The sequence below is a fragment of the Platalea leucorodia genome, assembly GCF_965183815.1.
Source record: "Platalea leucorodia genome assembly, chromosome: 4".
NCBI lineage: Eukaryota > Metazoa > Chordata > Aves > Pelecaniformes > Threskiornithidae > Platalea > Platalea leucorodia.
The window spans coordinates 85,817,201-85,883,931 of record NC_138826.1 but is presented as its reverse complement, the minus strand read 5'-3'; the positions used below and the strand labels follow the sequence as shown (position 1 = coordinate 85,883,931).

The window sequence follows — 66,731 nt, the reverse complement described above, 5'->3', positions numbered from 1 at the left end:
TTGTATTTGATAGTATTTACTAGTTCATGTGTATATTCTGAATATTAAACAGTATTTATTGTTTTGAGAAAGACAAAGGAGAGGGGGTTCAAACTGAAAATAAAAGGGCTGTATAATGTGTTCCTCTCCCCCATCCATGTCATTGTTATAAACAATAATAGCTTTATGGAGATGGTAATATGATGACATATTGTTTTTAGTTTTTAACAGAACATTTTAGCTTTTGTTTTATTTATAAGGTTTATCAATGGGAATTCTCGGAGTTTTTCAAATTCTATTGACTGTAAATCTGATGAGTTTGTTTTAGCTAGCTAGTAAAGATTTAAGGAGAGAGAAATCATGGCTGGCTGGTAAAACTGTTTATTTTTTCCCCTTTTTCCAGGAAATCCAGAACGTGATAAAATTATCTGTATGTATTACAATTTTACACTGCTACTTATATTCCTCAGTTACTTTAAATATATGTACTCCCAATAAATCTTATATGCTTATTCATAGATTATTCAAGATGGCATCCCCCTTGGGAGTTCAGAATTGTATGTGATGAGGCTTGTATCACTCTTGTCGTCTTGAGAGCATCACTGATGTTTCTTGCTTTTGTAGCTGTTTATTTTATCAAAAGACATTTTACAAACATGCATATGTCCACCTAACTGGATTTGAAATACATACTATCTTGTGAAGGTACTCACTTCAATAAATTAAGCAAAAAAGTCATACTGACATGAGTTTAAAGACAGCTTTCTTTGACAATAATTTTGTTGCCATTATTTTATGCTCCTTAGGGAAAGCTAGCATGCCAAAAAAAGTTAAATTATATGTGGATAAAACCCATACTGGGAAATTATTAAGCTAAAGATGGTATCTGGTAAGGTATGGAGCCTTATTTTTAAATACCAAATTTCCCAAAACTGTGACATACTCTATTCCTGGAATTCAAGGAGAAAAGTGGGTCAATTAAACGACTGTTACAATTCATACTAAGCCAATATTTGAAATGACAATTGCTTAATTTAGATGCTGAGAGAAAGCTAGCATAATATTACGTACTCAGTCTTGTTTCCTAGAGTGACAGAATGTTCTGAACAAAACTTATAAAGTAAGATTTTATAGAAAGATGGTTCTTTAGAAGTTTTGATGTATGCGAAGTTAGTACAGCTAGATATTTACAAGATAATGCATTTATTGTTCCTCATTCAAAATGTGAAACTTCAGATTTATTACTATTTTGTTCCTAACTCCCTCTAAACCTTGTGCTTAATTTTTATTTTTTCTATTCCTTGTTTTAATGTGTACCATTACTTACGCATAGCATATTTCCTGTTTTGTAAGTGTTCTAAAGTTTTAATAATAAATTTTCTTTATATTATCTTCAAACTTGCTCAAGTCCATTTAATCAACACAGATTTTACTCTTCTATATCCAAGATGTGAAGTCTTTCATTAGTATGCTTTAATTTCACTTTCTCCGAAAGACAGATCGAATTTATACAAGAATATGAAGCCTTTTTTCTTACCAGTAGAGCAAACTAGATTTTTTCCTGATTGTATCTTAGTCTTGTCCAGTGAATGCCAATATGACTGTATGAATGCCAATATGACTGTATTAGGGTCTAGAGCACAAGTCTTATGAGGAGTGGCTGAGAGAGCTGGGACTGTTTAGCCTGGAGAAGAGGAGGCTGAGGGGTGACCTTATTGCTCTCTACAACTACCTGAAAGGAGGTCGTAGCAAGGTGGGGGTCGGTCTCTTCTCCCTAGTAACAAGTGATAGGACGAGAGGAAACGGCCTCAAGCTGCGCCAGGGGAGGTTTAGGTTAGATATTAGGAAAAACTTCTTCACCGAGAGGGTGGTCAAGCATTGGAACAGGCTGCCCAGGGAAGTGGTTGAGTCTCCATCCCTGGAGGTATTTAAAGAACGCATAGATACGGTGCTTGAAGATGTGGTATAGATGGACTTGGCAGTGATAGGTTGACAGTTGGGCTCGATGATCTTAAGGGTCTTTTCCAACCTTGACGATTCTATGATTCTATGAAAGTTCATTATTAGGTAATGTTTCACCATTATTGTAAAATGAACAAATAAAAAAACCCCACATAGTCAAATTATGCTATTTTCTTAGTGTTCAGAACTTAAATTGAGCTTAAAGGAAGCTTCTATGAGTTCAACTTTAGGAACTAATTTGTCTTATACTTTCTGTCTCTGTGTGTGATTGACAATTTAGGTCTAAAACATTCTAATTTATTATCTAAATCTATACTGATAATTCCATTGATTATATAAAAAAAACTTATAAAACAGTCTCAAAGCAAATAAGCTAGACTTTTATTGTAGATTAATTTAAAATTAGGCATGTGCTAGCTATTCCTTCTGTAAGTTTTCTATTTTAAAATTACTAAAATACAGAACAGACTTTTCAAATACAAGTTCTAGTATTTAAAACTTGGATTACATTCTCAGTTCTGGAAGCCTAATATTATATACCTAAAATCATAAATAGGTGGCTCCTACATGCAAAATTGTGTGGTATTAAAGTTCCTGAGCAGCAGCTATTCCCATGGGCTTACCTGGAAGTTGCTGATATTCACCATCTCTGAAGACAAAATAATTATTTAGATGCTGTATTAGGGTTGAAAAGCTTACTTCAGAGCTAAATTTCAGACATCTGTAAGGAAAAAAAGTTTCCTTAGTACCCAAAATACAAAATTTGGTACTATAATAAAGCCCTTTCAAGTTTTAAAGGGTTAATATTGCATAGTTTTAAGATGCTGCCTTTTTACCAACAACCCCCCCCCCCATTTACATTCAGTTATTAAAACATAAGTTTTCCTTCTTTGAGCTGTGAGATAGCCTGGAAGAAATACATATCTAACACAGTAATCCCTGTCCCTGAGACTAACTGTCCTTCTTGTCATTTAGCAACTCTGTTACAGTTAGGACTCTGACAATCAGAGCATGTCTTGGAGGTCTTGAGAATGACCTCTGTAGTCTCCCAAAGCTTTAGAAAAACCTTGGTTCCTACTGGCCATATTTATGCCAGGCTGATAGTAGGCCTTTCATCTGAGACATAGTTTTAGTGCTTTTCCCGAGCTAAGCAGTGTGGAATTTGCAACACTGAATGATGTGCAGGTACTGATGCCATCAGATCCTTTTTCCATAAATCAAGTAGTTTTCCATCCATTAAAATATTTTCTCATTCTGCTTTCCTGAACTTGGGATACAAGGTTTCTGACCTCTGTGCTGTTTCTTGTTGTGCCCCCACAAAATACATATAGTTTGCCTTTTTCCCCAATTTGGTATCTTTGGGACGAAATCTATGAATGGCTGAGAAGATAGCTCATTCCAGATCCCCTTTTTAAAGCATGGATGTGGACTGTAATGGCTTTTTGTATCTTCTCTCAGGAGATTCCTGAGTATTATTCTGTAATATTCCAGTAGTATTGTAGAGGTTCTTGAATTTTCACACTTCCATACTGCTGCCATGCACCAACCATTTCTGGTGTTATCTGGTGAAAAGAGGCTTACAATGGACAGCAGAAAAACCTTCTTATTTTTCAAATGCCTTGAATTTAGAAAGAAAGAAACAAACGTGACAAATTATAGTAATTTAAGTTCAAGAAGTTTAAATCATGTATGAAGGGCAAGGAAGATAACCAGAGATCCTGTCCAGCTAGTCATATACTTGTACTCTATAACAAGCTTCCTGTATCTATGTTGTTGAAATCATGCTAAATCCTTCATCCTGCACAACCTGCTGAAGCTTTGGCTTCATCAAGGAATCACAGAATGGTTGAGGTTGGAAGGGACCTCTGGAGGTCATCTGGTCTAACACCCCTGCTCAATCAGCAACAGCTAGACCTGGTTGCACAGGACCATGTCCAGACGGCTCTTGAATATCTCCAAGGATGGAGACTCCACAACCTCCCTGGGCAACCTGTACCAGCGCTCAGTCACCCTCACGGTAAAAAAGTGTTTCCTGATGTTCAGGGGGAACCTCCTGTGTTTCAGTTTGTGCCCATTGCCTCTGGTCCTCTCACTGAGCACCACTGGAAAGAGCCCGGCTCTTGTCTTCTGTAGACCCTCCCTTCAGGTATTTATGTGGTTCAAGAGACCGCTGTCTTCCACAGCATTATCACTGCCTATCCATCGTCCCTTCACAATCTTTAGCAGAGCTATGACCAAAGGGAAGAGCCAGCTTCACACTTACCTTATCCTTTGGTTGAGAGGAGGGAGTGAAACAGGCTGTCCTCGAGGGGCAAAGTAGATGTGATAAGGGGCCATCTTGACTGGCAGGAGGTAGGCACCACAGGGGAAAGCACCACCACCAACCTCTTGTGCTTTGGTGCATGTGACATCCCGGTGCTTTGTTCAGAGAATGCAGCAAGCAATGCGCTGTGATTTTGCTCAGTTAGGCCAAGGGGCATAGTTGCAGTAAGCAGCACTGCACAAATTCCCCTAACCAAAACTACAGTAAAACTACCTGCAGTCCAATCACATACTGATGGCCTTCCCTGTTAATTGTGAGCCTATTTACAGCCTCATTATTACAAAATAATTGCAAGATTTTTTTAATTTTAATGAACAATGACAAAATACATTATTACAAAATAATTCTTGTGGAAATCCAGTACCACCACCATTTGAATTAATCTGTTTTCTGCCCTGAGGTGAAATTGTGTAATAGAAGTAGCAATGTATGTCAGAGCATTAGGTTATTCACAGGTCTGGAAGGCCAAGTGATCTTGCAGCTGCCTAATCCTGTGGACAGAACAAGAAAACCCAGCAGATCCACCCCTGTTTGTTCAGCTGAACCTAGTAAGTCAAGGACAAACAGATTCTCTCCCAACACAAATAGCAGTACTCTGTGGGGAAGCTGATTATTTGAGAACAAAATTAAATGTAATTTTACAGATTCCCAGTCATGGATTTCTGTAATAGTCTGTCATCCACCAGCCAGTAGTCCTCTGACTGAATCGTACATTAGGGGAAAACTAAGAATCTTAGGTCTTATGTTTCCAGCCATTTTAAACTGAAAGCAAGTGAGATGTGAGAAAGGGAGATGTAAACATGAGGATTTTTTTCAAAATCCTTGGGCTGTACAGCTTGCTGCCCATACCCAGCTCATTGTGCTAAATTTCACTTGAGATCTGTGCAGGGACAGGCAATGCTTGTATTGTCCAGACAAATATAATGTGATATCCAAATCTCAAAGCTTAATTTTCACCTGGTTTACACGATCCACTGATTAATTCTGGAAAAGGTTTATAACTCTCTTTTTGTGAAAAAATTGGTTGTAGATGCTTGAGGGCAGGCTGGACTTGTGCTGTGATTCTAGATAGAATCACTAGATGGAACCAGAGTCATCTCTGCAGGAGAGGATTTTATAACCTGAACTACCCTGGATATGTCAAAATTTCCTACTTCATAAAAGTCTCAGTTGAGTTTCCAAGCACAGAATTTCAACTGTACGCATATATAACTGCCAGCTCACTGCATTGCTAAATTAATGGTGCAGTTTTAGTGTGATGATAATTTTTGTGCAAATTGCATGTAGTTGTAATATAATCATGGTTTTACATTAAGTCTAGCTGACCAACGGCTTTAGTTTCTCATAGATTGCATGAGCATTATTAGAAAATAAAAAGGAAGAGAAAATATACTTTTTTTCTAGTTTCAAGGTAATATTCAGCTGGAGAAGGGTAGTAACTGGCAGTAAACTGAACTCAGTTGGCCTTGGTTTAGAAAAGACGCGAGATGACTTTCAAAGGAAGCAAAGCAGTGGACAAGCCTTCTATGTTCAGTTTAGAAGCAGGGGAGGGGGCCACTCATCATAATGATCTAAACTGTCGTAATTTGATCTAAGGATCTCTCCATTACCTGGTGCTCCACACACACACCATACTGCCAGTGGCACCTGGATGGTACCTTGTGGGCTTCAGGACTGCACATGGTGGAGTGGAAGGTCCTTGTAGCCCAGAAGCTGGCAGCTGACAGGAGAGACCAACCTCTGTCCTCTGGTAGGACAGAAGGTAATGGCACCCACAGGAAGAAACCTCCCTCCCAAGATCCCCTTCACCATCCCAGCCTGACCAGCAGTCACCAATGCCAGCAAGAGGCCATCCTCTTGTACATTTTAAAATGCCCCACCACAGCTGAGGGCCCTATCACCTTTGCCAATAGCCACACACAGTTTCTGGGATAGAGCGTGACAGCAGAAGAGAACAGAAACTACATCTGCTAGACAAGGGACCTTGGCCCTGTTAGTGGTACACCAGGAGGCAGAGTCAGCAGGTGGATCTAGTAAATGTAGGCGAGGTCACGACCATCACATACACGTTCTGGAGGCAGAGGGAGCCACAGCCAACCACTGAGAGAGGAACAGGAAAAGCCATTAGAGCTAAAAGCCAATGGCTGGGCTGCAAGTGTGACTACCGCCTTGGACTGGGGTTGTGTCAGGGTGGCTGCTTCACCTCCTGCTTCCCTTTACTTGCCGTGGGAGATGAGAGTTTGAGACAATTGGTAGTGCCTCATGCATCTTTTCATCAAGGACATGACAGGATCAAAAGCATCTTGCACCCAGCTTGCTGTGCCCATGGAGGAAGAGAAAGTGGAAGTGACCAGTCTCCTCCCACTGACCACTTCGGCTTGGTCTTTTTCAAACAAGTAATTTATTAGAGAAAAAAATTGTGATCTTACTGTGAGAGTTTCAAAGCACAGGAAACTATTGTGAAAGAAAAGGAGAAGAAAAAGTAATACTTGTTCAGTTCCCTCTCTGTCCAGATCTCTCGTGCCTCTAAGGGCTGTTTGTTGGTAAGGGCTGTGTTAAGCCTGTCCAACAAGAATAACTGGAGACTCCCTTTTTGTTTCTTTCCCAAAAGATCCAAAACACCAGAAGGTCTCCCCCCAACTTTGTTGCCTTCTACAGCTGCCCCTACCTTCTTGAAATCGGTCAACAAATCATGGCAGGGCTAAGAGGAGGTTGTAGAGAGTTATTAATGCATGGACATCCACAAACACGTGCACATGGAGAAATATGTAATTATATGCCTCCTTTTAATAGCCTAGATAAGTATAGCTGTGATGGTGTTGGAGTGCTACAGCTCCTTTGGCCTATCTGAATTAGGTGTATGGATTGTTACAAGACTCTGAAGCAAATCAAGGGTATTATTTAAGAGGGGAAAGCCATCATGAAAACAGAGAAGGCAACACCAGAATGGTAATTTCCACAAGTGTTCAGCAGGATAAGGCCTGACCTCCAAAACTGAGCAGGGAATCAGACCCATGAACGTTGTTTACAATCTACAACATATTTTCTCTGTAAATCTACCTAGATGTGAGTTACAAGACCTTAGCTCTTAAAACATATGGTTGTTCTTATACTCTTGCATACTTTTGTTACACGCCAAACTAGGTTAGAAGGTCTGTTCTGCAGCAAGCTGCTGTTCAGGAACTTTTTTTTTCTTGTGGCGAGATCAAATTTCAATATATGCATTTTCCCTAATTCTGTTTATTCCTAGAGTAATTCTGAAATGGAAGAAAGGTCCTGCAAAATAATTGTAATTGAGCTGGTATGACTAAGCTATACTGTAGGAAAATCAGCTGAACAGCAGATCTGTATTTTGTCAAAGCTACGATTTTTATGGTTGATGGAGGTTTTCGGAAAGCTGTTCTGCAGCGTCTCTTCAGATAAGACCTACAATCACAGAATGGTTTGGCAGTCAACCAGAATGGAGCACACTCAAAGAAAAGGCAGAATTAGACCTGGGGTGTTGCTCCTTGCTAATATTCACGGCAGATGCCTGTTTCATGGTTTACCCTTTGACAGCCGGCTATGATGTCAGCTAGAGCTGTACCTTATGAAGCAATTTATCTTCCTGTTACTTTGACACTTTGAAGTGCTGCCACACGCAGACGACAACCGCTGAAGAACTGCTTGCCAGTATTATCTCCACCCAAGAGATTTTTCTTTTAAAAACTTAAAAAAAAATACTGAAAGCATTGAAGAATTATGAAAATCACATTTTTCTTTGCTGCGTTGTTCTTACTGGACCTCTTCGCTTGCTGTCATGCTGATCCACAATATCCCTTGCCAGACATAGAAGATGCAAAGTTCATTGAAGACTGCGTGAGAGCTCACAACAAGTTTCGATCCAAAGTGAATCCACCGGCCAGCAATATGCTTCGCATGGTAAGGAGGCATTCGTGATCTGTTTGAAAATTAATATAGATTGTGCTGCTGATTTAGCCCAGCTTATTATTCATTTGCTTTGTGCTTTTCTTTCCCTTTCTGTCAATGATTTCTGTACTATATATGTTAGTTCTTCATAGGAAACAGAAAAGACATTCATTTTTACAGTATTGTTCAGTTTTAATCATTTGAAGGGAATACCTTGTTTAGGGACGGATTGCTACTCTAAACTTCAGCCAGAGCAAAGGGCTGTATTGCAAAAAATAGCATTCAGTTCTCAGCGTTTCATTTACCTCTTTCTAAGAAAGATAGTGATCTATTTTATGTTAGTCCAGGTTTCATACAGGGAAGCTGTTTGGTACTAAAAAGCTCCTGAATAGGCAATCTGCACAGCAGGATTTGTTGAAAATCTGTCATCGACCCCTGTTTCTTCCAATCTAGAACATGTGTTGAAGAAAGGGATTTGCAGGGCATCCATTTAGATACCTGATCTTCATTTGCTGTAGTAGGGTTTGTGGAGTAGGGATACTAATATCTGGGCTGGTAAGCAGAGCTTCCTATAAGTATAATGGATATCAGAACAGGCCATGGATAGGTCTCAACTTGCTTGGTGGAATACCTAAGGAAGAAGGCAGGTAGATAGCTGAGGGAGGTAACCCCAGTCAGTTCATGTCATTACTCTGAGCCCTCCAGCAGTGCAGCATAGCTGGAAAGGAAGTTAAATGCGTAACTGCATGCAATATGAATCATTTCTATGAAAGGAAGTTTGTGGTAAAGCACTAAAAATTCAGACTACTCATGATTGTAATTTCTTGCCATTTTAGAAAACAATGTTTAATTTAAAATGCTAGCTCACAAGAGCTAACTTAGCTGCTCAGACCAAAGATCCTGCAAGCCTGGAATAAGAGCAGGACAAATATACAGAAATCTCTTGAATCAAAGGTGTTGCATTGTATTTAAAAGCTCTTGATGTATTTTTCTTGCATGATTTTTTTTCAGCCTTGAGCTCATGCAAGTTTTTATCGTCCCCAGCATTGTGTAGCAAGAGCTGCACAGCCTAACTACAAGTCGTGTGAAAGTATCTCCTTGCATTTGATTTGGACCTGTTAATTCCTAGCTTTGTTTGATAGTCTCTGGTCTCTGCATTGGAAGGAGCAAGTAATTATTGCTTATTTACCTACTTCACAGAAGATGTCCAGCTGCCTCTGATCAAAGCTGCAGAGCACTCTCTTGCTTTATGAAAGCCCTCCATACTTGAGGATGATCATCGTCCTCCATGTTCTCTCTGCCCTTTCCAGTTCTAGTGTCCCCTTCTTAAGGTGGGGTGCTGCACACAGCGTTTAACAGGACTTCTACAGTAGTGTAATTATATATATGGTGATATTCTCCATTCCTTCGCAAGGAATTTCTAACACTTTATTTAATTTTTAGACTACTACTAAACATTGATTTACAAGTGGTAATAGCCATCTCCAGACCTGTCATTATGAACACAAAGTCAAAATTGTTTTTTTTTTTTCCTCACATCCCTTAACTTACATTTCTCTGTACTGAATTTTACCTGCCATTTTATTGCCTGGTCATTCAGTGGCATGAAATCTTTCTGCAAGTCTTGCAGACTGGTTTCTCAAATTATCGCTTGTGCCACTCAGGATGGGAATGGTTCCTCCTCAGCCCAGACGAGATGAGTGAGCCTTTTATTTGCTTTGGCCACATGCTGAGGAGGGAGAAGGGCAAAGAGGCAGAAGGGGCTGAGGAAGGGAGCAGTTGTGACTCCTCCTCTCCATCCTGGCCAGCAGAACAGAATTCTGATCTGGTCTAGTGATAATTGCAAAGTGCAAATCCCTGGACAGCCGACAGCTCCAAGGCATGAAGTCCCTAAAGGCCTGCTAAAGCTGGGGCTTTCACCCAGTTACCTCTTCTCAGGCCTAGCAGCTTAAAGACTGCAATCCAGCTCTAAATATTTTAACAAGTCAGATACCACAGGACAGTGGATAGGTACTACATGTCCTGCAATATCTAAGGGAAAAAGAAGAAAAAACATTTGCTGTGAGAGTAGAAATGTCAAGTCAGAGAAAGAAACTGAAGGCAGGGATGGGAAGCAGGAAAAGGGAAAAGAATCCTTACAAGTTTCTGTTTAAAAATGTTTTAATTCAGCTAAGTCACTGTGGTGCAGGTTATATTATGTTTCCTTCCTTTTCTACAGTCCTGGGATGCTGCTTTAGCTAAGACTGCCAAAGCATGGGCGAAGAAGTGCAAGTTTATGCACAATATCTACCTTAAAATACCAAGGAAGGTGCACCCCACCTTTACTCCTGTTGGAGAAAACATCTGGACTGGCACAGCCACCGTCTTCTCTGTGGACACAGCTCTCCGTGACTGGTATAATGAAGTCAGGAGCTATGACTTCAACACTGCTAGATGTAGTGGCATCTGTGGTCACTACACTCAGGTGAGTCTTACATACCCAATGGTTTATAATGTAATGGCTTCACAGAAAATCCAAATACAGGCTTGGAACAGACCACTTCAGAGCAGGAATTACAGCAGGGGTTTTCACCCCCTGGTTTATTGCTGCATGAGATTGGAAATAAATATTCTGAGCCTCAGGGTTGTCCGAGTCCCATTTTCAGTAATGGTGGAAAGGGATTATCCCCCTGACAATTTCATGTTTCCAGGGGAGCCAGATAATAATTGCAAAAACATCTGTCAATCAGTCGTTTGTCTAAGCTGCCCTTTGCGTTGTCAATGTTGCTCCTGTGTCAGCTGTTTTAAACTTCCACAAGATCCTTCCCTTTGCCTTCCTCCCTTAATGCTGTTGCTTTTTCAGTCTTTGAGCACGTGCATACATATTTCCCTTTGCCCTTCAGGTTGTTTGGGCAGAGAGTTACAAAGTTGGCTGCGCAGTTCACTTCTGCAACACAGTTGAAAATTTTCCAGAAGTCTTCGGAGCAGCACATTTTGTTTGCAACTATGGGCCAGCGTAAGTTAATAATGGCATTTGGGGGTTAGGTTTTTTATTTTTTAAATATCCTATAACTGACCTGGTTATCAGATGCCAACAATGGGAGCAGTTGTAACAAATTTCAGAAGCAGCTATATCCACATGTCACCGGTCCAAGGGAAACGTCCCCCAGCCATTGAGAGCAGAAGATGCTGGACATAGTTGGAGCTGCAGAAAATCCCTTCCTAAAGAAGCAGGCAAGCAGATCCTAGCTGAGAGCACTCGCCATAACCAAGAGTGGTGGAATAAGATCTGTTTTGACTTCAGTCTCTGCAGGAAAAGTGCGGAAGGTGCAAGCTTTCTGCTTGAGGAAGATTACATCTTTCTGTGGCCCCACCCAAACTTCAAACAAAACATTTTAATTGAAGAAATGAAAGAAAGACAGTCCCCTAGTTTATCTCATACCTTGCAATTTCTGGACTTACCTTTTACAGATTTACAGATTTTTTTACCTTTTACATATTTTACAGATTTTTTAGAATACAGGTGGGTAGTGAGGGACTAGAGGCAGATTCTTGTATGCTTACACCGAATAATACAGTATTGCCTGAGAAGTCTCATTAATTTCAAATGGCGAGAGTCACCAGGTAGCTGCTCCCCATGCCAGTGAGAGCTTTAATCTGATCTAAAAGGAATTTCAAACAATTGCAATGATCAGGTTTTGGATAAAGGGATTTCTCCCCCCTGCCCCATCATAATTTTTCATGATAAATTATTCTAACAATATCTGATGAAACCATGTATGTAAATAGCTTTTCAAACGACTGAGCTAACAAAATACTGTTCTGCTTTGCAGGGGGAATTACCCAAGAAAACCATATAAAAGTGGACATCCATGCAGTGAATGCAGTAATGAGAAATGTGTAGACAAGCTCTGTGGTAAGACCAAAGAGATCAACTAAGAAAATTGCATAGAGATAAAAATGGCATATTTATCAGTGGAAATATAACAGTAAGTCAATTTGCGCTAAGTACATTGTAGGTCTGTAGCCCACCACACAGCAACAGTACCAAACCCCGGTAAGAATAGTATAAGAAGGAATTAATTGAAATACTTTGCTGTTGAAGGCTCGGAGGTAGAAGCCAGGGTTTCTGATGAAAAGAAGTGTCAGTTAGACCACTTTCCGCCTTTTATCCGATCAGGAAGTCAGATCTAACACTTTAGCCTCAACAAATATTCCATGTCAGGTTCTTCTTTCCTAGCAGAAATGGTATATTTAACTTCTGCTTTCTTGCTTGTTTAGTATGTTCTATCACATTTTCCAGAAAACTATAGGTCTGAACCAATAATAAGACTATCCTGAAAAGCACACTTATCTCTAACTTACGCAATTTTCTGAAATACAGCCGTGAGAGCTTGTTTTTCCACAGCAGTTTGCAGCTGTGGACCTTTATGTCATTACACCTAGACCCAAATTAGTCAGAAATAGTGTTTTAAATAAACAGAGACTGAAGGACATGCAACAATGTCTTAAATCAAATATGAATTTTATACAGAGGTTTAATGGGGATGGTCTCTACTAGCCAGGCTCTAGATAGCTTCAGCTGTAGAAATAATTGAACATTTGGTATTCTTATTTCCTTCTGCGATATCCTGGCAGACTCATCTTGAAGTCTCAGACTGATTCATCACAGAAAAAACAGAAACATCTCAAAGAATAGGGGGAGGGAGAGGAGGAAGAGAGCTTTTAAAAATTAAGTGCTAGATCCTACAACCCATTTTACCATATTCTCCTATAGGGCAAATCAGCAATTCCAATAAGATGCACGTAGGCAATCCTACAAATACATCAAAGCTCTTAGTAAAGGTGTACTGCTGTGATAAATTTAGTAGTTATATTTGTCTGTCTGTAACTACTTAAATTTGGTTTGTGTATCAATTTAAAATAAATTCCATATTTTGTTTTTATTTGCTATTACCTCCTCCCCATGACATAAATTCTTCCTAATACAGCTGCTTCTTTTCTGCTTCTCTTTCAATTCAATAAAAATATGAGCCCCATGCCAGCTGGGAACCTGCTCTTGTTGGCCTGCTTCCCCCTTGCAGGATGTTTCAGGCACTGACAGGCATCCTCAGTGCAATCAGCCAGGCAGCAGCAATGGCTTACTTCTTTACATTAAGAACCTCCACTCACATTTATTTCCTTTTCTGATCTCTCTACAGAAAATCCAGAACGTGAGAAGCTGATAAGTACGTATCAAATTTTTCTTAATTGCTTTCCTATAAGTATGGCTAAGTTTGATGGGTCTTAACAGCTGTTTCTTCGCTGTTTTTTAGATTATGCCTACTGGTATCCAGACTGGGATACACAGCCCCAGCCACCACGGCCCCGTCCCCCCAGGCCTCCCACACCGCCGCACATCCCACCTGCTGAGCATCCACATACCTCTTGTGACCAGTACTGTCTTAGTGTTTCAATTTTAAGGCCGCTGTTTTTGGTACTGAGTACTAGTGCTGTTCTTCTAGTACAAAAGCGGTTTCCACACACATTTTTTTATGAGTAATGACCAATTAAGATGCTGATAGTGATCCTACCACTATATTACTCTCAGAGAATTGCACACATCATTGGCAAAAACACTCGGTCATCTCTCCATTATCCTTGTGATGTAGCATAGGAAGGGCTCCTTCACTCAAGGCAAGATATAAGTGGCTGTGCATAGAGTTAGTGTAATTTTTTGGCAGTAGCTGCAACACGCTTTTACATCTGCATGAGCCTCTTAGCTCTGGCTCAGGAGTAGATTGCTAGTGGGACCACGTAGACTATATATTACTATACATGCTAACAAGCCTCCTGGAAACCTGGAGCGTCACAAAGAGGTGTGTGAAGCAGCATAGTGGATCCAAAAGAAGCAATAACTCATCCTCATTAACCTTCAATTATCCCAGACATCACTTTCCCCAGATAACTGAGATTTAACTGTATGTATTATTTTTAAGAACAGAAAGAATAAAGCTTGTCCTTTATTTAGCCTATGTGTATCAGTCTCCACTAAAGTTAGTCTATTGTCAGTTGTACTATTCTGTTCTTCTCCTCTCAGAGTTAAGCTTTGTCCTCCATAGCTAGTAGAATACCAGGAAAAGTTGGTAGAGGAAGGATTAACATGGAATGTCAATAGGGAGAGCTTAATTTTAGAATGTGAGAAGGTGACAAAATCTGAAATTCAGAGTAGATGACAGCCATCCTGAGCTTGCAGGCAGGGGAAGGCAGGGGGAAGCAGGGAGGGAAAACAGGAGAGGGAAGATGAAATGGGCCGAGGACAGATTCTGTTTTGGAAATGGAAGATCTCAGCCTCGTTAAAAAAGCCCAAACTGTTGATCAATTCAGTTTGGTTTTAGAGACATTCAGCCCCCGACCCCTATTGTTCCTATATACATTTGTTAGTAAGGGAAACAAACCCGTCTTTCAAGCTAAGAGATACTGGCTGATATTAGCAATGCAAAACTGTGCTATCAGCTATTTAAAGCTGCTTCTCCTCATTTATCTTAGTCCTAATGTTTTGAGAACACAGTCGCTCAAATTCTGAGCCACATCATTGCAACTCTGAAGGAGCATGGCATCCCACAGAATAAAACTGAGCCCCAAATGTTTGGGCTCTTGTAATATGCTGCAAAATGTCACCATGTAAGAAGATACATATTTAATTTCACAATTGTCAGTTCTTGTCTGCTGCCACCTTTCATATCTACCAACAGCAAGTAGGCTGGGGGCAAGTGGCTGGGAACAGGACACAGCTGGGACAGCTGACCCAAACTGACCAAAGGGATGTTCTATACCATATAACATTGTGTTCAGCAAAAAAAAATGGGATAGACGAAGAAGAAAGATGGGGGGCTGGCTTCCAGGGTAGCCACTGCTCGGACACTCTCTGGGCATCAGTCTGCCATTGGGGGTGGTGGGTGATTGCCTTTGCATCACTTGGGGTTTTTGTTTGTTTGTTCCCCCCACAGACACTGCGTCTTAAGCTGTCTTTATCCTGACCCATGAGTTTTCTCACTTTTCTTCTTCCTGTTTTCTCCCCCCATCCTGCTGGGGAAGGGGCAGTGAGCGAGCGGCTGTGTGGGTGCCTGGCTGCTGGCAGGGGTCAACCCACCACATTATTCTGCTCTAAAAAGTGGTCTGTAGGGGAGTTGTGAGCACAGTGTTTCTCATCCACGATTCCCTCAGAGGGCTTTTTCACCTGTAAGCAGTCTCCCCATGAATAGCTGGAGATGTGCGACCCACAGGACCTAACGTGTGCTGGTGGGACTGCTGTTGCAGGCTCACAGTGTGACCCCGGACCACCAACCTGAATGTGGTCTTGCCACCAGCCCCAACACCTACAGGACTGCACACACAGAAGTGATAACTGGGACCTACACCCAGCTGTTCAAAGGATGCAGATTCTTAAAACAAAATCTGGAGTGGGAAGAAACCCAGCTTCATTCCCACAAAGATTTCCAGACTGGGACTGTGGGAAAGTGCCTGAACTTGATGGACAGGTGATAGTTAAGGGCAGTGTGAGTAAGAGGGTAGTGATGGTGGTGGGTTTGAGCAGGGAGTGTTGGGCACCCGAGGCAACATGCATGGGATATCAGCTCCCAACTCCTGGCTGTGAAGCCCAGTGTGGGTGCTGGGCACCCGGCATGAGACAGCACCAACCTTCATAGCACCCAACTGCTGGGGGCTTGGGTTGCAGGGAATGATTTACACATTGCTAAAGCTTGGGAGGAGAAATTGATAGCAACACATAGCACAAGCATGTGATCACAGGAGAAACCCATCAATAACTGCAGCATGTTTAAATTGCAGTTCTCAGCCAAACTTACCCCTCCAATAACTCGATGTACAACCAAAGTGACTGTTCATACTGTAGTAAAAGTCATAGTTCAAATCAATTACTTCTCAGAGCATTTTTGCTCAGAGTAACAGCAATGCTATTTTCATGAAAAGCAGAAAATTTATCCAAAACTTTACTGCAATCCATAGTGATTGGTATGGATGGGATGGTGGGGGCCAAAGAAAGAAAAACAAAGAAGCCCAAAGGACAGGAGAGAAGAAGCTTGCCCACCGCAATTAAAGGAAGAAGAAAAAAAGAGAGAGACAAAGCTGCCACAGCTCTGATGTGAACTTGTAGTTTCATTTCCTTATTCTCATAGCAACGCTGCTGAAATACGACTCGTTTCCTGTGACCAACGCCACATTCAATTACCATGGCTCAGATAAGTCCAGCCCACAAGCTTTCCAAGCAAAACGCTGCTGGTGGAGCTAAAAGAACCTCGTACAGCTGAAACACTCTGCTCTTAAAGCTGGAAGACCAGAGGCTGAGAATCATGACAAGCAGATTTTCTGCTTGTGTGCTGGCTTTACTGCACTTCTGTTGTTCCTCTGACTCCTATGAACCACCGACATTGCCTGATGTTGGAGATCCAAAGTTTATTGAGCAATGTGTGCAAACCCATAACAGATTCCGGTCTGGAGTGAATCCACCAGCCAGCAACATGCTCTACATGGTAAGGGGATCTTCACAACTTACGTGCAAGTGTGTAGCATTGTGATGGTGTTTACGATTCTCAAAGATTGTTTTTGTGACCAAATGCAAAAAAAAGAAAAAACCCTCAGCTTCCTGGGGTCATAAGAGCTACTTCTTTTTAAAGCAGAGAAAAAGGCTCCGGTTATCAGATGACTTTATACGACTGGGTACATGTATAGTTTTGCCTGGCTTAATTTCCTCATTTGAAACCCAAGATTTCAATCCTCAACCTAATGCTGTTGTTTTGTGCTGTGAAAAGCCTCCTCGTTCCAAGGCACCGTAGCTCAACAGCCTGGGGTGTAATTTATTTGCAGACCTAAGCACAACCTTTGATACTTGAATTGGCAAGGGAAGAGACCGTTGCCAAACAATGTTGGAGAGCTTTCTCTGAGATTTCTTTGCAAGGCTCTCGTGGGCTGAGCCAACAGAGCAGATGTTCCTAGGTGCTAGGGCTGCAGGGGAAGGCAAAAAGCAAGAAGTGCAGCAGGAGCGAGTGCTGGAGGCATCAGGTCCCGCGCTGCTATGCCCCTCTGCCTTCTCCCTGGCCACGTTGGGGGGGCAGTGTCTGTAGCCACCATGTGAAAGACAGCCTGTCGTGATTCAAAATATACCCCAAAATGGCCACCCTTCATTTCAGATGGAAAACCCAGCAAGGAGGAAGCTGTAAATGTATGCACAAAGCCGGGGTTATGGCTGAGAAACCCATCTCTGATTTGTGAGGTGTTCAATTCCAGTAGCTTGGGAGCTGTCTCTTGCAACATCCATCACCTTTTGTGCTTTGACTGGGTAATACTTGAGATATTGTGTTTCTTCTTGGGATAATCTCCACTGATCTCTCAGATGGACCACAGAGATTGTCCTAATTCTGATCTGTTTGCTCCTCTTCCTTACTATCTCGCATGGTCACCACCAGAAAAGGGCATAACCATGTCTGTAACTAGCAACACCCCAACCAAAAGTTCAAAAAAAAAAAAGCTTATTTTCCATTTCTGGTTGTGAAACAATAAAAAAGAAGTGGCCATTAGGGAGGGGTAAGTGAGCAGGAAGCAAGCTTGAGTTGCAATCCTGACAGGAAACAATTTAGTTTCTCTTCTAGATGTGTCTTTTACTTCAGCTTTCTTCAGCCGGGCATCCTGAACTTCCAGTACATATTGCTCCAGATTCTGTTTTCTAGGTTGCTTTACTGCCCCTACACTAACAAAATCTTGCTATGATGTATTAAAAGAACAGTATTCATCTTTTTAAATTGTGCCTAATTTTTCCTTTTGAAAAACTGAAGAACTGAAATCTGAAAAAAAAAAAAAAAGGCTTAAGAAACAAACAAACAAATAAAGATTATTACAAATAAGAACTAAATCATTATAAGTTCTTTTAAAACACTGCAAAAAACCTAGTCTTAAGTATGACCTCTCCCAGGAAGAATTTTGTGTGGAGAAAGCAGTACAATACATGATAAATTGTATTATGAAAGTAAAAACATTGGAATTGAAAACAGCATATTTCTTCATTTTTGAATGGCCTTTAGCACTTCAAAAATGAGGAAAAGAAGATGACTTCTCTATTTCACAGGGAACATAAAAATGAAGACTATGAACTCAGGGCATTTCCACCTTTTGGAAAAACAGTTTTTAAAAGAAAATACAAGACAGAAACTCCTTTAACTGCAAGTAACAAAGCCCAACCATCTATATTTGTAATACATTTATTACAAAATAAGAATGCTGATCTAACTTTTTTTTTACTTCACAAACGTGAGCCCTTTCCCATTCACCCAAAGCATTGCTTAGGTCTGTTTCAAGGCTCTTCAAAACCAGCAGAAAGAGTCTCACCAGCTTCATCAGGGCTTCACAACAGTCGTCTTGACTTACTGCTGCCTCGCATCACTTTTCACTTATGCGTTCAGTTTTCCCTCCCTAAATCAGCAAGCAACTCGTCTGAGAAATAGTTCATGGGGAAAAAAACTGTAATTAATATTTTCTGAAACAGCAATGATATCTATAGGCAAACCTCTCTGTCCTGTGCATTTTTCCCCATGCAGTTTAATCCAATCTTTTAGCATAAAAGCAGTTTCATAAGCAAATAAGGAGTATAACTATAGTTAAACTAAAAATCATTCTGAACTATCAGTTTCTGCACATTGCTTTTTCAACTGTCAGCCAGTTTAAGCATTCACACAAAAAAAGGAAAGTACATTGTCGTGGTACTTGTGGTACTGCATTTTCCAGGAGGTACAATGCTGTATTTGCTCAATCAAGTTGTGTGCACAAGAAAACCCAGCAAAAACAGACGCCACCTCCAGGGCAAATAGAAGACATTTATGTAACTAACTCAATTGCTTAAATAACCACTTTCTGTAGGACTGAACAGCAGGTGAATGAGTGATTCCACAAATATGAATTCAGCACTAACATTTGAAGCCACCAAACACAAAGATGCAAACCAAGGGGCTGAGTTTAAACTTGTGAACTGACCCGCAAGCAGCAGCCTTAATGCATAAGGCTGCACTCCAGTCTGATTGGTACAGTAAGCATAGCCCCTAATCCCCAGAATTCCTGTAAATTCACTGTTTAAATTAAATTAACATTCTCTCATGGCTGGCACAGCCTGGAAATGCACATTGCACCCCAAACACTGTATTTGACTGATGTACAGCTCTTGGTGTCCAACAGCCCAGTCAGCCAAGATCACCCACCACCCCAAAAACTTCTTCAAGTTTAATGGGTGATTACATTCAAATCAGAGATGAACCTACAAGCCAATTCACTGTGTAGCTCTGTAAGTCTCAGCAGAAGCAAAAACCAAATGAACATGAAGCATATGCGCTACTGAGACCTAGCTTTTCCAGAAAGTTGCTCTGACTTACTGCATTGCTAAGATACCAAAGTGATTTTTAGTTATCTTTATTTTGCAGAGTTGGGATCCAGATTTGGCAAAGACCGCGAAAGCTTGGGCGAAGAGATGCCTGTTTAAACATAATACGTACCTGAAAGATCCAGGGCAGGCTCACCCCAAATTTACCCCCGTTGGAGAAAACCTCTGGACTGGATCACTTTCTATGTTTACTGTGCAAGGAGCCATCACCTCTTGGTACAAAGAGGTCAGCGCCTACAATTATGCCACCAATAACTGCAGAGGAGTCTGTGGCCACTATACGCAGGTAGGCCTTGAGTTTCTCCATCTAAACCATGAACCAGTGTTGCCATTTTGACACAGAAACTCTAGCTTTCTGTTGAAGATTCAATGAACTGTTTTCCAGGTGTTGTAGTCTTATTTCCTGTCTGTGTGCACAAGATGTTCTCATGTCTTCATTTTAGGGAGGAAAAGAGTCACTGCATTTGTTTTTAAATATGCCAGTTGTATTTTGTTTCCAGGAGGAAAACAGGACAGCCACCATGCAGTCAGATTTAGCCAAGCGGTGGCCAAAAACCAGGCAATGCCAATGGCTGTGGGCTGCAGTACGTGGTGGGGTGAGGTCCCAGCTCTGGCAGGCAGCCTCCGCATGGCACCACAAACCATGCCAAGGGCTGGGGAAATACTGGCACGTAAAAAGGTGTCTGCAGCTCTGCAAGCATCACATGCGCGTTTTTCCTAGCCACAATTCCCAAAGAACTAACCATAGCTATGGGAGAGCAGGACGGCTTGTAACAGTGGCTCTAGGGATTAGATTTTGACCTGAAGCTATTTAATACTTTCTGTGGAGATACACATACGCATTTAGGACTTGAAGGGATGAGCTGAAGCTGGTGGGGTGTTTGAATGACATGCACAGGTTCTTGCTTGCAGAGAAGATATTTGGATGCAGGAGCCGTGAGAGGTGACAGCGTTTTGCTTTTTGACCTTGCTCATAAGGAACGGCAAGAGTCAGCATCTGGAAACTGTGGTGAAACGCACCTTACCTGGCACTAAGGCGCAGTGCTGTTTACCACGTTGTTCGTAAAGGAGCAGCCCAGACGATTGCATGGGGGAGAATGAGAAAATAAGATTATTCTCACTTGGAGTCAGCGGTGATAGTGACTGTAGCTAGAAGCTGCATGTCCACCCAGCTTTGGGAGGCACCCTTGAGTCTGCACCTTTGGGGAACCTCTTGTTCCTCTCCCTCCTTCCCAGCTCTGGAGAAGGAGTTTCCTCTGGGTACAATTACTGCAGCTACCACAACCACATCCTCAGTGTGTGCCTCAGCCAGTGGCCACCCAGGACGGGCAGGGTCCTGTGATTTGGTCCTTCACTGTCCTTGGGGATGCAGTTGTCTATAGATGACGTTGGGAACAGCCTCTGCTCTGCCACTGCACTGAGAACACACTCAGGAGCCCAAGCAGTGTGTCCTTGTCGTGGTTTAACCCCAGTCAGCCGGCAACTAAACACCACCCAGCCGCTCGCTCACTCCCTCCTGGTGGAATGGGGGAGAGGATTGGAAGGGTAAAAGTGAGAAAACTCATGGGTTGAGATAAAGACAGTTTAACAGGTAAAGCAAAAGCTGTGCGCACAAGCAAAGCAAAGCAAGGAATTCATTCACTACTTCCCATCGGCAGGCAGGTGTTCAGCCATCCCCAGGAAAGCAGGGCTCCATCACGTGTAATGGTTACTTGGGAAGACAAACGCCATTACTCCAAATGTCCCCCCCTTCCTTCTTCTTTCCCCAGCTTTATATGCTGCGTGTGACGCCATATGGTGTGGCATAGCCATTTGGTCAGCTGGGGTCAGCTGTCCCAGCTGTGTCCCCTCCCAGCTTCTTGTGCACCCCCAGCCTACTCACTGGTGGGGTGGGGTGAGAGGCAGAAAAGGCCTTGACCCTGTGTAAGCACTGCTCAGAAGTAATGAAAACATCCCTGTGTTATCAACACTGTTTCCAGCACAAATCCAAATCATAGCCCCATACTAGCTACTGTGAAGAAAATTAACTCTATCCCAGCCACAGCCAGCACAGTCCTCTTCCCAGAGCTGGCACCAAACAGCCACAAACAGAAAGGGCCAGGCCTCCACTTTGAGCCAGCAGAGGCACGAGTGTGTTTCTTCATCTCCTGTGCTGCCGGCATCTCTCCACATCTCTCACGTAGTCAGCCATCGCTGCTCTTGTACAGCCCTCAGGCACCACTGTACTCTCGCCTCCCCTCTGCTTCTGTCACAGGGTTCGTTTTTCCAGGACTGAAGCATTTGGCTGCTCTGTAATCTTTGAGCTGGATATAGGATGCTGGATCAAACTGAACAGCTTGTAGTAGACAGAGGATCATTAGATGATGTAATGTTCTTGCCTGTAGGTTACCTTAGTCATGGCTGTGATGCTAAAAGGCAGGACCACAGCCCGGACATGCTCTTTCTTCCTGCTCTTCCTGTAACACCAGTGCCTTCCAGCAATTTGCCTACACGTTCCCTCTGGATTTAGTATGGGGGCAATCAGCCCTCGTAGGAGCTGTAGCAAAGCTAATGGATTGCCACGAAGCAAAGGAGACGAACTTCACCTTCTCCTTTGCAAGAGAGGAAAACTACCTGTTACAGCCAGTTAGTCTTTCTTTCAGTTGTTTTAATAAACACCTGGTGAATTGTGCAAAACAATAAGGCATTTTTCAGAATAAACTATGATTTTGAGAACCATCACTGCTGCTTTCCCCCATGAAGCCTGCCCAAGGACTGCTCCTCAGCCAATTTGTTGTCATGAAACAGAAGAGGGCAGGTCTTCTCCATAAGGCTTCAGATGCTGAAGCAAAGCCTTTGTCACTGGTGGACCACTCTGTCTTTGCAGGTTGTTTGGGCTACAAGCTACAAGGTTGGCTGTGCTGTCCATTTCTGTCCCACGGTGGCGTACTCCCCCGTAACCAACGCAGCACACTTCGTCTGCAACTACGGGCCGGCGTAAGGTTTTTCATTACAGACATTTCACAGGGTTTGGGGTCCTGCCCCTTCTCTCTCACAACGTGCAGCTTTATTAGATCAGTCCATCCATTCATTTGTTTTGTGGGAGGAAATGGTCCCCAAAATAGAGAAGGAGGTACACCTCTGTCCAACCAGCTTTTTTTGGCTAGATGAGGGCTATGTATTGTAGCCAAAAAGCAGCGGCACTGGTAGAAAGGGTAAAATTTAAAATACTGAAATGAAAATACTGAAGTGATCATTTGAAAACTAATCCCTTGCTCCTGAGTGCCAAGATGGCCCCAGGCGGCTGGCAAGGTGCAAGCCCAAAGCCTGAAAATATTTACATGTGCCTGCAGATTTAAGCCTCTAGGTCAACGGTTTGGATAAATATTAAAGTGTGCAATGCTTGCAGCTGCAGTCTTAGCTTTAGCATGAGAGTTTGGGGCTGAGGGCTGCTCATGAGGCTGGGGCTCCTCAAGGCAAAAGTTTATCTGGAGGTCCTTCATCTGCATTGTCACTAGGATATTTGTTGCATTTAGGATGGATGGGGTTTTACCCTTCTCCAGCTAATTAATGCCACTACAGTTTACATACAGCTTTAAAAGCTTTACATGCATACCATGTTGGGCCAAGGCCATGCCAGCCCATGAACTTGAACAAGTTTGGCATTCCTGTTGTCCATGCTTCATCCTTGAAGAATATGTACCTTGACCAGATACCTTGAAATGACACAGCTGCTGCTGTACCAAAGCAACAAAACCACTCTCCGCAGAAGCCCCACACCCAAACGGGCTGAGGGACCATTGCCTCTGCTGGTTCTTGAACCAAAAGCCACTGATCACCCAGGGCAGCCTCTCCTTTCCCTTCTCAGCACTTGCTATGCACCCAACCATGCTAGATGGTGCAGAAACCCAGTGCACAGGCAAGCAGGCCCCCAGCGCTGCCAGGAGGTGCTCTCTGTCCCTCCAGCCTCACGCCTGGATCTCCCAAAAACATGCCAAGCCAAGCCTTCCTCCTGCCCCTTAGCCAATATCTGTATCACGCAGAGGACTGAAATCATGCTGGATTGCTTGCCCTGTGTCGGCAGGGATCCCACGGGGAAGAGGAGGGGTGCCCTCAACCCTCGACAGCACCCAGCAGAGCAGGCAGGGTGCTCTCTGGGGAGGCAAGGGGCTCTAGAGAGGGCTTTAAAGCTGGGCCCTTCCCTGCTGGGTGAGGACACTGCAAACAGGCTGTTGCGTACTAAGAAGTGGGGTAATGTCACGTCCAGCTGTTGCTTTTGAGAAGCAGCAACTTAAGTTCTTTATTTATCTAATCTTTAACTGTTTTCAACTCTGCCAAGGGCCAAAGCAAGGTGCATGCACAATTTCAATTCCTAAAGTGAATATACTCCAAAGGATTTTCTTCAGCTTAGACCAAGCAATGAAAGCCTCACCTTGCTGAAAGTAATGAGGTTTTACCACAAAGTTTAGCACTGCAGAGATTGCATGCATATAAAATCCCTCTCAGTGTGTTTATGGGCAATTTGAGGCACACAGTAAATCTTGCTTTGGCCATGCTCCAAGCAAAGCAGAAGCACTGAGCTGCGTTTGGTGCAGTATCAGAGGTGGGTGGGTAATACCGAGCCAAGGGCCAAGAGCCCAGGCGGTTTGAGAGCAGCGTTACTTTCCTTTGCAGTGGGAATTACCCAAGGCACCCATACAAGACAGGAGCAGCGTGCAGCGACTGCAATGGCGAGCGGTGTGCCAGCCAGCTGTGTCGTAAGTACAAGACAACCAGCCCTCCTCCCCAAGCACACGTAGAAAGGGAAAGAGCACACAAAAGATAAAGGCAGGAGGCAGGCACAGCGCTCTCCTGTTCCTAAACATAGGCTGAAAAACTGCAGTCAGAAGCCAAGTGAGCAGTGATGCACAAAGAGAGGGGAGGAGGGTGGAAAGAGCCTGTTTTCTGCCCCAGGAAGTGACAGGATGGGATCTGCTCTTCAGGTGCTGGAGGGTATGATACGGGACATGCAGCGGCTGCAATTTAAGGTGTTATTACCTCCACCAGAAGTTACTGCTTGCAGAAATGGGAAGCACAGAGGGGATACACATCCCCTCCCGGGGGCTCCAGGTTATTACCTGGTGCATGAGCTGCAGCTTGAGCTGGTGCAGGTCTGAGTGAGCCTTGCCCTGCTGTGCCGCTGCTGGGGGGAGCGCTGCCACGGCACTGCCAAAGCTGCTCGCTCCACTGAACGTCAGCCAGGCCATCTGCTTTCCCCTAAGCGCTGGGAGGGAGCCAGGCCAACAAGGACATGTGCAGGTGTGAGAGGCCTTCACAGGGACGTGGTGCTCAGCCCGACCCCTTGGCAGCCCACCCGATTCACCTGCCCTTGGCTTTGCGATGGCTGGATGGAGTCAGGTGGAGAGAAGACCTTCTGCAATTCCCATAAGAATGACAAGGCACTGCTGTGGGCATCTGCCTGGGATGCTGAGGGAGCTGAGGGTACGGTCACACTTTTCCCCAGCAAACTAATGGAGCGGGCAGGTGGTGTTAAAACACCAGCACTGTAGGAAGGAGAGGGAGCCCCTGACTCACGGGCCTGTTTAACGTTAGTTACAGGCTGAGGACCTTAAATGCAAGGTGTGGGGCAAGACCTAAAGGGATCTTGTGAAACGCTCTCTATGCTAGCCACTGGCGGGGGGAGAAGTCCACACGGTGTGATCAAGGGCTCCTCAGCAAAGCCCCGAGAGTCGCTGCAGGGTTCTCCCAAAATCAGCGGGTCTTTGGGTCTTTCCTTCTTCCTGGAAAGAAACACAGCTCCCGTAGCTACATTTGTGAGCCCATCGTGAGGCTCAAATTTCATTCCCTTTTGCTTAGACTCAAATTGTTTATAATGTGTAAGTCTGCTGACATTCACTTCTTTTGTCTCCCCAGAAAATGCAGAGCGTGACAAAGTCATTAGTAAGTACCACCAGAATTTACCGCTTCCATTTCTTGCCCTTCGTGCAGTTATACTTGAAAATAAGTAATTTGTTTTGTTCATAGGTGATTCCAGGTGGCATCCAGACTGGGACAGACCTGCATGTGATGAGTACTGCATTACTGTTATTGCTTTAAGGCCATTACTCCTTATACTGATAATTCTGGCCACCTGGTTCCTACCAAAATACTGGTCTATAGCACCTGCCAGTGAGTGACACACATGCAGAAGACCATGGGAGTGCTTAGGTCAACTCATCCCTTCCCTGCACGTAAGTTACTGGCAGCACAAAGATCAGTAGAGACATTGTTTGCATCCACAGGTGATTTAGAAGCACAGAAATGCCGTCTTCGTTGCAGGCAGCAGCTAGGAGAGCTGATGAGCAGCTTTCTCATTGCTCAGAACCAGTAACTGGTTTTAAATTACTCATGTATTTTTTCAAAGTGGAGCGGTGTGAGTAGGATCTAGTGGGTACGGGAGCACGCTGCCCAGGCAACGCACTGAGGTGCAGGCAGCTGCCCAAAACACTTTCTTAGGAAGGGCTGGAGGGTGCCCAGCCCGGGAGCCCTCCCCAGGCCCCAGGCCCCTCTCTCGTTCCTATTGCGCTCTTTCCTTGGACACTCTTCCAGCAAGATGCAGAGAAGCCTGGAGAGGTTTTTCATTTAAATGTTTTCCTAATAATTTTTGGACCCATGTGAGCTCTGGCATTTGCACCTGGGGCAGGCAGTGCATTTCCAAGTCTCACAGTGCACTGGGGCCACTGGTACTTCTCTTTGCTTAGAATTTGTTTTTAAACACGCATTATCTGTGCCAAGACATAGTTTCACCTGTGTTTACACATGATTATATATCACTGCAACCTTTCCTGTTTTTTTTTTTCTTTTTTTTCTGAGCACAGGGGGTTTGACTGCTATTTCAAACAATAAATCATTTCCTGCTTCCCATGTACGGCAATCATGTATTTGCAACATGATCTAAACCTTAACTGCTGGAGCACAAAACCCCCCCACATTCAGCTCCAACCTGCACAATGCTGAGAAACACAATGCTGGGAAAGATGGCATAAACTTCCAAATAAAATCATGCTGTGCCCGTAGTTATGCCTTTGGCTCAACAGCTGCCACGGGATGAGTCTCCTGGAAGCCGCACATCTGGAGTATGCAGAAAGCAGCGGGGGCAGCTGCTGGGTGCAGCTGGGCATGTCGTCTACCGACCGCAGTCGCTCAGCTCGAGCGGAGGCTGGAAGGAGCAGAGCCGCACAAGCACACAGCTGGACCGTAGCGATCTGTATCTATTCGGAGGCGGGTTTAGATGCCTCTGCACCATGCCCCCCTGCAGAGCACAGACACGCACTGCTGTAAAGGAAGCTGGGAAGTTCCCCTCGCCGCTTCGTTTCTGCGGTCTCTCCTCTTCTCTGCAGTACCCGGCAGTGTTTCTGCATACCCACTCTCGACCCCGCTGCTGGGGTAGTTTTTAACTGAAAACACTGGAACTGGGACCCAAAGTTTCTCACGTTACTCTTCCAGGTAGTTAACTGCTTGCACTAGAATCATCTTAGCATCACAGCATTCCCCGAATAAATCATTTTTCAAAATGCAAATATGGCTGGGGATAAAATTCTGAATTTTGCCCTTGATATACACCAGAGCCTCTGTAGCTAAGACATCACTCGCAGACAGGAGATGAGCAGTTTCTTTTCCACACCCCAGTGACCGGGGCCCAGTACCTATGCTGGTCTGCTTGTGAGAGAGCCAAGCTCAGTTCTGTCTTCCAAATTAGGCAGATTAGAGTGCTCAAAAAAATAATCCCCATTGCAAAAGCAAGGCCATGGGCCTGTCTGTTAAAAAGAGCAGCTATTTTCCTCCTCACTTGTCTTTTTGCCACTCTCTTTTGTGCAAGACTCAAGCCTGAGGCTTCATGTACTGCAAAGTCCCACCTGAAAACAGGACGGCAAGCGGCATGCGGGCAGCAGGACTTACCCTGTGTGCGCTCTCTCGCACAGGGCTCCCACACCAGCACGGAGCCTGGCACAGCGTCTGCCCCGCTGAAGCCACGCACTGGCAGATCCTACTACTGCAAAGAGAAACGCAGGAGAGGGAAGAGCATACGCTGCTGTGTCCAGGGAGCAAAAATGAGCTCAGCAGGAATTCTCCCCTGCTTAGTTTAATCTGTGCTTGGTCTCCAGGAGAGTAAACAGAACGAACACAGAGCCCTTAAAGTTCAAAACATTCACAGCACTGTCATTTAACTATATACTTCAGCAGCTCTAAAGAAATACCATAGAAAAAGCTTCATTAAAAACTCTGTAAATCACTGGGGCTTAGGCAAAAAAAACCCCTAAACTTTACAACATGGTATCTTTCAAACAAAAAAAGCCTGAAAGTCAAAAAGTCAAAGCTAAACAAGTACTGCATCTCATTTTAAGGACATCCAAAAATCCAGATATTTAACTCCTGATGATCAAACGACTTTGAGTTGTCCACATTTATCTTACATCATATGCCCATGAACGCCATATGATAAATGCAAAATACTGACATATAAATACAGCCTTTGGCTACTTTTTTGCAAGTCTATAAACTCTAAAATCAGTTCAAGGAGATAATTTGCAATAGTTCAAGCTGTTCTGAAAATACCAAAAACAGTCTTTCACCCTTCCAAATCCACTTTGTTTTCTATTCTTTACTTTTTATACAAGCGTTAGAACTGTATAGCCATATTCTGAGAAAACAGGTGCAAAAAGCACCAACAGTGAGCCCACGCAGCCAGTTACCATTCAGATATGGACTCTAAGCAGACAAATCCTTTGGTTTAACTTGCCTACAGGAATATGAGCAGGCTTTCTTGATTTTCTAGTTTAAGCAAATAAATGTCCAACCAACAATCCTTGTCAACCATAACAATTTAAAAAGATTAAACACAATGCGAAGCCTTTTCACTCTGTAACCACAGGACAAGACTCCCTGAAGTCTGTTGAGTTTTACTATGGATAGGGATTTGCTGCAAAAGCTACGTAGATGCCTCAGCTGCGGGTCCTAAATTAAAAAAGCACAATGGAAATACACATAATTTAAGGCCAGGCTGCCAGCAAGCTGAGCTGTTTTCCTGCACTGCAACTCAGGTAAGCAGGTAGTTAGGTGAGGCAGACAGAAAACACTTTTTTGTAGGGTGCTTTCAGCTGGATCAGGTTCCTGAAATGAAATGCCAGCCTGCAAGGCCCATGTAGGGCAAAGAGCCCTACACTGGTTTTTAACTTTTTAAATAACAAACAGGGGAACACCTGTGCCAGTCCTCTGCAGTGAAAGGCCCTCATCCAGTCTAGCTTAGAACCAAGGCCTCTCCCTCCCCTAATACCATCATGCTCCTTCCCTGGCTACACTCAGACTCCTCCTTACTGGCTTCTAGCTCTGCAGACTCTTCTGTTGAAGCACTCACTCACGGGATCACACATGCGAGAACAGGCATTTAAACTCAAGTATAGCAGGGCCTCCTGTTGAAATTAGTCGTTTCGCTGTATGAGAGGTCTGAACTACCTGACTGGCACTGAACTTAGGTCACCCCTGTACACCGCCAGCTGCTGAACACCAGTTGATGTTTCTAGAAAGCTTTTCATACTGCTGGTATCACTAAACCCACCAGCTCACTAGTTTTTAAAATTGGTGTTTGTGATTTATAGATCATATTCTCAGTGAAGTATCTGTTGAGGCAGCATTTTCCTCATTGATTTGCGAACAATGCAGTCCCTAAAAGGATTAAGAGTGTTTTTTCCTTAACAATTTAGTGCCAAGAAGTGATCACATAACTGAAAGGCACACTAAGGCTAACGTTGTCCCCTATGCTGAAGGGGAAGCATCTTAGCTATTTCTCAACACCCACGTACTGGCTATTTAACCCCATATATTCTGAATTCTTATATATGCAAAAAAGGAAATGGCTGTGTTTTCACTTACTAGTTTCAAATAAAAGGTCACTAACCTAAAAGCAGCGAGTTGCAATGTTCTAACATAATCATTTCCACTGCATGCACAGGTGATCAAAACTCCAAAACCTGGCAAAAACACTGCAACACAATCATGAAATTGGTGTGGCTCTACCACCTCCTAATCATTACATTTGCTTCTTCCATCTCAGATGTATGAAATAAACAACATCTGCTCTTCCAGTGAACTTTATTTCATCACAATTTGCATTTTGAGTAAACTAAAAACCTCTAGACTTCCTTTAAAAAAGGGTAAGGGCCTCAAAAAAAAAAAAAAAGAAAAAAAAGGAAAAAAAGGGAAAAAAGAAAAGGGAAAAAAAAGAAAAAAGAAAAAAACAGAGGAACACAATTTCTTAGACTTTCTTGCAAGCAAGAAATAAATTAAGAATATATTTAAAGAAAGGTAACAAGACTTTATACTTTCCCTGCAGCACATTCCATGTGGAAAGACACTTGCTTTGTGCCACATTCTGTCTAACAACCTCCAGGATAATGCTAATAAATGACAGCTTATTAATGGCATTCAATTAAGATTATGGTTTGTCTAATTCTCACATGAAGCTGCGAGCTTATTTCCTCGAAAACACCACGTAGGTCGTGCAGTAGATGATTAATTAAAGGATTTAAGAACAATGTATTAAAATAGTTTATTAAAACCGAGACAAGACACACAAAAGTAATCAGCTTTTACAGAAACAAAAGCATAGTATAGTAATAAATCTTGCCTGTTTTGCACAAGTTACCACCATAACTGAGGCTGCATATAGTCTGGTAGTCTTTCACACAAGAACTACCTTAAACTCCACTGAGTTCTCTGACCCTAACGTTTAACACCCTGCATCAAACTCCTAAATGTTTCTATTCTGAAACCTTCCCTTTAGGTAGACAGATATTATCCAAATACACTCTCTTACTTTCTCAAACAACACAGCAGCACAGATTTTCTTCACCAACCCTGGCAATTTTGGACAGCTGCTTTGGGTCCACTAATTAAAGTGTACTTACGAACAGAGAACGCTCTTTCTACTTATTCTTTTCTTGTCCACATTATACTGACAGCAAGAAGTCTCAAATCTTCCAAGTGCGAAAATGTTCATTAATGTGGGAGAAAAGTGAGCATCTCAGGTGGTGAATTACTTCTTTTTCTTTTTTTTCTTTTCATCTGCTGCCATTTTTAACTTGACTTCTTCCGCAGGAAGTGCTCCTAATTTCTTCTTCTTTGCATTCTTTACCTTTTCTTTGATGGCTTCAATATCAATTTTTTTCTCAGTGGAGGCTACATAGTAAAAACACAAAGACAACAGATGTGAATTTTATTTTTTCTAAATTTTAACAGTCTACAAGATGACTTCATATGTAAATGCAGTAAGCTGCATCCTATGGCATTGGTTAGGACTCATTTTATGTTCACTAATGATTTTATAAACTATTCTAATAATAATTTTTGTTGAAACTAGTATTATCCACAAACCTCTTTGAGCAGAATTCAAAGGAGAACATTCATATAAAAAAATCCTACACAACTGCATTTGGACACAGATGCCACACTCCGCACACATACAAACTATTATCACCCACTCCTCAGACCACAGATGTACTCCTCCGAAATCAATACATACACACTTTCTTAGACACAGGCCTATTGGCATGCTTGGTCTCATATAAGAAGAGAAGAAATTAATTATTGAGTTCATATACCTGGAGAAGCTTTCATGGTATTTTGTCTTTCTGCAACTAACTAAGGTGGTAAGATCCCAAACACACCTGTCTCATCCTTACACTCTCTCCCTGGCCATCCATTAACAGCCGCTGTCGGAAACAGGATGGGGAAGGGTGGGCTGGGGGAGTATAACACAGATCTTTCACCCCTGCATTAAGACCTTTATAAAAGACTTCTACAGGGAGTGCCAGACTACTTAAGTTAAACACTTAACACTGAGCAACATGAATAACCTACTCTTACGTTCATCTAGGTGATGGTGTTTTCTCTTTTGGGCATGAGTCATGAGTTTGGATCTAACTCTCCTGTCTCACACAGTTAATTCCAACATGTAACAGTGGGTACCAGCTGTCCTCTTTGGATCTCATTTCTTCTCTACATACAAACTATTCCTGTCATTTATTCTTGGAAGACTGAAGGATTTCAGGTCAAACACACAGCAGCTAGAAAAGCTGATACAGTACAGTCAATAGCAGGATTATTGAAAATTTACTGCCATCACAAAAGAAGTACTGTATCAATGCTGCAGAACACATAGGCTTTTCGAGAAACATGGACTTTTCAGCTCATAAGAAACTGCAATATATAGTGCAATAATATGTAGGCAGTATATCTAATACAAAACGTACATAGTACATCTAATGCAATGAATGATTATGTAGTATAATCAATGAATCCAAGAAAACAGAAGACTTGTTTCTCTAGTGCCTAAAAAACAGATCATCTGAGAACACAAGTTCTTACCCTGCATATAGTGTGGTTTCACTTTAACTTTTAGAAAAGCTATTTATCCTACCTTATACCAATATCTACTTGTGGCATAAGTTTCCAAGTATTGCTTTTGGGCTTCTTTTTCTTAACAGAAAAGCCATTTGAGTGAAAAAGTTATGGCAGCTTCACTACCAGACTGAAAGCCAAAAATTGATGTAGCCAGAATAACCAATTGAGGTGGCTGCCCTAGTATCTGCATCAGGAAAATATACTACAGAGAATTGTCATTTTATAGGTACAGAATTATGGGCTGCATGATCTTTCTACTGTCCCTGGCAACTCCAGGCATGGATTTAACCATTAGGATTTTTTTTGCATGGCCCTTCTTATTTCCTGCAGCTGTACCTCTGCAAAATCACTCAGCCTAGGAATCAACAGCAAAACGTTTTAGAGCATGAAAAAATAAATGGTTACCTTTCTTTGTTTTCACAACTGGCTTTTCCTTTGGTGGGATAAAAGCTTTATTTCTTTCTTCTTGTCTTTTCTTGACTGCATCTGCTTGCTTTGCCTACAGTTACCAATAAAAAGGTCAAGTATCAGTAGAGCAGGGCACAAGGGACAAAAAAAAAAAAAAAAATCCAAGTCAGCAGTCAAATGTTTTTTAACCGAACAGTGAGTCAGAACAACTTTACCTTTATCTCTTCCTCTCGCTTTCGTTTCTTCTGTCTTTCTTTCAAGAAGTATTCACCACTTGCCAATTCTTTATCAATCTGCGTAAGACAAGTACCAAGAAGCTTTAGATAATTACGCAGCATAAGCCAGATGTATAGTATCAGGAAATCAGAACTTGACAGAAAAGGCCTCCCAACCTCTTGTTAGCAAGAACAAGATTTCAAGTCACGCTATATTCCTGCATAACGAAATAAAGTTTCAGCTGACCTGGCTTTCTGGTTGTGGCGGTGGGAACGGTGTGTACTCCTTCTTAGTATTTTTCTTCTTTGGCTCCTTGCGTTTTTTCAAGTTCTTCCGCTTGAACTTAGGCAAAAATCTTTCCCAACTTTGTGACCTCAGTTCAGGATCTTTTGATAATTCCCTTTTGATCATCAAAGTCTTCAGTAGTTTAGAATGTCACAAAAAAGATAAAAAAATAGTATTACAGCAGTAGCCAAGAGCACCAAACTACAAATTTTACTAAACTTTCTAACAGTGAATATGCTACATTCGAACCTTCCATTTCTCACTTCAGTAAGAGCAGAGGGGTTTAATTACAAACAGCAGAATCAGAAAGATAGACATGTCTCAAAATGGGGACAGAATGCACTGGAGAAGGTGCCTCAGTTTAAATGAGCAAGTACCAAGCAAACAATCGAAGAGAGGAAAGTTTAGACACACTTTTGCTTCGACGTTTTCTCAGATACTGTTAATGATATTATGGCAATGTATCCTGGTAAAATGGAGGATATCAAAGGTTTTTTTAAAGAAACACACTACAGAAATTCTCAAAAATAGATTATCACACAGAAACATGTAAATTATTAACATACAACTCTCTGAGAAGAAATAGTACTTTCTTGTAAATAAAGATACACAGTGGACCATGCTAACCTTAATGTTATATATGGGATGTATATTCTTCATTGTGTCCAGAACAACTTTTCTAACCTGTATTTAATTAAAAAAAAAAAAAGAACCGAAAACTCAGCAAGGATTTCATATTATAATCAATTAAAATACCAGGTATACTACCATGCTTCCTCTCCCCGTCCCTGCTCCCAAAAGTAGGTAGACTTAAAAAGCTAACACACATGGCTAAGTGGATGGCACAGCACTTCAGAAATATCAATAACGTTATCACATTTCTAATACACTCCAGCATGCCCCACAAACATTACTTTCATGTTACCATGGATTTTATGGTGTCATAAGAAACTCCTGCTTTTAACAAGCATTCTTCTCCTACATAGTTACTAAAAACATATTAGATGTTCCTTAAGGTCATACATCCTTAACTCTGCAGTATTTTCACTCTTACACCTCTTACCCAAAACTACAAAAATTCTTGCTAAAAAAAAACCAACAGTATTTTACAAATACTTTTTTACTTCCAACATAGAAAGATCTCAGAGTCTAAACAAAATTCAGCAGCTAAGACGCTAAGATTATGGACATTCATGTAAATGTAGCTTACTAACATACAGCTGAAAAGTCAGTGAGATACTCTTCAGGTTGCCAGATTTTGCCTCTTGTCTGCCCTTGAGCTGGGTGCAGAAATATACTACACAAACCGCTCATCTGCCTCCCCTTACCTCTTTTAGTCCACTAAAGGGTCCAAGAGCTGAAACAGTGTTGCCTTGCACCATAATATAACAGTTCGTTAACAGTTCCAGGGCCTACACAAAAAAAAAGAAATGAAGTAAGTGTAAACTGAAGACCTGACAAAAACTTGGGTCTAAGAATTTTCTGGTTACTACACCTATTGGAAATACCTTCAGAGTAGATCCTTTTGGCCCAAGAAGTCGTCCTCTTCTTTTTATAAAAGTTTCTCTCTTCCTCACCAGAGAGCCTATTTTAATGATATCACATGCAACATCATCCTGAAGGATACGAACTGCCTAAAGAGAAAAGCAGCAGGCAATATCATCTGAACACAAACATATTATTCAGAAGAGTCAAGAAAATACTGCAGGATATTCTTCTCACTTCATTTTCAGATATATTTAGTTTATATAAATATTTATTACCCTTGACTCACTTGAAAATCCCACATCTTGAAAACATACTTTTTTGTTTTTTTATAAGTATTATGGTAGAATTTGACACAAACTTCCAGGATTTACTACAGACCTGTTCAAATGGCACACTTCTTGCGAGAAGCTTTATTAAATCTCTAGCCCTGATGATTGCATACGGATCAAAAGTCTTCTTAGTGGTAGTGACAGTCATGCTTCCTTCAATTAGATCCAGTGTTGCATTCACATACTACAATATTTAAAAAGAAACAGTGAATCAATCTCTAAATAAGAGCCTCACAATTCATCTTTGGCAGTAAGAAGTTAGCAAACAGAACATTACATACTGAATGCAGATGCATTTTCCAAATTTCCTAACGTGACTTTCAACTTTAGGAAATTCACGCACAGACACACACAAAAAAGACTAATATGTGTGTCACAAGGCCTGGAACACCACTTCCCTCAACTCCTTGAATTCAGGCGCAACAAAGTTGTCAGCGTCTGGATGAGGAGACGCTTGCTGCTGCAAAGAGCTTTGCTGACAACATCTGTAAAGAACTGCAAGTCTGGCTACACAGACCTTCACTGATTTCGATGCAATAAAAAAAAAATGACACTACCAATTTTAAACACAAGCACAGTAGAAATGTATAGAAATACGGTATCAGAAAAGCAACTTGTACTGATTTATAAGCTTAAGCGACCCCTGTATCTTCCAAAAGACAAAACATAGTATCACGATTAGTACGCATGCATACGTGTTCACCCAAGGCTTTCTGGACAAGTGGCCAGCACTCTTTCAGGTACGCTTCTCTGTACTTAGGGAATAACGTTGCAAAACTGCTTTCTTCCAGCAGGCCTTTGGGATTATCTTCTCTTGTAAAGGCTGGCTCTTTCCATCCGTCTGGTACAGTGAGAAGTTCAGATTCATCAACTGTTATGGGTATTTAAAAAAAAAAAAAAAAGTTGTTGTTTTTTCCTCCTCTTTCATCAGTGACTATTACTTCTCCCCGTTTAACTACAAAAGATACAATAACTGAAAGCAGGGACACAATGTTTCATTTAACACTCCGCTGAATGGGTTTTTCATCTCTTCTGACCTTAAAAAAGTTACTCCTGTAAGCTATTTATTAAAAAACAAAACAAAACAAAAAAAACCACGACTGAGATATGGGTTGTGGAGGGATACAATACAGGAACAAGACACAACGCGCTGAGGCGAGCAACCAGAGCGCTGCGAGGGGGGCGGCACCACAACAGGGCGCCCCGCAGCCGGCAGCCGCCTCTATCCCCCGCCAGCGCCGCAGGCCGGGAAGCGGCCTGCCCTCCCCACGCTGCCTCTCCGCTCACACGAAATCGCGGCCAAGCTCCTCAGCCCCCGCTTGCTTTAGGGAACCGGAGGGACCGCCGGCGCCGGGATGGGCAGCAAGGCCACGCGAGGACCCTCAGCCCGAGGGCTGCCCGGCGAGCCGGCTGCCAGCCCCGCACGGACCCTCACCCCGCCCCCACCTGTCGCCGCTTTCTTTTTGGTTTTGTTTTTTTGTTTTTCTTTTGGCTTCGCCTCGGCCTCGGCCGCCTCGGCAGGATCCGCCATGGCTGCCCGCGCGCCGCCACCGCTCACCCGGCGCCGGAAGCGCCGGGCGCCGGAAGGGGCGGGGCCGGGGGCGCGGTGCACGCCGGGAGCGGTAGTCCGGGCGGGAGGAGAGCCTGAGGGGCGCGGGCGGCCGAGCGGTGGCTGCTCGGGCTTTGAGAGCGGCTTTATCGCTTGTATTCAGAACAATACGCGTTTCCCAACTGTGTTGTCCTTCCCTGGGAGCAAAAAAGTGAAAATAAGCGCGGCACGAACAGGCGGGGGTGGCTGCTCTGCCTCCCAGCGAGGGGCAGTGCCGGCCTCTGCGGTGTGGGTGAACGCAGTCAGGTGCCGGGTGTTGCAGGCCGCCTCTCAGATCAAAGCATCTCCCTGCTGCCTGGGAACACAAAAGATTCCCACGGCTCCCCATCAGGGTTGCTTTGCCTCGAGGAGTGTCCGCACCTGGGCGACGGCGGCTGCTGTGAATGCAGCGTGGTCCGTCGCCAGCCGACAAGGGCCTGCTGGGTGGTCACGCTGCTGGAGACCTCGCTCGCTGCCCCCGGGGGCTCTGCAGCCCCTTTTGGCCTCCGTGCCTCTACTCTGACTGCAGGCACGGGCTCCGATAACGCTGTGGTTGAAGTGAGATGCGTACATAAAGTGTCCTTCTCTTCCATGCGAAACAGCTTTTCCAGTCGTGCTCTTCAGCTTTGAATTTTCTATCACTATAGTGCAATGCAAAGGAAAAAAGAGCCATCATCATCAAACTGTAAACTGAAGTACATTGATAAATACTTGAAGTACTTCAGCGCTTCTAACTAGAGAAAACATGTTCCTGATGAGACTTAATTATTCAGCTGAATAACATAATTTAAGGTTCTCTGGGGGATGCTCTGCATCCTCCTCCCTTGCCTTTCCTGTACCTGTAACTGAGCATTTTCTTCAGTAAAAAAGCAGGAATGTGCCTCCTTCACTCTCTTTTATGGGGACCATTAAAAGCCAATGGAGTGAAGAACTGGAAGAGGCCTTTTAAGAGCAAGAACACCTGCATCTCTGAGGCAGGACAGCGTTGTCCTTGGCAGGTGTTCATCAGACCTGTTCATAAGAGCCTGCACTCTGGGGTGTTTACCATCATGATGAGAAAGATACTGCTATCATCTGATCTACACATAAATAAAATATTAATTAAAAAATCAGTTTTGACCCCAAAAACTTTTCTTTGAACCTGGCTGCTGTCTTTCCTAGCCTGCTCCATCTCCCAGCCCTCCACCAGCCTCATCTCCCGCAACAAGCAGGACACCGAGATCCCTTCTGCCTGCAAGTTTGGTTTTGAGTTGTTGCATGTTTTTAGCCATTTAGTTTAAAAATTTCTGTCTGTTCACGTCCTTCAAACAGGGAGGCTGCCGTGGGAGCGCTTGTGGGCCTGCGAAGGGCAGAGCATCCCTCCGCGGGGCTGCGAGGGGCTTGGCGGGGCGCCCCGCCTCTGCTCCGAAAAGGCACATCGAGTGCTCTGAGGGTAAAAAGGGGGGAAAAAAAGCGGGAAGGGAAAAGGGGGGAAAAAAAGCGGGGTGCTGGAGGGCCCCTCCTGCCGTTCGGGGTGGTTGGTTATCCATCCCCGGTCCCGCTAGATGGCAGTGACCGCTGCGCGGAGCGGGGCATCCCAAGCGGAGCTGCCGTCCGCCCTGTGCTGTCTGCCGGAGGGAGGAGAGGGAGCAGACGGGGAGAGATGGAGGCGATGGGGAACCTGCTCGCCGCTGCCCGCGCAGCCCTGCCTTGCGTGGGGAGGCTGGGGTCCTGCTCCTGCCTCGCCGGGCGCCGGGCTCTGGATGCCGTATGCCGTTGACAGAAAGGTGCAGTGCCCCTGAGCGAGCACAGGAAGGCAAATTTGCTCCTCTCAGTTCTTGGGCACAGAAATCTCCTGGGGCTGCTTGCTGGGTTGGTGTCCCTCTGCGCTGCACAGCCTGCGAGCATGGGGTGAGGGCCCAGCCCAGACGTAGACACCAGGTCATGGAATCATAGGATGTCCTGAGTTGGAAGGGACCCACAAGGATCATCGAGTCCAACTCCTGTCCCTGCATAGGACAACACCAAAATTCACACCATATGTCTGAGGGCGTTGTCCAAATGCCTCTTAAATATTGTCAGGCTTGGCACCGTGACTGCCTCCCTGGGGAGCCTATTCCAGTGCTCCACAACCCTCTGGGTGAAGAACCTTTTCCTAATGTCCAACCTAAACCTCCCCCGGCATATCTTCCTGCCGTTCCCTCGGGTTCTATCATTGGCCATCAGGGAGAAGAGATCAGCACCTGCCCCTCCTCTTCCCCTTGTGAGGAAGCTGTAGACTGCGATGAGGTCTCCCCTCAGTCTCCTCTTCTCCAGGCTGAACAGACCAAGTGACTTCAGCCGCTCCTCATACGGCTTCCCCTCTAAACCCTTCACCATCTTCGTGGCTCTCCTCTGGACACTCTCCAGTAGCTTTGTATCCTTTTTATACTGTGGCACCCAAAACTGCACGCAGTACTCAAGATGAGTACTGTGAGGTTGATGCGAAGGCAAGGCTGGGTGTCCCGGGGAGGCGTTTCCTTGGGGAGGCAGCGCATGAAGTGCACAGTGCATGTCTCGCCTGAAAACTGGCCAGGTGTTGTGGAAGCGCAGCAAAGCAGATTTGGGAAGAGTTTGAAGGAGGATAATTAGATAGGTTCAGCACTTATTTATATCCTACACGTAGGATGCAACCCACCAAAGAATCCCAGGAGTGGGCTGTGGAAGGGGCGTGCTGGCAGCGCTCAGCAGTGGGAATCAGCTTCCTGACCAGGGATGAGAGGGGAGAGGTAGGGAGGCAGCAGGCCGTGGAGTGGTGGGAGCGCAAAGGCAAATTACAGGCTGCGGTGAGGGAGAACAGGGAGCCCAAGGGAGAGGCGGAGAGGGGGAGGCGGCATGGCCAAGGCGGTGGGTGAGGCAGAGGATCTTTGTGGCAGCAATCTGTGGCTATGAGCAGTTTTGAAGGTCAGAGGAAAGGTCTCTGGTGGGATGCACCTTCTTTTTCTCCAACGAGCAGACCTCTTGGGCAGGGCGCCTGCGCTGGGTATACATCTCACGCCCGTGCAGTGGCAGAAACAGCTCACTCGTGTGCCCGCTCCTCTCCTGCATCCCAGCCCCTGCGCCGGCTGCTGCTGCATGGGGGTCACCGAGCCCCCCAAGCCTCTGTGTCAGAGAAGGAGAGAGGTGCATGGTGCATGGTGTAAGGGGGCAAGAGACTGGGGCCTTGTGGCACCCAGCCTCTCCGATTCAAAGGATGGCCAACCCTCTCTGGTGCAGCGCCACACTGAAGCATGTCTTTGCCCAATTGAGACAGGTCCAGTAAAAATAATAGAAAACAGAAGCAGTCGTGCTAACAGGCTTGGAAGCTGTGATTCAAGAAGGACCCTCATGTCCCCTCCTGTCTGATTCTTTGAAGGAGACAGTAATTTCTCATCTTTCCTCTTACCTCGGGGTCTGTGGTCTGGTCGGATATGGGGAAGCCACTTCCCTAATTCCTGGTGGGGACAGGATGCTCCCACAGACCCACTCCACTCCTCCAGGCAGCCTTCTCAGGCTCCAGACAACAGCATGTTTATATCATTTTTATTAGTCACCACTCAAATGCAATAACCAGCCACCGCTCGTCTGGCAGGGTTAGGAGGGTGACGACAGCTAGCTGGGGGGACAGTGGCTGCTAAGGGGACGGGGGACTGAAGGCTGGTGGCCAGGTGACTCCGGCTGGGCTGTGCCATAGTGGGGATGCTGCAGCCCCGCAGGAGTGGGGTCCCCCACACGCTGGCTTGGCAGCTGAGCTCCCAGGCAGAAGGGGCAGTGTGAGTGCCAGCGCGACAGTAAGGCACAGCTACCCCACGGCCAGCGGGATGCAGCGCCGCTGCGATTCCCTGCCCTCAACCACCCCGGCCCCCGGGGTCTGCTCACCCTCCCAGCTCTGCTAGCACCAAGGGGCAGTGTGTTTTCTGAAAGCAGCTTTTGCTGGCAGCACGTGCCATGTTCATTGTTACAGCAGCCCAGTGTGGGATGGAGAGACCCAGGTGTGAAGGGCTGCTTTGAAGACCTTTGTCTGAAGAATACAGATCCCAGCCTAGCAAGACCCCTGTGCCTGCTGAACCCATTGCTGGGCTTTGGGGGGACCTGGATCAGCTCTGTGCGTATGTATACGTGCAAGTGTTTTTTCTTCTTAAAATCAAAGCAAAGGAATGAAACAGCACAGCCGCACAGCCTCCCTTACATGATTTTCAGGCTCTGTGATAAAAAGGGCAGAGCACTGCTGTTAGAATGAAGGTGCCTCTTTATTATGCAGCAAAGTAATTATTTCCCAGTCAGTAGATAGGACTCCAGCCACTTGGCACTTTCTTACGTGCCATTTTCCAATCCAAAAGAGCAACTTGGGATTTTGTGATAATTCAAGCAATCAGATGAGCTCATGCACATGGCATTCATTCACTAGAAACGCCACACAGATCCCATTCAGCCTCGGCACTCGTAAATCCATGTGACACTTTTATCTATTTATAAACTTTTAACAGCAGGTTATGATTGTTATGCAAGCCATTTTCCAGGGATTAATAAGCAGCTTGTGTTGATGGCAGCAAGAAGGGCCATTAACTGCTCTGGGACAGTCATTAATCTGTAGTAAATGCTCAGCATCTGGATCATTTCTACGTAATTAAATAATCAATACTGCCTTTTGATTCAAATAACTGGAGAATTGTATTTCAAATTTATCTTGGCTTAGGGTGTTCTTGATTCTTTTAGTTTACAACAGGGCAGGAAACAGGCATATGGGCAAGCGAGAGCTTCTCTTTGTGTGACTGGTTACTAAATTATCAGCTATTTCATACAAAACATCTCAAGTGATCAAAATGTAGTTCAAACTGCCCACTAAAACCTATTAATTGTACTGGATGGAGAAAAAAAATCAGAAATGTGCTGTCCTTTTTCTTGTTAATATAGAGATCTTTCGTTATTGGAACAAAATTACGTCTCTGAGTGACCCAACACTGAGAGGTGGCCTGGCAGGATTAAAATAATCAAACAGAAACTCCCTCTGCCCAGCCACCTCCAGAAGAGTCCCTTTTGATTCATTCCCCATCTGGCTAACATGACCTCTGTGCCCTCAGGCGGATGGGGTTGTGGTCTTCATTTCTCTTCCCCCTCTCCTCCTCCCTCTCCCTTTCTCTCTCTGGGCAGTGCTGTAAGTCACTTCGCTGGTTTTGTTTTGTTCTCGTCTTTGCTGTCGAATCCAGTGATCTGCAGAGGTGCTGGTAGATGAAGGTAACAGTGCCCATCGCAAACCCAGACAGGCAAGAACCACACCGCAGCGGTGCTGCTGCCTTCTCCGTGGAGAGCTGGGGAAATGCCCAAGCAGGCAGAGTTCGTCATGAGAGCAGGCAAGTGGGAGTCGAAAACATGAATTTCAAAAGAAAGAGAGAGATTTACTGTGTCGTCACAGGATCATATGCTAATTCCCATCCTTTTGAGCTATCTTTTTATCAGATAACAAATCTGCATCTTACCACAAGGATGTGATGGACAAATAACTGCTCACCTTCACTGTTAGTGGAGTTAAAACCTACAAAAAAAGCAAACACTCAAACAGTCAGATATCTATTCATGCTTTGAGGCTGGAAAGACAGGAGGAAGATTTTGCAAGAAATAGAGAGGAATAACACTGACTCAATAGCAAAGCTTTCAGATGTAGCTACCAAGAAGGCACTTGTGAAGTTAGGCATGAAAAGATAAAGAAGAGGGAACAGTGGCCATCATAAATTCAGCTCAGCTAAGGGACAGCTGAGTTTGTGAGAGCAAGGGCTTCCCTTTGAAAGAGAGCAGAGAGGAGAGCACGTGCTGAACCCTACAAGGAACAAGGAGCTGGGAAATGAGAGGACTGCAAACCATAAAAGCATCTGAAAGGGCTGGCTGGAAAAGCAAAGCAAAGATAATTTGTGGCAGAAGGAAGAACCCAGGATAAGAAGGAAGAATCAATGGGTAAAAAAGACGATAGCTTTGGGGAAAGACTTGCTTGCAATAAGATTGCTGTCAATTTGGGGACAAGAAAGGGATGAGAGCCAAACTGGGAAAGGAATTTAGTATCATTATGAAATCAAAGCAGCAGGTTTAGATCAAAAGGTCTTTGGAGCAGGGGATGTGCCTAATCATGTATTCATACAGCGACTGACAGAATGAGGCTTTTGTTTTGACTTGAGCCTCTGGGAGTTGTCAGAAAGCAAACACCACACCATGGCAAGCTGCACCAGGACCTCCGAGATATACACAGGAGAATAAAAATGGGAGGTGACGGTGAGTGCTGGTCAGGGGTAGGTGTATCGGAAGCCAGGGAGGAGGAAGGCAGAGGACTGAGGAAGGTGGTGGGAGGAAAGCCTAAATCAGAATATTGGTCCAAAGCCTCAGAGGGGAAGAGAGTCAAGCGGGGATTAGAAAGCGATCGCTCCTGTCTGCTTTAGAAAGTCTCCCACATAGCGTGGAGAGCAATCACACGTTCCCAAAGGCCCAGCAGGGACGGCTAACAGATTTCTCCAGCTGTCTCGGTATCCATCCTATTTAGGTAATGCCTAACACAGGCTGTGCCTGCCAGGGCAGAGCTGATCTGATGGCTCTCAGCTCCCCAAAGGAGGAGGTGTCCCTCGTCACCCGTGGATAGCCGTGGCAGGAGAGCACCACGTGGGGACCAGGTGCCCGGAGGTTCAGGTCTGTGGCAGCACTGCAGGGTGCCCTCTGCCAGTGCCTCTCTGAGCCCCTCCGCAGTGCCTGGGGAGCCGCAGGGAAAGGGGCTGCTCCTCTCTGAATCAGGGCAAGAGAAGTGCCCACAGGCCCCCGTCCTCCCTGATACAGCCCTGTGCCAGGGCCATGCCAGAGCAGCAGAAGGGGATCTGCTGTGCTGCTCCCTATAAATTTGCAAAGAGCAGACCCTTTCTCAAAGGTGTATGGCACTGCAGCGCTGTCGATTGAAGCTGGAATTTCCAAAAAAATGTTGTTAAAATAATTTTAAAGTCGTACCTGAGCAACCAGAGTTTGAGCACGGCGTTTCTTTAGGAATTCGCAACAATGCTCGTGTGCGTTATTCTGAAAGACACAGATAAAACACTCCCTCGGTCTATTTTTCTCTTGTACTAGAATCCGGACGTTATTATGCAGATTTCCACTGTAGCAATATTACGGCAGAATAAATAGCTCTGCTATACACGAAGGGGAATCCTATTACATCTTCAGTAACTCTCAATAAGCATCATCGCTATTATACCAATTGAAGAGACAGAAAACAATTTTTAATTAAAAATATTTATAGCAGGCATAATACCAACTGCCAGTTTCACTATCCAGTGAATACATTTTGCAGCTGGTACTAATTCTCTCTTATTTCCACAAGGTTAGCCAATATCAGCTGTTCATTAAGCAGAGGACATTTCAGGAGTATCCATATTATATGCTGTAACTAACTGAGAAGTTCTTCCTTTGACAGATTTTAGGAAATCAATATTGCTTTGCTATGTTATTCTGGGACTTCATAATAGAGAGGTCATTTCCCAGTGATCTGAGTGGGCTGCATCATCAGTTTTATTCAAATCAATCCTACAAACTGCTTTCCGGCAGATAAGAACATTTTAATTAGCAATATATCTTTTGTCTTCTATCTGCGGTGGAGTAGGGGGTGGGAAATTGATTTCAGCACACCCTTTATTTTACTGGGAGAGGAGCATAATCAGAAGGTGTCAGCAGAACCACAGGCAAATTAATTTCGAGATACAGAGCTTCATACAGCCGACCTCACGGCTGCTCCTCGTGCTGAGGCTGGCGGGGCTGTGTGGGTGAGCTCACTGCTGCTGCTGGTTCCAGGAGCTGCAGGGGGCAAAGTCTGATAAGGGTCTCTTGGGTGAAGGGCATGATAGCAATCAGCTGGCTCACCCTGAAACACTCTCACACTTTCTGTGCCAGAGAGCACGTAAGACCTCAGTTCTTGTCCTGGTTAGATGTATATATCAGTAAATGTGCTTATGCGTAGCTGTAGGTGACAGCCAGCTGGCCCTAGGAGCGGTAGGAGCAGCTATAAGCCTGCAGCTCAGAGGAAACCAGCAGGCAGAGGATGGGGCACAGAGGAGCCCTGTTCCCACATATCTCCCTTCCTCCTACCTCTCTGTGCCAGAGGACACGTGTCGGAAATCTGGAGCTGGAACAGTGTCTCCACCAGTTTTGTGCCCACAGGGAGCCCTATCCCCATAAACTCAGGGGCTCAGCAGAGTCAGTTTGTCCTTGGTTCACATTCATGCGGCTCAGAGGGGACTCAGCATGCTGAAGGCTCCAGCCCATAAAATCTAATACAAAACTTCTTGTTCGCTGTATTCACCCTGGGATAGCCGGCAGCCCAGCCAGTGAGGAAATCCCCCGGTGATTTATCGAAGTAACAGCTGGGAGCTGACAAACCAAATGGCTCATCATAACCTGGCTTGTGACTTGCTAAATCCCATATGGTTATTGTTTTTCACTTTAAAGTATTAGCAGTGAGTTTCAAAACCCAGAATTTAGCAAGCTGTGTTTCATAATTGGAAAGATCAAACCCCATTTGAGTCTGTGAAGTCATTTACAACATGCTTATCCTTCTATCCACAATAGATTTTACAGCAATTTCCCCTGGCCCAGATCCCCAGTGGCAGCAGTGGAGCCCAGGGGACCCAGCTGGAAAGGCGAGCAATGTGAAATGGTGAAGAGGGGCATCCACGAGGGGAGCAGAGGCTCTCCCAGGAGGTGATTCAGAACAAGAGTTTAATGTACGGAGGTGCTCTGAGTCGCATGCACGGGAGCTTGCCTCCCTCCGCTGCCTGCAGACTGACCTGTGAAGAGCAGCTGCTGTCGCTTAATTAGCCTTTGTGTATATTCTTCTTTAATCCATCTTTAAAGCTTGCGAAAGCCTAGCATGTCCATGTGCTGATCTTGCTGTAGGCAAGCATTGTGCCAGTCATCAACAGCTTCAAGAAGCCGAGCTCCACCAGCTCCTTATAGGAATGTCCAAGCTGTTACATCCATTTTCTTTTATCTACAGGGAAATAAGTCTTTCAGTCACCCAAGGAGCGAACCCTTTCTTCTTGCACAGATGGAAAGAAAGGCTTCCAGAGCACTTTGGACTGAGCTTATGACAGACGATCACCAGATCTAACTTTCTGAGTAGTCATGATGTCCTAGGATAGCTCTGATTTTAGCTTTTCCCCTTGGTATTTTGTGTAGGTGTGCAGTGTGCATTTGGGTGATGTTCTGTTTATTTCCTAATGGTAGCAAACGAAGTTTCAGTGAAAAAAATGGTATCAGTTGACTCTCTGGAAAGGCAGTCTCTGAACAAGTGGAGCAGCAGAGCATGAAGCATTCCTTCTCCTGCTACTCATCTTTTTGGTCAGCTGTTCATGAAATGACATATGGAAAAGCAAACCATTATTTCCCCCAAATGTTTTATCTGGGTTTCAGTAGAGTTCATAGGTTGAACAATAGTGAATTTGCACCAGCCCTGGCAAAGGGGGCTTCGACAGTGTAGTCAGCTTTACAGTGAGCTCAAGGACCTGGGTATCCATTACCAGAGCTGCTACTAAGCTTGACAAACCACTTTCCTTGTCTAAACTGTAAATTTTCAAGGGCAGGAACTTTCCCTAAGTATACGTTTGTACAGGAGGGCAATTTGAGATGATCTTGTGTGAGGTACAGCTGCAACGCAGACTGCTGGCTGCTGAACATTGAGTTTGTCATAAAGCCATAGCCGATGTGGAAGGAAATACAACAGAGCTGGTGGGTGGCAAAGTAGCTGTTAAAACAACCATTTTGGATAAAATGTCACAGACTGAAGTTTGATTGATAAAATTTCATTTTTTCATGCCACCGGGAGGAAGAAAAGAGCCCATCTGTTCTCCAGGCATTGCACATTGTTAAGCGAACTGCTCGCAGCTTGGCAGATCAGAACATTAGAAGAAAAAAAAAATTAAAAAATCCAACCATAGATGAGCATGAATACAAGATAAGTCATTGAAGTTTACCCAAAAGCAACATAAAAATTATGGTTCTTGCCAGGAAGTTATGCCAGGGTATTCTCACAGGCTTGGCTCGCCAGGACAGGCGGGCAGAGAGAGAAAGCGGCGGGGAATAGGGATGCATTCTTCCGCCGCCGAGGCTGGCGAGGGCCGCTTGGCTGCTCGCTGCGGGGAGAATGCGTGTGTTTGTCTTAGCAGACAAGGGGCACCATTATCACATACCTCAGCAGGGTTGTAGATGTCAACCAAATAATTGGTTTTATTTAGAATATGACGTCCAAATGGTGAATGAAGCATTTTGGGTGTCCTGGAAAGATTTTATATACAAACCAGCTGGAATCCCATTGACAGGAACAGCCTCTTCCTTTCCCTCACCCCCCTCCCCATTACTTTCAGTCTGACAGAGCTGGAAGTGGCTGAGAGGAGCTCCAAGAAGCCTGTGCCTTTGAGCAGTAAAGTCTACTGGTGCTAAACATCTGACACTTGTTCATTAAGAGAGACCCAAGCAAGCATTTCATCATTGAGATGAGTATTTAATACATGAATGGGTAGCAAGAAAACATATTTGTGGCCATTTCAAAAGGCTGTCATACAAGGAGACTCCAAGTCTGAGCAGGTTGGAAAAGCTGCAGGGTGCTTTGGAAATCTCTCAAATGAACTCACACTTGTAAAGCACAAAGTTGCTGTTGCAGCTTCCAAAGAAAAGTGAGCAGTAAAGTGAGCGGGCGGGCACGGGGCAGGCAGTCAGTGCCGGGCTCCAGCCTTCCTTTAGCACAACCGCTAGGTTATAGGGAAGGGGGGACCTTACACAGCTTCCCGTGCAGAGCATCACAGCTGCACCCACCCCAAAACAATACAACTTTAGTCCCATTGCCGCATAGCTGCATGAGTCGTGCTAGGATTTTCCAGAAACTCAGAGAAGGACAGCCCGTCCTGGTAGCTCTAGTACATCTCATGGCCAATGCAGGATAGATGCGTCTTCTTACTGTGGGACTCTACCATTTGTTCAAGGAAAATTATTAAACGTAAATATATTCAAAACAGGAACTGAGAATGAGTGAGGACCTCCAATAACTCATTTGAAACAAATGAGACAAAAAAGGGCAGAAACATTCAGTAAAGTGCTTTTTCTCTGCTTTTGGAAGATGCAGGATGCTGGCTCCTGTAACAGGAGCAGAGTGCATCTTGTGCATCCCAAGTGTCCCAAAAGAGCTGGCTGAGCAAGGAATGATTTTTCAGTAGCTTCTTAAGTACCAGGGGAATTACAGAAAATTTAAAGCAAGATGGTGATGTGCTAATTGAACAGGACAAGTAGGAGGTCACTGGTTGAAAGCTGTAGACTGGCTGGCTGATTTCTGTCCTAGGTGAAACTATGGAGAAGATTGATGTGCAATTCAGTGATCAAGATGTACATTTAATCGCTGACACTAATGTTTTATAAGAACAAACTGACATTATTTAACGTATCTTTCACTTTTCCAGTTTACACGTTTGGCTGATAGAAGGCAATTGCGGACACATGACAGACTTCTAACCCATACTCGTTGTAACAGGCTAGCTAGCTGTTATCTCAAAAAACCCCCACCAACACCAAAAAAAATCCCCACTACATAACACAGGACACAGCCAGTGGATTAAGACCTTGCTGATTAACAATGAGGAACAGTCGTGAAATGAACTGCCAGATTTCTGACTCAATCAGTGTAGGACCAAAGCAGTGTTTTTACTGAGCACCTGAAAGCAATTACAAGAAGACTGCAAAGTCAATGTGTGGAAGATGTCCAGGTTGCAAAGGAAATATGCTATGATATGTCAGCCATGCAGAGTGAGCTGGGGCACTTGCTCAGCTCAAGTCACCCAAACAAGAAGTATTTTAACACAGGGCAATGCAAAGCCCCACATCTAGGAAGGAGGAGTGCTGGCTGGACCCGCACAGTGGGAAATAAGACCCTGGAAAGACACAACTCTGTGTAGCATTTGGGAATTAAAAGAGAACAAGCAGTACAACTGAAGTGCTCAGAACAAAAAAATAGATATATGACAAAAAAAAAAGTGTGACCAAAAAAAAGATATATGTGATACACACAAAAAAGATATCTGGGTATACGGACAAGAAAATAGCGAGCAACACAGTGAAACAAATGCTTATATATAACATTGGTTAGGTGATCCTGGAAACCTGTGTCAAGTTAGCAACTACATTTGTTACAGAATAAAATTACCTTGCAGAAGGGACCCACCAAATAATTGGAAGACAGGAAAATTGCCAGAAGCTCTGAGAAAAATGTCATTTGCTTATCAAAATCTGTGGAGAATGCTTCTATAGGGTTTCAGAATACCTAGTATTAAGAAGGTATTAATTCAGATAAAGGTTTCAGTGGTAATATTCAAATTATCAATAGATAATAATTATCAATTTTAGGTAGCAGTAATAAGATGCAATTTTTACACAAATACATTTTTCAGAAAGAAGAATGATTATCAAAGGGTTGAGATATAAATTCTCCACTTCTTGATGGCATCAGATGAAGATTTGGTGCCTTTCTGGATGATATGCTTTAGTCTAACACAAGTTATTTAGTTCAATATATGGACATTCAAAAAAATGTAATGATCTGTTCCCTGCAGGCAACTGTGCTACATCTAAAGGTCCTTTCTTGCCTTCAGATCTGTGACCCTCCCAGTTCTCTCCCCACATTGCTCTGCACATTAAGGCTTGCGCCGTGGAAACCACAAATGCAGTAGAAAATATCCTTGTAAATCACTGTGGTTAAGCAGCACTTCTTATTTAGGATTTGAGACCATTTTCAAATCGGGAGAGTGGAAACAAAGGGAGTCACCAGGAAAGATAAGACATGCCAATAGCAAGCACTGGGATTATTAGGGCCGTGGGCACCGAGCAAGCTCATGGGGATGGAAGGACACTGCCAATCTCGTGGGTCAGATGGCCCCATTTCAGCATGTGCTGGACTGAGACATCCCGCCTAAGTGGTCTCAAAGCCTTCTACTGTAGGTTTTGGGCTGTGTGCTGATCCTGTTATCAGGTTTAAGAGCAGGAACTGTGGTCCTGCCAAAATTAGATAAGGGTTAAAAAAAAAGGGCACCAGCAGACACTGCTATCAAACAGAGTGCTTGCTTGTGCTCTTACACTGTTGGAAATCATCAGCAAATTAGGTATAAAAGGAACAGGCAGGCAGCATGTTCCCAGCTGAACTGCTATAAATGTCACAGCATTTGTATTGACACCACAGGCTGCTTCATCACAAAAAAAAAAAAAAAAGAAAAAGAAAAAAAAAAAAGAAAAAGAAAAATTAAAGGAATATAATATTGCAAAGAGGATTGTTTTTCAAATGAGAAAAGTCAAACATACTTAGCAAAATCTACCCTGCAGGAATCTAATAATCAGACTATAATTGGATGATGGTCAAAAGATGATCGAAGCTGAATGGCTAAATAGTAACTCTGCATCACTGATAAAAAATACATAAAACATGTAAAATGTCTTATACCAAAGAGTAAATGGGAATGGGATAAAGATGTGAAAGAGTTTGAACTGTTAATTTAGATCAGACAATCCTTAGAACTGGGTGAAGGATAGGCAAAAAAAAATTGTAGAGCAGGGAAAAGTACTGTATTGCTTTAGGGTTGATGCTCTTCCGTTATCTTAAAGATCTCCTTATTCACTGTTGGCAAACAAGCAACACTTCCCATAAAGTCACAAAACCCAGCAGTTTCTCTCTTGCTGCTTCCTCAGTATCCAAAAGAGCAGTTCAGCAGGAGCTGTAAGTGATGGCTATTTCACCTCATCATTTTTAAAGGGAAAATTAAATTTTAAAAGTTCTTTTTCAGTAGTTTGGCTGAAACATGGCTTTCTACAGACAGCCTTATCCAAAATATTCACAAGCACCTGCTGCTTCCCAAACCAAGGCAAAATTCTCCTGCTTTCAGTTTGTGATGTATTCAACAGTAGGAACAGGTTTGCAAAGCTCTTGGTGCCCCAGGTAAAACTCCAGGAGAGCACCGTGTTTCAGGGCAGACACTGGGCGATGCACAGCGACTCAGGTGTCATTGCAACTGTGAAATCAGAGGAATAAACACCATGGGAAATACCAGCAGGTCAGGTGAAATGGTCTCCTTGAGAGCCAGCAGTATTCTTTGATCACTTGAAAGTCTCCAGAGGACTTCTTTGGCATCTCTTGGTGAACAAAGAAGCAGTATGGGGCTGGTTTCTGCATACAGCAACGCAAGTCAGAAAAGGGACCCCAAGTTGCTAAAGAGATTTTATGAAATCTCAGCAAGGCAACGTCTGCCCATTTGACAAAGCTCTGCATGGATGTGTTAGATTCCTATGATGTTTTGAATACCGCAACGCGTCATTTATTCCTTCTCATCCAGGAGGAAACTTCTCTCTTTATAATTTATGAGACTGTGTTCGGTAACAAGCAGGCTGTGACATCTCTATGGGGAATGAGGAACCTTAGAGCAGATACTGCCTCATGATTAATTCGCGTAGCCCAGGAGAAGGAGCAGCAAGGACATTTTACGTACCATTTCAGTCGTCCCTTCCAGAGAGACCATGGCTCTTATCTCTGCCTCAGAGAAGTAAAGTCAGGGCATACATTGCAATGGGACGACATTTTGATGCAGGAATATTTTCATACCTGGTCCTTAAGATAGAAGAAAAGAGCTAGGCTATGCCTGCCCACTCCTACAAGAACATTACCTCTCCTGAAGCCCAGTTTGGCCTCCCTGCCTAGCCAGCAGGTCCTGTTTCAGATTTGGTCTTCAGATTTGTTCCACTTCCATCAGAGGGCTCAAGGGCAATTGGATTTTCCTCAAAGTTTCTGTCCACCCAGATCTGTGACTTCTAGCTGTGGGAGACAGTGAGAGGCATCTTCAGAAGGCAGGGCATATGAATAGATACGTTTCAACCAAAGTGGTTATAATTGGTGGCTTTAATTCCAATATAGATTAGCAGCAAGACAATTTCCTTTCAATAATTGATTTGAATCTTGTTCTGCATTTCTTCTCTTTGATTCTTTTGCAAGGGAGAGGTAGACCTTGCTGATTACTAGCCACGAAGATATGTTGATTTGGAGTCGTATATAGTCTTTGCACAGAATTCAGCATTTGTTTTTGCTATCCAGGAGGACACATGGTGAACATATTTAAACCATTACAGAACTTACCATACCCTGCTTACGTTCTTCATTTTGCATGACAGAGAACAGCAAATGAAAACTGAAAAAGCCAACTTGTTTTGCATCCTGCTGTTTCTGGATGGAAAGTGGGATTTAATAGAAGTGCAGAAATTTAAAACTATGGTAAATTTGTTTCATATGTATCATTTACTCTTCTCAAATTACATTTCGCACTGGAAATGAATGGCTTTGTTGCTGAAAGCCTTATCCATAGTCAAGGATTTTATGCAACTGAAGCAAAGTGAAGTGGATATTCCTTCTATACCTGGCTGCTGCCACCGCTGAAAGCTGGTACATATCCTCAGTAAAATGCTGGTTCAAGGTGGTCAGCTGTGACTTGTCTTCTTCTAGAGCTCCAACGGTCTGAAGGACTTTGAGAGCAAACAAGTATTGTTTGAATATTGCCTATCAGTATTTATTTGGTTCATGCTATTTTAATATCCTATGGCAACCTTAAAATAGAAAATAATGATTGTGAATTAAATTTCAAATCTATACTTATTTTAAGAAAAAAAAAATGGAGTTAAAAATAATATGTGAGTTTGTCAATATGTAAATTGAAAATTATATTTAATAATATTTGGTAAGCAATATGCCATATTTGTTTAAATTGTAAATCATATATAATTTTACTTATTATCCATCCATGGTAGGCATTACAGTGCTGTGTACCTCCACTCCATCTGCCTGAGGCCATGTAATGAAGTTCATGACCCAGCGTGCTTGGGGAACAGAGGAGGACAGGGCTTGGCCAGCAGAGGGTTGGATCCGCAGTTACAGTAATGGCAGAGACCACGTGCAGGATGCTGAATGAGTAGGATGCGGGTATTTATCACATTGTGGGGAGCAGCAGCTTTTGCAGGTGTCCAATCTCTGGATCTGGGCACTTCTGCAGGTGGAGTGAGGCGCTTTGGGGCAGCAAACACCTCTCCCTGTGAAGTGCTGGGGCACTTCAGGGGATATTAGCTGCATCCAAGGCTACTACTACCCACTGAGAAGCCTGATGGCCTAGGGTTTCTCTGAATTACCATGCCAGAAGATACCCATTCATATGGTTATGAAACACAGGGCAGACTCGCAGCTTTAGTACTGAGAAATAGTATTATATTGTCATATTATATTGTCATGACCCTTTTGGTCTTGACATTTACAGTCCCCCTTCACCAGGACTTTAGGTTATAACTGTGCTGTAGCTGCATTACAGGATCATGTAAGCACCATGCCATAACAGCATTTTATTCTGACAGTCATTTGCTCTCAGCTGTAACCACAGCTACAAGCAGGAGTTAGACCTACGCGCTATGGAAGAGGATGTTTTTCTTTCAAGCAATCTCTGAGAAAACACTTGAAATGAGCCTCCACACTTTGTAGGCATGGTTAATATAATCTTTAATTTCTGCTTAAAAAGCAATGGCAGCAGAAGTCATTTTCTTCCTTGTGAGCTTCAAATCCAAATACAAGAGTAAAATAATAGCACATGAAGAGATAAAAGCCTCATCCAGGACAGTTTATATGCATTGCTGTTCTATTTGAGAAGGTTATTTAGGTCTCCCTACTTCTAAAGCTGTCGGTTGGCTCTACTGCCACGTGCACTTAACCTTCCCCCAAACACCAACTTCAAAGCCTCAGTGCTTTGCGGGTGCCATCAGTCTTTCAGACACAAAAAAATATTGCTTTTTGCTAAAAAATGTGTTTTGTTCCTTTTGTTGGGTAAGCAGAATGTCCTGGAAACCTCAGCACTTCATCATTAACTGCAGAACATAGTTCACACCCAGCTTGGGAGAGAACTGAAGCAAAAAGAAAAATGGTTCTGTCTCCCTGCCCCTGACCCCTTGCCACCACCTAATTTTTCACAAGATCACCAAGACATTCATGAGCATAAATCAGTATCATTCAAAAACCAAACGTCAAAGGAAACAATAAAAATCTGAGGATTTTATGAATGGGAGGGATTGTGCTGCACTGCTGTGCTTGGATCAATGCAGAGCTGGCAGGGGACACCACCGCAACGCAATAAACGCTGCCATCTGTTACTCCTGAGCTCCCAGAGCACATAAAAGGCACCAGTGAAAATCAGCCCTGGCCTGACGTGAGGTGCTTGGGCAGCTCCTTCCCTCCCGCAAGGGCAGCGGGCAAAGCTGATGTGCAGTGGTGTTGGTGAGGCTTCGCCTCAGTGGAGCCTCCCCAGGAAAAGACACCTGGGGGGCTGGGACTGTTGTGGGGCCACTCCATGGTGGAAAGCCTTCATGAGCTTTCCAACGCCATGGTTGTCTGATGCTCGTCCACCCCATAGCACCAGTACAGATAGTGCCTTGGTGGCATCTGGGCCCTCCTTCTCTACCTGGGAAGGTGCAATGCCCAGCACACTAGGAAGCACTTTGTGTATTTAGTGGTGGACTTGGCAGTGCTAGGTTAACAGTTAGACTCAGTGATCTTAAGGGTCTTTTCCAACCTTAACGATTTTATGATTCTATGATTCTATTTTTGTATACATGAAGCCACCACCTCCCCTGCAGCAGCTCAGCCCAGGTCTGAGACTCGTTCAGGAGCGCACACTGGGCAAGCAGGCTGCTTCCTCTCTCCCCAGCATCCCTGCGAGCACTGATCTATCTCCAAGTGGATGCGACATGTTTCCCAGGGCACTCGGGAAGCTGGCTGTGTAGGGTCCTGCCACCCCTCCATAAGCATCTCACCCCTGTTCCCCCTCCCTGTGTGGAGGTTGAGGGCTGCTGGCCCGCAGTCGTCCCAGCCATGGGAGCAAACGGCTTCTGATGTCACCCCAATCATAACTGCTCAGCTTAGGGGCATTTGCATTGCTTCGGCAGGCTCGGGCACAGTGTGCTTGGGATCGTTTATATCCAAGATACCAGCAGCTGAGGTCTTAAACACAGAGGCACTCCAAAAGATAACAGGCCGTTGTTCTCTGCTGTGCAGAGAAATCCATGGAGCCTAATGACAGAAACAGAAGGGAAGAGGAGACATCCAGACAGAAAGCAGTCTGCTCAAAAACTACCCGGTTCTTTTTAGTGCAGAGTACAACTCATGTTTGCAGGCATATTTTTTTTTCCCAACCTGAGTCCATGCAGAGAGGAGGATAAATCTCTGTAATAGCTCATTATTTCCATTTTCTTTACATTCAGATAATGCATTTCCAGATTGAAAGACTGGGTGGACAATACTGGCTACATGTGCAATTGGAAACGGGACTTGTATGATTATCTTTGAAAATCTGGCCCCTAGGGGATGTGATAATTTCATTATTTTAGCTGGTCCTTTCAAATGCCCTTCCCCTCCCAGACGCGTGGCGGCTTGGAGCTGCGGCCGCGTCCCCCACAGATGCATCAGGAGCTGCTGACCGTACCACTGATACACTGGGGAGCTGCGAGAGGGACCAACTGTGCCTAATTATGGACAGCAAAACACCAATCCTGCAGCGGGGACAGGCATGCAGATGAAGCTCTCAAAAGATTTAATTACGTAGAAGTGATTTCTATTTTGAAAATTAACTACTAGAAAAAATGCTTTTTCTGTCTATTTGTGTCAAAACGTTTGTGCCCCTCCTACCCTCTCCCCTAGTTTGCTTTATATTTACGGGAAACAGTTCACGCATCGTGATGCTGTATGTATTCTGAGCAGTCTTTTTCCTCAAAACCAGATTCAGTGATCATGATTAAACTGAGACGTGTCTGAGCTTCCACTGAACGTAAATAAAAAGCAGTTAGGTTCTTCCCTTTGAGCTTGTCAAACAGGACTGATTAAAAATATGCAGCTAGCTGGAAAAACGCAAGATAGAAACCTGTGAAGCCAAACAGAACAGCCTCATAAGCTGATTTTAGCTTAACTGGTTTTCATCTGGCAAGAACTTCACTGGGAGGAAATAAGCCTAATCAGACAAGCCAAAAAAAAAAACAGTTCACATTAAAAAACACAATTCATTTGCCAATTAGGTCTTGAAACACTATTAGCGACGACCGGCAGGTGCCTGGAACACAGCTACCTATGCTAAGCGTTCACTTATATGGTGCTGTGGCCCAGCAGTTATTTACTGCATTAGCAGATAAACATGTTTGATCGGAGCTATTAACTAATTTAGATAATTCATGAGCAGTCATTACCCTGTACAAAGGAGTGAATGGATTTACAGTGCCTTTGTTTGACTGGGGACACCACAGTTCAAAATCCCAGTGTGAAATACAGATGTTGTATACTACTGGTCATACCATGTGGGCAAACATTTTGAAATGCCTTTTTTTCCCCATCAAACTGTGGCCAAGATGATCACCGAATGGATATAGCTTCCCATATTGAAAACTAACAGGTTTCAGGAGGATGTGCCACCTATGGGCACAAGGGAACCAAAACCCGCTGGGCATCTTGCAGGTGATGTTTTCTTTTGCAATACGGTCCCATGGGGAGATGGGTCAGGTCGGGTTGGGTGGAGAGAGAGGAGCCGCTGGCTGACGCCCTCTTCACCCAACACAAGCCTGCCGGGCTGCTGTGGGCTGGCAACCAGGAGGAAGGTGATGAGCGGTGAGCTGCCTGCAGCTCCTGTTGCTGGTGGGGATGTGTCTGAGCTGGGGAGGCTGTGGAGGTGATGGCTCAGATGCCTCCTGGTGGCACAGGCTGGTGCATCCCACTGGCGACTGGGGTGCTCATCACCCCCCTGTAATGGCCGTGGCAAAGCCTTAGCTGTTCAGGGTAAATGTGGCCTTGCCTGGCTAGGGAAAGTCACCATGCACCAACATGTGTGGCCAGATGAAATCATGCAGCAGAGCCAACTGCTGGATTGAGGCCTGAGTGAGGGTTGGACTGTCTTTTCCCTTTTCCCTTTTCCCTTTTCCCTTTCCCTTTTGTCTTTCCCCTTTCCCCTTTCCCTTTTGTCTTTCCCCTTTCCCCTTTTTCCTTTCCTTTTTCCTTCTCCTTCTCTTTCTCCTTCCCCTGGCCCTTCCTGCAGCAGCCAGTGATCAGCCCAGAGCCATTGCCACCCTGAGCCACAGGAAGCCCTGCAGAGGCTGCCCCAAAAAGGGGCTTTAAAGGTCAGTGTCGCTGCTTGATGCTGATATATCTAAAAGTCGCTTGCAAAGGAAAATAAGATTTTTCATCGCCCTCCCAGCACAGCAGCCATTGGATGTGGATGCCAACTCTTCCTGCAGCAGGACTCCCGCGGGCACTGGGTCCTGCCGCAGGAGCAGGGACGTCTGGCTCCGCGGTGTCCGTCCCTGGTGAGCCCCGGCTGCTGCTTCTCGACAGCAAGCCCTGCACCGGGGACCAAGCATGCCAGCAGCTGAGGGGCACGAGGCAACAGCCAGGAGGAGGAACCACTACATCGGTCCTGAGATGGGCTGTCAGAGCTCTCGGCCTGCAAGCTGCATGGCCACTGGCAGACTTTGGGGTTGGGGGAATGGCTGCAAGATGCACAAGCCCATCTGCATGACAGGATCTCTCCTGGCACTTCTGGGGAGGAGCAAAGAAGGTGAACCAGCAGCTGAGAGGAAACCATGTGTCTGTATGCACCTTCCCAAACCCCTTTCAGTCCCCTGCTTGCTAGAAAACCCAAACACTAGTGTGTTTTTGAAGTGTGTCCTCTGGGAGCAATACCAAATTGTTTTACTTGAACATGGGAGAACGAATGATGGCTTTGAGTCGTACCTGAAGTGGGTGTCCTGCTGGGTGCTCACCTGATCCCAGCCCCTGCGAGGGAAGGGGCCGACCTCCCCTTTCCTTTCCTATTTGTCGGTGCTGAGATCCTTCAACACCTTGCGTGTGTAGACTCTCCTAGTTTTGCCTGCTTGATTACATGTGTTACTTTTAGCACGTAGAAAGGAATGAAGACAAGTGAAACGACTGTGTGGGGCAGGCGGTGAGAGCTTGGATCAGACAGACGGTGGATCCTGCCAAAACAGGCAAGGCAGCTTCCCAGCCACTGTGGAGGGAAGGGTGCGATGCTGCCGGACCCCAGGCTGGCTGGGAGCTCCGCTGTGATCCCGAGGACCTACGTGCCTGACCTCTCACAGCAACATTACCGTGGGGTTATTCTGGTCAGGAGAGGGTGTCCACAACAGTTTGTGTCTTGGGAAGGAAAGTGTGCCATGCAGCAGCATAGAGGACAAATACCCCAGTGGCTGCCAGCTCAGGCTCCCTGAATGCCTCTTGCCCTGGTTCCTAAGGTTTCTCGGGACAATCCTGTCTCTCAGCTTTGGTAGCAGATAGCAAGTCTGGATCTCAAGCCGTAAAAGTCCACCAGAAAATATGGGCTTGCATCATTTCCCTAACCTAAAATGCTCTTTTTGTGCACAGCCAAAAGAGGTAGAGGCGGGGGGCAGATTTCTAAGTCACAAAATGATGATATAGATGCAAATGTGTGGCCAAAAGCCAAGGCTGGAAAGTGGCCAGAGAGCTAAATACTTGACTCAAGTGAGTGGGTGCGAGGGCTTGTGATCCGGAGCGGTCCTGGTGTGGGTTAGAGGATCAAGGGGTAATTCAGGTAGGAAGGGACCTCAGCAGGTCATCGCTGTAGCCCAGCCTCCTGCTCAGAGCAGGATCAGCCCATTTGCCATCTGCCTTTCCCTTTTCCTAGTTCTGCTCCTTCATAGCTGACCCTGAGGAGCAGATTGTCTTGCAGCAGACACAGCCGGGTGCCTGCAGCAGCATATCCCAGTGAGTGCCGCTGCTTTCCTCTCCGGGCAGTGAGAATCGGTGCTAGGCTGCTGGGGGCACGTTGTGCAGGGGGTAAGGGATGCCTTCAGCAACGGCCTCGAGTGCTTTGCTGCGAGCATGACCTGAAACTGCTTTGCAAAACCCCTGCAGTTTTCAACACTGAGGGTCATACAGTCTTAAAAATGGAGAATACTATTTTATTAAACACACTGAATATGGCACAATCTAGTGTCCTTATTGATTCAAATTGAATGTATATATATTTACATACAGCATGCTGCGTGTTTGTTGAAATGCTTATTTTCATAAGGCTGCCCGCAGAGGTCGGTAGGGGGACCAAGAGATCGGACAAGCAAACGGGAAGCAAAAGGCATCCCTTTATTTGGATGTGGGGCTGACAGAGGGCTTGGCTCTGCATTAGAAACGGTGAACTGCTGCTACAGGAACCTGCTTTGTTACTAAGACACGTTACAAGTCAGCAGACAGCCACATTTTTCTGACTCATCAGCTGATATTAATTAATGACTTGGGAGCACACCAAAAATTCCCATTGGCCTTCCTTCCTTGAAAGGCTGTGGTTGTCTCTCTCCCCCTCCCCTCAGCTTTAGAAAAAAAAAAAAAAATCACATCAACAAAGCTATACATTTTAAGTACGGGAAATGACCGAAACAGCTCACCGCCGTATTCCTTGTACAGCAGCACCCTGCCTGCGGTAGGGACTGGTCCCAGCTCCCCCTGAAAAAAGGCACAAAACCCCCAGAGGGCAGGATGCAAACCTAATAAGGTACATAAAAGATAACACCTATCATTTTTTTCCTCTCTTTCTTATGAAAATCAGCTTTGTGTGTTGTCAAAACTGCCTGTGAAAAAACAAAGGCCCATCTCTGTGGGCTGCTGCAGCTTTCTGCCAGCCAGGCCAGTAATTCTGAGCAGCGGGATTTCAGGTATATACATTCAAAATATCCTCATTTGTCTCAAACAAAGAAATGAGACAACTCCACCGAACTAACAACTGCAAAAAACCCAGCGTCACCCTCCTTCGAAGAGAGCAGCCATGGCCCCTCATCTGCCTGGGGTCTGGCCACCTTTGCTTATGCCACACCTGCATCCTCACCAGGGCCAGCGTTGGTTAAAACCCAGCAGCGCCTGAGAGTCAGGTTTGCAGGCTGACTCCCAACACCTGCATTTCTTTGTCCTAGCAAACAGGGCCACTGGTCTTAGCTTTTTCTGGGACCCTTTATCCTTTACTGTAATGTCCAGTTTCTCATTTAAATAATCTGCATTGATATGAAAGCAATTTTTCCCAAATCCCCTGTAAATATTAATCCTTGGAGGATTGTATTCAGACAAAATGTAAATAGTTTCCTTTATATAATTTTGTTTGGACAGAACAACTGCCACTAAGATATCATGCGGTCTCCATGGTATCATGAATAGTGCTTTCATACTTCTCTGTCACTGGGGTGTAATTAAAAGATCCTTTTTTTGTCTTGAGTCATTACTGGATAAATAAAGCCTCCTTGTGAATTACCTCAGCCTCCTTCAACACAAATGTGAACCCAGAGCAAAGCCGTGTTTCTGAATTATGTCTGTTTTTAACAGATATAACCCTCTTAGTAACAGCTTAAGCATGTCTTTACAGACACAGATGCTCAACCACGTCTTTACTTTGGTTCTCATACTCCTATACTGATTTGTGAAGCACCAAGGAGCATTAAATGCACTTTCCACAATTCATAGAGGACATTTTAGTGAGCAGTAGTCCTGAGGAAATAGTTCTACCTTCATCATGTATACATCTAACTCCAAATGAAATATTAACAAGTCTTAGGAAGATACAGCTGAATAAAAGGGGCTGAAATACTTACCTCCCATGGGTAGCCTCACAGTAAATGACAGCATCTCCAGCGGAAAGCTCGATAAGAGCAGCTTTAGTGACTTGCATGTGTGCAGAACAAAGTCCAGTGTAGAGTCGTACCTCAAAAATACATTCATTAATACTATTTTTCATCTGTAGGGGTTTCTCAGAATGGACTTTCTTGGAAAGGCATTTTTGTCTGCTGCTGCTTTTCTTCTTGCTTTCACATTTCAGCGGCTGAAGCATACAGAAACCAGTTACAGGCATGGCCTGTCCCGGCATTTTCTTCTTCCCATGAATGCAAGGGGCAAATGCATGTTTGCTTTGGACTAATGACTCACACGCATTCAACCTCGAAACAGGTCTTATCATGGCATTATGAAGATTATAAAAGCGGTCAGCGTAAAGCCGCCTGCCATAACAGGGACACTGAAAGGGCTGCTGACTGCCCAGGACTAGCTGGAAGGCAGGCTGAGAACGAAATTACACCTCCCTAAGTTTCATATTCAGAAATATGAACAGCTTCTCGTGCAGAGCTCAGAATTTAAAACTTGATGAATTACAGAATGAACACAGGTAGTTATTGACTCTATATCTTACCCCTGCTAATTCTGCTGTGTACCCTGGCTCATCCAAAGCCTAGCCTTAATTTAGTCTCAAAAACTCAAAAACATCTAAAAGTTATTAGACCTAGAAAAAGTTTACTGGTAAATTGGCTTACCTATGAATTTATAAGAGCACAGAATTGTCTTATTTATTTTATTTTAAGTTCCTAATGGGTCAATCATCTCAGAGGAAAGAGCTTCTGATGAAAAACTCCCAATCATTATCTGCCTTCCTCACAGGATGGCCATGGCTTTTTCTCTTTCTCACTGCTGACCTGTAGTGGGGAGTGTTGCTTTGAAACACAGCCTTAGACATAAGGCACCTTTTATCAAAAGGGAAGGAAAAAAAAGAAACAAAAATAATGAAATGGAAGCAACAACAAAGCCACATCTGCCTCCATATGACAAGACTGAGAAACCCAGAGCGGACTCGTTACCCACTTAACAAAACCAAACTGATTCGTCTCTTTCTGGCAGAAGACTCAATCTCAGCCCCCACATGTTGGTAGACCAAATTTGCCTCAAATTTTGATTTTAGGGTGTGCATGTTTTGAACACGTGGGGTTTTAGGCTTCTCAGAGGAACAGAAATGCAAGTCTGAGCCAAGACTTTGGGGTAGTTTCTAAAACAAGTATGGAAAAAGGCTCTGAAGGTTTTTCAGTAGAATTCTTCAGTAGAATTCTTACTGGTGCCTCAAATTATTGTTATTTAAACAGAGAAGCTTTGTATTAACCACGTGTTTGTGCATGGTAAATCCGAAAACAAAGTTTGACTTTAATAATGGAGTTGATAGCACTGAAACACTGAATCTAAACCCCTGTAAATATCAAATCCTTTTGTGGGTGCCCTCAAAGCGCAGACCGTAATCCGTGCTCTTTGCATTGGATTTTCCCCTCTACTGCCTCCACATTGGTTGAAAAAAATGACAAAGTTAGCTGTCAAACAAGTGTGCCTGTACTGTCCAAATTCATGGAGAATATGTGATCATTTGAGTTCATTGCCCCAATTCATCAGCCTGATCTGGGTTATCAATCCGTGTCTGCATATACCAGACTATTTAAAAATGGAAACTAGAAGAGCCTCTGACTGCTCCGTGTCAGGAGTGGAAAAGTGAGCCATACAATTCATTCAAACAGATGTCTTAAACAAACCAAACACCTTGAACTAACCCTAATAAAAATCTTCTTTCCTCAAATTCTACACGCAGCATTTGACAAAATTATCTCCTTAAACACAGCTGCTTTTTAATTATTGTTTTAGCATATGCATATGGGCAGTTCATAATGGTGATGTAAATGCTATGTATTATGTGTCCACGTGCCATAGCCTTGTAAACTCTTTGGGTAATATCAACAATAATAATTATTAAAATATCGTTGTAATAAAACAGTGAAAATGATATACTAAAAGCAGTGAATGGTCTAACCCAGGGATCCCTCAAAAAAGGAAATTTTAGCTCTATTAAACATGAGGCACAGACTAGGTGTGGCAAGCAGTAGAATAACAGAGTCAGTGTACCTAGGAAGGCCTGATTTAAGATATTGTTAACCTCAGATACTCACCCCACTCTCCCTTTCCCAGAAAATGAGTGTAAAATATTCATTCTGTAGCTCAGTAGCTTTTAATATTCACCTGGTGTGGACTTTACAGTGTACCATGGTTAACCTAGGTAAAACCAGGTTAGAGAGATGCATTCCAGCAAGCACCACATTTAAACAAGATGTCACATCATGTCAAAAAATGCCACCAGTCCTTGATGCCATGTGAATGAGCAGAGCTTCGCTGCCAGGTAGCTCTGCTGTGTGCTGTCGCGCACCTCCGCGAGCTGCTGCGTGCCTGCAGCCCTCCCGCAGCCGCGGGACCATCACAGCGCACTCCTTGCAGTGCCCGCAGGACTGCTGCTCCAGGGAGCAAACCAGTATCCAACACAGCTGTTACTGTCATCCCTGCTTGCTCTTTTCAGCTCCTGTCTCTCCTGATGCCACCTCACGTTCAGCTCGTTACAGTACCAGGTACCAGTTTGGATCCTGCAGCTTTTGAAAGCTGTGTTGAACTTCCAGCGCTGCAACACTGTGGCTACTGGAAGAAAGGGAGTTAAAGGCTTTGAAAAATTAAAATCTCACACAAACTAGCACAGAAAAAATTATTTTTTAAATGATGTGTTCCTTCCTGAATACACATCTGCAATATACAGCTACAATAGAATATGGTTATAGGTGATATATGGGGCTCAACCAGTTGTTTTTTCAATCCCCTCTTTGCAAGCCCTTGGTAAAAGGCCTGACTGTTCTTTTTAAAAAAGGATGGGATTTTGGCTGAAATTCCCTCAGGAGACAGAAGCAGATTCATAATCTAATCATTTGTTTTCAAAATTGCCTGCTATGTTAAGGAGTGCTCCTATGAAGCTTTGGATATTGCAGCGCGATTGTGAAACAAGTCCTTACCCATTATCTGCCAGCAATGTTTATGCACACAGAGCTAAAGATCAGCCAAGATTTCATTACAGGAAATCGAAAACACTGGAAGATGAATGCAAAAAGCATTTGGTAGAAATTAAAGATACTGAAATGAAACCTTTTCCCCATATTGAATTAGGAACAGAATATGTTACAAGATTCAAAGGCAAAGCTAGAAGAGAGGACCAAGATAATTTGGTTTGGCATTTTGCAGAACCTGGACCTCGGACTTCCATGTTAATCCCTATTGGAACCAGAGCATCTCTCTCAGCAGGAAAAAAATGCAAGCTATGGTAGTTATTAATGAGGTTAATTTTTAGTTACTCTTTTTGTTAGACACTTGCACCTTATTTTTAATCTAAAGTGTTCCTGTTTTCAGCTCTTCTTGATGGATGTTGCTATATATTTGTCTGTTAGGCTGAAGAATTATCTGCTAATAAATATTTGTTTCCTCTGTAGATATTCACAGGCTGCATTAGCCTTGTTTTTGATAAGATAAACAGACTCCTCTCCTTGAGGCTTCCTCATGTTTTCCATTTTTTTTTGTCATCCTGGTAGCTCTTACTTGAATCCCCTCCAATTTTTCAATATCCTTTTTGAATTGCTGACACCAGAAATGCACTCATTTGGCCAGTGGGCTGCTGCCAAACATGGAGGTAATATATCCTACTTACTCCCACTCAATATTCCCCTGCCTTTAATCACTTGGCAGAAGGGCTGGGTTAGCAGCTCGTGTTCAGCATGGCCTCCAGCTCTTTTCCAGTCTGCCACAGTTTCCTGGGAGGAAGCACTGCCCTTTCCCCAGAAGGATGCTCTGCACCCCATCTCCTCGGGTGTCTGGATCTGAGCTTGGCTGCCTTAAGTGCACGGTTTTTAACAGCAACCAGACTATCAGGTGATGCAGGCTGCTGTGTGCCACTGCCCTATCTGTGCCTCATTTGCCGTTTCTCCTATCTGTACATCACTGGCAACCTTCAGGAAGATGACAATGCTTTAAGACCTATTTCATGTTCCTTCGAAGCAAAGGATCATATTTCTGTCACACGCACAAGCACAGGCTCTTTGTTTGGGGATCTCTTCTCTCCCAATTTCTCTTCTGTCTAACTGTAGGTCCATTGCCACTGAACTATATATTATCACCAAATGGTAATAAGCAAACACACCAGGTTACATACAGGTTAGGTTTAGTTCTGCAACAGGCCGATTCTAGTTAACGAGATTGCTCAATCACAAAGAAGTTTCTAGCAGTCACTGGTCAGGAAGTTAAAGCATTGCCTTGCTCCTCAAAGGATGTTGACCACTTATTGACATTTCATGGGAAAGCACTGTTACAGTCCCCCCAGTGTGAGTGCAGCAAATGAGACTGTATGTGCTTATTAATAAATACTTTCTTCTAGTTACTTCTTATCCTTCTGTCACTCTTCTATGAGCTTTATAATTTTGGCTTTCCAAACTACAAAGAGCAGTTTAAAACTTGTAATTTGCCTCTGGATGCTGTAATTGCACTTGGATATGCCTGCGTGGGCTCAGCTCATTGCAGACCTGCCAAGCATCTCCACAGTGGCACCAAACTGTAATAACGTGCCAAATCCCACTAGAGATCCCCCAATCAGCCTGATATCAGCCTGCACCTGACATATTGCCCGTCATGGCACTGCCCAGCCCTCCTGTCTCAGAGCCCATGCAGCAGGCATGGCCAAAACCCAAGGCGGGACTGTCACCTCTTCCAGCCAGGACCCAGAGCCAGGCTCACCCTGTGCCACCACACAGCTGTGCCACTGTCACTCGAGCCCTGTGCTGGGTTCCCAAAAACTGGGATGCCGGGAGATTGGTGGCCTGCTGCCTCACCAGCTGGAGGCAAGAGAAGTCTTATGGAGCCAGATGAACCCCATGGGCTGCAGCTTTCAGTACAGTTAGTGAAAATAACTCAATAACAGTGACAAGAAAAATGCAATTCGCTGTGGCATGCCAAAAGGGTGTCCCTGCTGAAGCTTGCCTGGTGCTTACAGGTAGGACACAGCACCCGCAGCATTGTGGGCAGGAGAGATGAGCCGGCAGGACCTTGCTCCCGAAGGCCCACATCATTAGAAATACAAGGGGAGGCTCGCTCCACACAGCCATGGCCACAAGCAATGCAGAGGGCAGCTCCATCAGCCCACCAAGCAGCTGGGCCCAGATTCAATTATTTCTTTTTCTGTTCAGCTGACTGACAGCAAGCAGAAGTGATGTTTAGTGTTAGGGGCAATTTGTATCACATATTTAGGCAGCAGTGGTGCATCACATCACCACGAGCCACTTTGGTGCCTTTGCTCTCCCCTTCCTACCCTCTGGGGGCACACATGCACAGCACCTGACATCACTCGGGCAAGCTGCTGTACAGCAAGATTTTTTCCAGCTGGTGCTGGTTTAAAAGCTTTAACTGACCCTATTAACTGTCTTTGGAGAAACCCACCTTGCAACTCCGATGAGATCACAACATCCTCGATGCCTCTGGAGGCCAGACGTTTCATTATGGGATGACTAATGGAGCAAAAAGCTTTTCTTCTTTGTGCATGCAGACAAAATCCAGATCCCTGGAGACCACCCTTCCTGCCCCGCCCCCACACGTCATTTTATACTGGGCTTTAAACTACTGATTCTTAGGGAAAAAACCACGTCTGGTTCAAGCTTCAGTGGAAACCAGCCCAGCGCAGGCCCCGGAGGCAATGCTGATAGGAAGCACTGGTCTGCTGGGGCACCAGCACTGAGCGTGACACAGGGACAGGCTCCAGAGGTGGGCCCAAAGCTCTGCAGCCACAGCAGTGAAGCAGCCATGCCCCTGCACAGCCTAGGGAAGTAGAGCAGGAGGCAGTTGCTGGGCTATTGCTCCAACCTGGCAAAAGAAGAAGGATTTACGCAGCCTGTGTGACGCTGCACAGCCTGCCCATGGTCTCATCCCACCCCAGCGCGGAGGGCTGCTCTGTGGGGAGCTGCATGGCACAGTACCCCCGCAGCAGTGGCCAACTGTAGGCGGTCCGGTGGTCTGTTTCACTGGCAGCACCGAGATTAAGGCCATCTCCAGCTGATCCCAAGATGAGGAGGAGACTGAAGTGGCATAAATGTAATTTACGGTCTTCTCCATGCACACCTGCACCCAAGCAGGGTTTGGCTGGGCTTCAGCAGCCTACAGCTACAGCAGCCAATGGTGCTGAGGTTCATCTGCGGGGGCTTTCAGAAGCTGGGATGTCTGCACCTTCCTCACATTTCTGGTCCTGCTTGGTCTGTGTCCATACAGTGACACAGAGGGGCAACAACATTTAAGCCAAGATTCACAGCCGCCTGTGTCCGATCCCATGAGAAAAGAAGAAAAGAAAGGAAAAGATGAATTCAACAGAGTGCAATAGGCCTGAAGTTCCTTTCATAAAACTGGGCTGGACAAAGTACTTGAGCACACGCTGCCGGGAACAGCCCTGGTGAGGATGGAGGAGACCAGTGAGTCAGCTGAGCCCCTCTGTAACTTTCAAGCACCACCTCTTATGCTTCATACTCCCCACAGAGCTGAGCTAATAAGTACATAAGCTCTCCCAATCTTTTTGCCAACCCTTTTTATTGCACATACAGTTCCATTTCTAATAATTTCCACTGCCATCCCTGTGAATCCAACAGCTGAATTATTAATATTTAAAG

General features: G+C 44.5%; 2 protein-coding genes across 2 annotated transcripts; one reads left to right on the top strand and one right to left on the bottom strand.

The window, feature by feature from the left end:
• Positions 1 to 7,901: 7,901 nt before the first annotated feature.
• Positions 7,902 to 29,400, top strand: GLIPR1 (GLI pathogenesis related 1). Its single transcript, XM_082310211.1, has 12 exons — positions 7,902 to 8,185; positions 10,392 to 10,637; positions 11,056 to 11,168; positions 11,986 to 12,068; positions 13,354 to 13,380; positions 13,468 to 13,690; positions 16,473 to 16,683; positions 19,615 to 19,860; positions 22,441 to 22,550; positions 24,228 to 24,310; positions 25,467 to 25,493; positions 25,578 to 29,400. The coding sequence occupies exons 1-12, from the start codon at positions 8,006 to 8,008 to the stop codon at positions 25,727 to 25,729; spliced, it is 1,701 nt and encodes a 566-aa protein (XP_082166337.1). The 5' UTR covers positions 7,902 to 8,005; the 3' UTR covers positions 25,730 to 29,400.
• Positions 29,401 to 29,701: 301 nt separating this feature from the next.
• KRR1 (KRR1 small subunit processome component homolog) lies at positions 29,702 to 36,287 on the bottom strand. The gene is made up of 10 exons (XM_082308547.1): positions 36,164 to 36,287; positions 35,413 to 35,588; positions 34,767 to 34,901; positions 34,409 to 34,534; positions 34,229 to 34,312; positions 33,528 to 33,584; positions 32,862 to 33,032; positions 32,615 to 32,692; positions 32,397 to 32,490; positions 29,702 to 30,767 (listed from the first exon to the last, which is right to left on the bottom strand). Exons 1-10 carry the CDS (start codon positions 36,246 to 36,248, stop codon positions 30,625 to 30,627), a joined length of 1,149 nt encoding a protein of 382 aa, XP_082164673.1. The 5' UTR covers positions 36,249 to 36,287; the 3' UTR covers positions 29,702 to 30,624.
• Positions 36,288 to 66,731: the final 30,444 nt, after the last annotated feature.

Bases quoted from the DNA above. Each gene is read 5' to 3' on its own strand.
- GLIPR1 (XM_082310211.1), top strand. From the start codon at position 8,006: ATGAAAATCACATTTTTCTTTGCTGCGTTGTTCTTACTGGACCTCTTC. The intron at 8,186-10,391 runs GTAAGGAGGCAT...CCTTTTCTACAG, and splicing joins CCAGCAATATGCTTCGCATG to TCCTGGGATGCTGCTTTAGC. The intron at 10,638-11,055 runs GTGAGTCTTACA...TTTGCCCTTCAG, and splicing joins TCTGTGGTCACTACACTCAG to GTTGTTTGGGCAGAGAGTTA.
- KRR1 (XM_082308547.1), bottom strand. From the start codon at position 36,248: ATGGCGGATCCTGCCGAGGCGGCCGAGGCCGAGGCGAAGCCAAAAGAA. The intron at 34,313-34,408 runs GTATTTCCAATA...TTTTTTGTGTAG, and splicing joins CAAAAGGATCTACTCTGAAG to GCCCTGGAACTGTTAACGAA. The intron at 33,033-33,527 runs GTTAGCATGGTC...AAACTACTGAAG, and splicing joins ATCCCATATATAACATTAAG to ACTTTGATGATCAAAAGGGA.